A 72089-nucleotide genomic window follows, 5' to 3' on the forward strand; every position below is an offset into this window, starting at 1 on the left:
GTATACCGGTTTTGTGTCATACAAGACTTCCCAAAGTCAAAAAAAGCACCGATTGTAAGGATTCATGCCCATTCCTTAAGAAACTCACCCAATTAGGCCTAGTTGCTTGTAGCCCTATTTAGTGGGTAAAGAGACCTTAGGTTCAAAATTTCCCAAACACCTTGGAAAAAAATTATGGATTCAAACACCCTTTTTGAAGTTCCACAAATCTCCAAAAAGAAGGGTCAGGGTCTGGAAAATAAAGGTCTTTGCCGGTAGGATGTTGACTGTCCTAAAGGGCTAATTAGGCCTCTTTTGTAAAGCAACTATACTCAAATGAATGAACTAGTCACTTAAAATCCCATTGGAATGTAGGGAACCATAAACCATAAGGGATTCCAAGGTTACATGCCTGGAATCATCGCCAATTGCACACAAGGTAATTTTGTTGTTCAAGGTCTAGGTAGTCACATAGAGATGTCTACCTAGGGTCGCTCCAAACACTCATCTCCCTTGCTCCTCCTACAAAAAAGTCTTGGAATCCTAGAATAAACTGACCATACTTTCCTTTCACCAAATCCCATGGGTCTTAGATTGATAAAGTGCAAGACATGGCCATGGAGGAGGGAAAACCCAAGGTAAACCCTGGTTTTCTAGGCACCTATAGTAAGAGTTCAATATCAGGAGCAACACACAAATAGAACTTCAAATCAAAGCCTAAAAAAATTTAACTCTCCTCTCCAACGAATTCACATCATTGGGAATGGATCCCAATCTTTACAATACCGTACCACGGAACAAAACTCCAGAATTGCAGGAAAAACTCAGAATTCTATTAGTTTGATGGAATCAAAAATCTTCTTCGTACCATCACTCTTGGGAATTGGATCCACAAAGTGTATAAACTACTCCACAAATTATCTCAACCAAAAATCAAGAGGTTAGAGCCATTGGAGGAGTTTCAAATTAACAAAAAGCAAAAAGTGCATAAAAGTTGCTCATGACAACTTTTGACAACTTTTGCAAAAGTTGTCAAAATGTCATCTTTCACCTCCTAATGCCTCAGGTCAAGTTTAACCCCTTCTAAAACATCTTAAAACACTAAAACCAACACATTTGATCCCCTATTGTCCAAAAGTCCTAATTGGCTCATAGAAATGCAAAAATAGGAGTCTGGCTCACAAGATGAGGTTCATTATTACAAACACACAATGCATAATTGAAAACCTATACAAAACATTCTAAAGACATATTTAATGCCTTATCCTCCCTTCTTAGAGTCTGACTTATCATCTTGAAGGGTTTTATGGGGTGGTCCTGCACCATATTCCCTGGAAGAAGAAATCTCAAGTCCACTTGAGATGAGAGTTTGTAGGTCTGCACCATGATCTTTGATCTATTGCTCTATCATCCAGATTGCTTCAGACTCAAGTTGTCCTTTCCAAGCCACCAAATACTCCATGTAAACTTTTCTCTTGGTTCACTTTGCAACCTTAGTGTCTAGAACCTTATGCAACTTTGGTGGTTCATGTTTGGGAATGTCATCATCAACAATATCTTGAATTGTGTCTTCTCCTACACCAACACTATACTTATAAAGAGTTAAGTCACAAACATTAAAAATAGGTGACAAATGAAGATTAGATGGTAGTTGAAGTTCATAGGCATTTGGGCCACATTTCTTCAAGATTTGGCAGGGTCCAATCTTTCTTTGCATCAGCTTTGTGTATCTGCCTTTTGGAAGTCTTTCCTTCTTCAAGTGTACCCACACCAAGTCTCCCACATCAAACTAAACATCTCTCTTCTTTTTGTCAGCATGAGTTTTATATCTCTCTATAGATTGTTGAAGATGAGTCTTAACTTGGTCATGACTTTCTTTTATGGCAGTAGCAAAGGTTTCTCCATCTGCACTAATGACTTCTCCTTGAGGTATCTCTCTCAACTCCATCACACCCCTTGGGTGGATGCCATATACAATCTAGAAAGGTGACTTACCGGTACTCCTATTCATTGTATCATTGTAGGAGAATTCTGCATGAGACAATATACTATCCCACCTTTCTCCATGCTGTCTAGTCAAACACCTTAGCAGATTCCCTAGCGACCTGTTTACAACTTCAGTTTGACCATTTGTTTGGGGATGGTAGGCCGAGGAGAAGGATAAATTTGTATCAAGCTTCTTCCAAAGGGTCCTCTAGAAGTGACCAATAAATTTTACATCCCTATCAAATATTATAGTCAAAGGCAACCCATGTATCTGGACAATCTCCTTAAAGAACAAGTCTGCTATATAAGAAGCATCACAAGTAGTTTTGCATGACAAGAAATGTGCCATCTTACTAAACCTATCCACCACTACAAAAACACTATCATATCCTTTCCTTGTCCTAGGTAATCCTAAAACAAAATCCATACTTATGATTTCCCATGGTCTTGAAGGTATGGGTAAAGGCTGGTATAAGCCTGCATTGGTGGACTTTCCTTTTGCCTTTTGGAAGATCACACATGTATCTACAAATCTCCTGAAATCTGCCTGTAATTTGGGCCAAAAATAATGTTTTTTACCAAATCTAGTGTCTTGTCAAGACCAAAATGGCCTGCCATTGCTCCACAATGTTTCTCCTTAATTATATTCAATCTCATAGAGCATTTGGGTATGCATAGTTGTGCACCCTTAAACAACAATTCATTTTGAATAAAAAATTCAGAATACTCAACATGAAATCATTCATCAAATGAAGCACATACCTTATAAGATTCTCCAAAATCTTCATCACCCTCATACATGGCTTTCAGAGAGTCTATTCTAACACTCTCCAACTGAATTTGATTTGTAGTTAGGACTCTTCTGCTCAAAGCATCTGCCACCTTATTCTTGACTCCTTTCTTGTGCTTAAGAATGAAAGTGAAAGCTTGTAGGGTCTCTACCCACTTCATGTGCCAGTGATTCAACTTTTCTTGACTGTTTATAAAGCTAAGGGCCTGATTGTCTATGAAGACTATGAATTCTTTTGGTAGCAAGTAGTGTCTCCACTTTTTCAAGGATTGGACTAGAGCATACATCTCTAGGTCATAAGATGAATATCTCCTCTTTGCCTCATTCAATTTCTCACTGAAGAAAGCAATAGGTCTTCCCTCTTGACTAAGCACTACTCCAATAGCCATGTGACTAGCATCACACTCCACTTGGAAGATCTTGTTGAAATCAGGTAGGGCAAGGACTTTCCTCTTCAATATTTCAAAAGAGTTATCTACTTCTTCTGTCCAACTAAACCCACACTTTTGTCCTCCCTTTATTATACCAAGCATAGGCGCACAAATATGGCTAAAGCCTCTTATAAAATTCCTATAGAAGGTAGCTAAGCCATGGAAACTTCTAACATCATTCATTGTCCTAGGTGTAGGCCAAGACAATATGGAACTCACCTTTTCTTGATCCATTTTCAATTCACCATATGAGATTACAAATCCCAAGTAAATGATCTCTTCCTGCATAAAGAAACACTTTTCCAAGTTGATCATTAATTGTTTTTCATACAATCTTCTTAGGACCAGGTCTACATGTTTTAGATGCTCTCCTTTGGTTTGACTAAAAACTAGAATGCCATCTAGGTAGACTATAACAAATTTCCTTATGAAATCCCTCAAGACTTCATTCATTAACCTCATAAAGGTAGTAGGTGCATTGTATAGGCAAGACATGAATTTCCACTCATACAACCCCTCATTTGTTTTAAATGTAGTCTTCCATTCATCTCCTAACCTAATCCTAATATGATGATAGCCACTCTTTAAAATCAACTTTTGTAAAATATCTAGCACCCCCCAAACAATCTAACAAATCTTCAATCCTAGGCATGGGAAACCTATACCTGATAGTAATCTTGTTGATAGCTCTTGAATTGGTGCAAAGCCTCCAAGTGCCTTCCTTTTTGGGTGCCAAGACTTCAGGGACTGCACATGGGCTCAAACTTTTGCCAATCGTTCTAGATTCCAACAATTCTTCAACTTGTTTTGCCATCTCAACATTCTGATCTGGTGTGAGCTTGTATGCTGCTTTATTAGGCAAGGTGGATCTAGGTATAAGGTGTATACAATTATTTATGTCCCTCATGGGAGTTAGTGACCTTGGCATGCCATCAGAGATGACACCCTTGTATTTGTCTAGTAGCTGCTGCACTATAGGGTCAATCAACCTCAATTTGTCTTCTTTCTTATCCTCAGACTTCTCCACCTTTGTTACTGTTGGACTAGGGATAAGGGCATAACATACCATGTCTTCATTTTCCATGTTCCTCATGAACTGCTTCCCTCCTAATACCAGCAGCTTGGCCTCCTTTTGTTTGGTCTCCTTGTCATCCTCCATTAAAGGTAGCAACTCAATCACCTTACCATCTTTGGTGATGGAATATGTATTCCTAGCACCATCATGTTGTGCCTTCAAATCAAACTGCCATGGTCTCCCAAATAGGGAATGGCAAGCATCCATCTTTGCAATGTCAAACATAAACCTATCTCTATAGGTTCCAATCTGGATTTCCACCCAAGCCTGCTCTTCCACAATAGCTTGTTGTCCTTGTGTGAGCCATGAGACCTTGTAGGGGCAAGGGTGAGGTAGTCTCCTCAACTTTAATTTCTCCACCATCTCTAGAGACACAAAGTTCTCAATTGAACCGCAATCTATTAGGACTTTGTAGAGTTTTTCACCTGCTTTGCAAGTGGTCTTGAATAGAGACTTCCTCTGTGGGGGTTCTCTATTAGACATCTTCATAGTGGTTACTACTCTTCTAATCATCAAAGCTTCACCCCTTTCAGGGTTTCCAAAGCTATCAGGGGTATTGACACTTTGGTATGTGTTTGAACTTGCCACACTTTGGCAGTCAACCTCTAAAATTAAGTTACTTCTCCTTTCTCCCATGGAACTAGTAGGTTTATTCGGGCATCTATTGGCCATGTGTCCTTCTTGATTGTAGTTATAACATCTAATTGGACCTCTACCTTGAGATCTCCCTCTTAATGGTGGTCTTCTTCCTCTGAACTTACCTCTCTGATTGTATCTTCCATTGTTATTGGAACTACTATCTCCTTTAGTGCCTTCTTGTTTGGTTTCACTTTGATTTCCAAAACCATTTCCCTTACTTCTGAAAAAATTTCTTCCACCCCTCTGCTGTCTTCCTCTTCCTTTATTATTCTTCTCTTGTCTCCTTTTGATCTTCTCTTCCACCTTGATAGCAAGTTGATGGCATCTAGCAATGTTGTTTGGGCTAAGAAGGTTCAATTCTTCTTGAATGTTGTACCTTAATCCATTCAGGTAGTAGGCAACTTTCTCACTATCTTCCTATTTTGTTTTAGACTTCATGCATAGCCTTTGGAACTCCTCAGTGTATGAGTTCACATCCATCTCCCTCTGCTTGAGATTTAGTCTCCTTTTATGGAGTTGTATTTCATAGTCATTGTGTACATAAGCCTCTTTGATTAAGGCAACCATCCTCTTCCAAGAAACAATCTTGGGCTTGTTGTCCTTCTCTCTTTCCTCTTGGACAAAGTTCCACCAAGTTAGGGCTGCTCCCTTCAACTTGGACTTAGCAATCTTCACCTTCTGGTGTCCTAGAATGTCTTCACACTCAAAGAAACTAGACAGGGAGTCTATCCAATCCATCACAACATCTGGTTCCATTTTCCCAGTGAAAGTTGGCAAATCAATCTTCTGGTCCATAGTTCTCCTCTCCATGGATTTGAGGGCATTAAGGAAGTGCCTCTGGTCAAGAGGAATCACCTCTTCCTCCGGCATAGGGATCTCATCCTCATCCCCTTCATCACCACTACTAGTGCCTCCATCTTCCTTTCCATCTACTCTGCCTCTCAACCTCTCTAGCTCCCTCTACATTGCCTTGCAAGTAGTGGCTTGCTCTCCCACAATCTTTGCCAATTCCATGTTGGTGATTGGTCCTCTAGGGACCTCTTCTTCTTGTCCCTCTAACATCTCTCAATTCTCTATCTCCTTACCAAAGCCATTACTAGCTCCGATACCACTTGATGTAGAGCCCTCATTGCAACCTGCCAAACACCTCAAAATGTCTGACACTGACCCCCCAAACCAAGAATGGGATCCTATCATGTCAAGGCTCTACAACATTAGTTCAATATTCTCACCATTTTTAACATTCATGCCTACTCAATTAGGGGTATCTTTCTACAACACACTCCATGATATCTCCAAAGGTTACGGACCATTTGCATATCGGTTTTGGGTCATACAAGACTTCCCAAAGTCAGACAAAGTGCTGATTGTAAGGATTCATGCCCATTCCTTAAGAAACTCACCCAATTAGGCCTAGTTGCTCGTAGTCCTATTTAGTGGGTAAAAAGACCTTAGGTTCAAACTTTCCCAAATACCTTGGCAAAAAAAAATGGATTCAAACACCCTTTTTGAAGTTACACAAATCCCCAAAAGGAAGGGTTAGGGTCTGGAAAATAAAGTCTTTTCCGGTAGGTTGTTGACTGTCCTAAAGGGATAATTAGGCCTCTTTTGTGAAGCAACTATACTCAGATGAATGAATCAGTTAATTACAATCCCATGGACATTTAGGGAACCATAAACCATAAGGGATTCTAGGGTTACACGCTTGGAATCATCGCCAATTGCACACAAGGTAATTTTGTTGTTCAAGGTCTAGGTAGCCACAAAGAGATGTCTACCTAGGGTCGATCCAAACACTCCTCTCCCTTGCTCCTCCTGCAAAACACTCTTGGAATCCTAGAATATGCTGACCATAATTTCCTTTCACCAAATCCCATGGGTCTTAGATTGATAAATTGCAAGACATGGCCATGGAGGAGGAAAAACCCAAGGTAAACCCTGGTTTATCGGGCACCTATGGTAAGAGTTGAATATCAGGAGCAAAACACATAACTAGAACTTCAAATCAAAGCCAAAAAAAGGTTAACTCTCCTCTCCAACCAATTCACATAATTGGGAATGGATCCCAATCCGTACAGTATTGTACCACGGACCAAAACTCCAGAATTACAGAAAAAACTAAGATTTCTATTAGTTTGATGGAATCAAAACTCCTCCATACCATCACTCTTGGGAATTGGATCCAAAAAGTGTATAAACTACTCCATAAATTCTCTCAATCAAAAATCAAGAGGTTAGAGCCATTGGAAGAGTTTCAAATTAACAAAATGCAAAAAGTGCATAAAAGTTGCTCATGACAACTTTTTAAAACTTTTGCAAAAGTTGTCAAAATGTCATCTTTCACCTCCTAATGCCTTGGGTCAAGTTTAACCCCTTCTAAAACAACTTAAAACACTAAAACCAACACATTTTATCCCCTATTGTCCAAAATTCCTAATTGGCTCATAGAAATGCCAAAATAGGAGTCTGGCTCACAAGACGGGGTCCACTATTACAAACACACAATGCAGGATTTAAAACCTATACAAAAAATTCTAAAGACATATTTACTGCCTTATCCTCCCTTCTTAGAGTTTGACTTATCATCTTGAAGGGTTTGATGGGGTGCTCCTACACCATACTCCCTGGAAGAAGAAATCTCAAGTCCACTTGAGATGAGAGTCTACAGGTCTGCACCATGATCTTTGATATGTTGCTCTGTCATCCAGACTGCTTCAAACTCAAGCTGTCCTTTCCAAGCCACCAAATACTCCATGTAAAATTTTCTCCTGGTTTGCTTTGCAACCTTAGTGTCTAGAAGCTTATGCAACTTTGGTGGTTCATGTTTGGGAATGTCATCATCAAAAATATCCTGAATTGTGTCTTCTCCTGCACCAACACTACACATATAAAGAGATAAGTCACAAACATTAAAAATAGGTGACAAACCAACATCAGATGGTAGTTGAAGTTCATAGGCATTTGAACCACATATCTTCAAGATTTGGCAGGGTCCAATCTTTCTTTGCATCAGGTTTGTGTATCTACCTTTTGGAAGTCTTTCCTTCTTCAAGTGTACCCACACCAAGTCTCCCACATCAAACTAAACATCTCTCTTCTTTTTGTCAGCATGAGTTTTATATCTCTCTGTAGATTGTTGAAGATGAGTCTTAACTTGGTCATGAATTTCTTTTATGGAAGTAGCAAAGGTTTCTCCATCTGCACTAATGACTTCTCCTTGAGGTATCTCTCTCAACTCCATCACACCTCTTGGGTGGATGCCATATACAATCTGGAAAGGTGACTTACCGGTACTCCTATTCACTGTATCATTGTAGGAGAATTCTTCTTGAGACAATATACCATCCCACCTTTCTCCATGCTGTCTAGTCAAACACCTTAGCAGATTCCCTAGTGACCTGTTTACAACTTCAGTTTGACCATCTGTTTGGGGATGGTAGGCCAAGGAGAAGGATAAATTTGTATCAAGCTTCTTCGAAAGGGTCCTCTAGAAGTGACCAATAATTTTTACATCCCTATCAGAGATTATAGTCAAAGGAAACCCATGTATCCGGACAATCTCCTTAAAGAACAAGTCTGCTACATAAGAAGCATCACAAGTGGTTTTTCCTGGAAAGAAATGTGTCATCTTACTAAAACTATCCACCACTACAAAAACACTATCATATCCTTTCCTTGTCCTAGGTAATCCTAAAACAAAATCCATACTTATGCTTTCCCATGGTCTTGAAGGTATGGGTAAAGGCTGGTATAAGCCTGCATTGGTGGACTTTCCTTTTGTCTTTTTGCAGATCACACATGTTTCCACAAATCTCCTAACATCTGCTTGTAGTTTGGGCCAAAAATAATGTCTTTTTACCAAATCTAGTGTCTTGTCAAGACCAAAATGGCCTACCTTTGCTCCATAATGTTTCTCCTTAATCATATTCAATCTCATAGAGCATTTGGGTATGCATAGTTGTGCACCCTTAAACAACAATTCATTTTAAATAAAAAATTCAGAATACTCAAAATGAAACCGTTCATCAAATGAAGCACATACCTTATAGGCTTCTCCAAAATCTTCATCACCCTCATACATGGCTTTCGAAGAGTCTATTCCAACACTCTCCAACTGAATCTGATTTGTAGTTAGGACACTTCTGCTCAAAGCATCTACCACCTTATTCTTGACTCCTTTCTTGTGCTTAAGAATGAAACTGAAAGCTTGTATTTCTCTACCCACTTCATGTGCTGGTGATTCAACTTTTCTTGACTATTTATAAAGCTAAGGGCCTGATTTTCTATGAAGACTATGAATTCTTTTGGTAGCAAGTAGTGTCTCCACTTTTTCAAGGATTGGACTAGAGCATACATCTCTAGGTCATAAGATGAATATCTCCTCTTTGCCTCATTCAACTTCTCACTGAAGAAAGCAATAGGTCTTCCCTCTTGACTGAGCACTTCTCCAATAGACATGTGACTAGAATCACACTCCACTTCGAAGATCTTGTTGAAATTAGGTAGGGCAAGAACCGACTGCTCATAAACTTTCCTCTTCAATGTTTCAAAAGAGTTATCTGCTTCTTCTGTCCAACTAAACCTGCACTTTTTTCCTCGCTTTTTTGTATGAAGCATAGGGGCACAAATATGGCTAAAGCCTCTTATAAACTTCCTATAGAAGGTAGCTAAGCCATGGAAAATTCTAACATTATTCATTGTCCTAGGTGCAGGCCAAGACAATATGCCACTCACTTTTTCTTGATCCATTTTCAATTCACCATATGAGATTACAAATCCCAAGTAAATGATCTATTCCTGCATAAAGAAACACTTTTCCAAGTTGATCATTAGTTGTTCTTCATACAATATTCTTAGGACCAGGTCTACATGTTGTATATGCTCTCCTTTGGTTTGACTAAAAGCTAGAATGTCATCTAGGTAGACTATAACAAATTTCCCTATGAAATCCCTCAAGACTTCATTCATTAACCTCATAAAGGTACTAGGTGAATTGGATAGGCCAAAGGGCATGAATTTCCACTCATACAACCCCTCATTTGTTTTAAATGCAGTCTTCCATTCATTTCCTGACCTAATCCTAATCTGATGATAGCCACTCTTTAAATCAACTTTTGTAAAATATCTAGCACCCCCCAAACAATCTAATAAATCTTCAATCCTAGGCATGGGAAACCTATATGTGATAGTAATCTTGTTGATAGCTCTTGAATCGGTGAAAATCCTCCAAGTACCTTCCTTTTTGGGTGGTAAGACTGCAGAGACTGCACATGGGCTCAAACTTTTGCCAATCAATTCGGATTCCAACAATTCTTCAACCTGCTTTGCCATCTCAACATTCTGATCTGGTGTGAGATTGTATGCTACTTTATTAGGCAAGGTGGATCTAGGTATAAGGTGTATACAATTGTTTATGTCCCTCATGGGAGGTAGTGACCTTGGCATGCCATTAGAGATGACACCCTTGTATTTGTCTAGTAGCTGCTACACTGCAGGGTCAATGAACCTCAATTTGTCCTCTTTCTTATCCTCAGACTTCTCCACCTTTGTTACTATTGGACTAGGGATAAGGGAATAATAGACCATGTCTTTCTTTTCCATGTTCCTCATGAACTGCTTCCCTCCTAATACCAACACCTTGGCCTCCTTTTGTTTGGTCTCCTTGTCATCCTCCATTAAAGGTTCATAGCACCATTATGTTGTGCCTTCAAATCAAACTACCATGGTCTCCCAAATAGGAGATGGCAAGCATCCATCTTTGCAATGTCAAACATCAACCTATCTCTATAGGTTCCAATATGGAATTCCATCCAAGCCTGCTCTTCCACAACAACTTGTTGTTCTTGTGTTAGCCATGAGACCTTGTAGGGACAAGGGTGAGGTAGTCTCCTCAACTTTAATTTCTCCACCATCTCTAGAGACACAAAGGTCTCAATTGAACCAAAATGTATTAGGACCTTGCAGACTTTTCCACCCGCTTTGCAAGTGGTCTTGAATAGAGACTTCCTCTGTGGGGGTTCTCTATTAGACATTTTCATAGTGGGTACTACTCTTCTGATCATCAAAGCTTCACCCCATTCAGGGTTTCCATAGCTATCAGGGGTATTGGTACTTTGGTATGTGTTTGCACTTGCCACACTTTGGCAGTTAGCCTCTAAAATCAAGTTACTTCTCCTTTCTCCCATGGAACTAGTAGGTTTATCCAGTCATCTATTGGCCATGTGTCCTTCTTGATTGTAGTTATAACATCTGATTGAACCTCTACCTTGAGATCTCCCTCTAAATGGTGGTCTTCTTCCTCTGAACTTACCTCTCTGATTGTATCCTCCATTGTTATTGGAACTACTCTCTCCTTTAGTGCCTTCTTGACTGGTTTCACTTTGATTTCCAAAACCGTTTTCCTTACTTTTGAAAAAATTTCTTCCACCCCTTTGCTGTCTTCCTCTTCCTTTATTATTCTACTCTTGTCTCCTTTTGATCTTCTCTTCCACCTTGATAGCAAGTTGATGACATTTACCAATGGTGTTCGGGCTAAGAAGGTTCAATTCTTCTTGAATGTTGTACCTTAATCCATTCAGGTACTAGGCAACACCACAGGAGCCCAAATGATCTCTGCAAGCTGAAATAAATCTGTTACAAGGAGAAGCAAGGAAGCAACAAAGAAAAACCAAATACACAAAAGAATACTCAAAAAGATGAGAGCTCGATATTCACAAAAAAATGTAATGTGATAATGCATGATACAAAGAAAAGAATTAACCTCTGATACGTCAAGAAACCCTAAAAGGGAAAACCCTAGGCTTGCACATAATAATTAATAAAAGAATTAATTATTATGCACCTAATGTTAGCTTAAGTGTAAAAGAGATGAAGGGGAACTTAATTAATTAAACAAATATCATTTAATTAACCAAGTAAAGACCCGATTACTCTAACACCCCCCCTTAAGCTAGACTTAGGGAGAAGCTAAAACCTAGAATAACTACTAAAAGCAGGAAAGATGGGTCCCGACAACAATGCCTGATCAGGTACCCAAATACAACCAAATCTCTATGAACCGAAGAAATAGAGAAAACCACGTGGGAAAAAACTCTACTCCAAAAAGAGATGGAAAAGAACACCACTGAAGTAGGAAATAGCTGCAAACACTGTCGAAGAGTAAGTGCTTATCTGAAGAACCTCCACGGAAATAGAACATGAACAGGTAGAGAAGACTGTAATCTGCATGAGTTCCCTCAAATGACACTACTCGAATCAGATGGCAAACAAAGGCAAACAACTGAACTCAAAGATATAGATGGCATGAGAAACCAAAGCCTAAAGAGCTAATCAATCAAACCATGAAAGCATTAGAACTAACAAGACAAACCTCCCCATAATGCTAAAGAGGGAGAGGGATAGGTACACTAAAAAGAATGGCCAACAAGAAATGCACAATGAAGAACTAGGAACATAGAAGGTGTTGAGAAAGTACATAGTGTCGTGGAAGGAACACCCACTTGACACACATCATGAGGCGAGTGTTGTGGAAGGAACACTCACTGGACAAAGGTAAATGGAAAACAAAAGGCAAGCATCATCCCCCCCATGGCACTTTATAAGTAGTGCATGTATAATAAGGCACAAGATGTGCAAGATCTCAAGTAAACAATGCATGATGGCACTTTATCTTAGTGCATTTGCATAAATAAAAAGATACAATGATAAGAAGACTGGAAACAGAAAGAACAACCAAAACTGAGACATCCTAGATCCCAGGACCTGAAACAACCAAGATATTGTTGGCATATGGACACTCCAATGATACATTGTGTGTGATTGAAGGTTTTGTCATTGATGGCAACCTTGCAATCCTATGGCACCGGCAAGACATTATACCAGCAAAGCATTACACAGGCATCCTTGCAATCCTATGGCACCGGCAAGACATTATACCGACAAAGCATTACATAGGCAACCTTGCAATCCTATGGCACCGGCAAGACATTATACCGGCAAAGCACTACTCAAACAAGACAGTGCACCGACATCAGCAAGATCACTCTACACCGGCACCGGCACAGAAGATGTACACCGACACAGAAAAGAACATGTATACCGACATAGAGGCCGACATGATTTTTGATATGTAATATTTTGTTTATTATTGTAAGCCAACTTGGCAAATTGTAAAATGAATCTTGTATATAAAAGAGATCATTGTAGACATTTGTAGGATATGGATAGGAAGCAAAAAAAAATTATAAGGCAGACCTAATGTGCGAATTGTTAGGTCAAGGGTATATGTAAAGAACAGAGCAAGAACCGGTACTAAATCTGACATTGAAGATGCTATTGTAAAGCAGTACAAAATATTGGATTTGTGTAAATCCTCATTGTAAGTCAGTGTGACTTCTTATTGAGCAGTGTACTCTAGGCAGTTGGCCTTCTTGCATGTGCAGGCCCCCATTGTAAGTAATATTCTCTTATTGGCCAGTAAGTGAATATTGTGGGTCACAAATCCCACCGAGGTTTTTCCCACACCGGGTTTCCTCATTAAACATCTTGTGTTATGATGTTCTTTTCATGTGGATGTTTTTGATTTTGTTATTTACATTAATTCTTGCATACCGATATACTGTTACTTTATGTTCTGCACATTCAGTTTTAAGAAAATCACATTATCGGTCAAATACTGATTCATCCCCCCTCTCAGTATCTGTGGGAACCCTAACAATTGGTATCAAAGCCTCGTCCTCTATTTTTAGAAGCCTAACAGCTTGAGGAAGATCTTGACACCCGTAAAGATGGAAAATCTGATGAAGCAACTTGAAGGAGCTCTTACTGACTATGATGCAGAGAAGTTAAAAAATATCAAATTAGAAGATGATTTAAAAGCAGCTCTAGACATTATTCAGGCACTTCAAGAAAATCTTACTGTTACAAGAAATAAGAGAAGAGAACTTTGTGAAAAATTGCAAAATGAGAATGATGAAAAGGAATCACTAAATGACATAATAAGTAAATTGAAACAAGAGATCATGACAACAAAAAATGAAATGCAGGATATGACTATGAGATTTTGCAAAGAGATTGAGGACAGAAAGAAGAATGAAGAAGAATTGACCAGAAGACTAAGTGATGCAGCAAATGAGAACACAAGACTTAGCTATGAAAATGACATGTCGAAGACAGATCTGATGCATACTCAGAATGACTCGAATGAACTAATGAGACAAAAAGAAATCTTGGAAAGGGAATTGGAAACTGCAAATCAACACAAAGAAAAATTCAAGAAAAGCTCAGAAGAACTTGGTACCTTATTGAAGAATCAAAAACCCAAAGGTGATACTTCTGGAATTGGATTTGAAGTTGGAGAAAGCTCCGGTACTGCAAATACCCAGGATCACAGCAAACCGGTAAGACCATCTAATACTTACAAATTCAATGGAAAATGCTTTAACTGCAATAAATATGGTCATAAGGCAAATGAATGTAGATCTAGGAATGATCAAAATATCAATCCTCCCACCACTCAATGCTCCAAATGCAACAAAATTGGTCATAACTCTGAAAATTGCAGAATGAATGTAAGATGTTATGTTTGTGGAAGATTTGGTCATTTATCAAATAAATGTAGAACACAAACTGGCATAGGTTATGGGAAAGCTATTCAGAAAAATAATGTAACTTGTTATGCATGTAACAAGATTGGTCATATTGCTAAATTTTGTAGAAGTAAAGGTACACCGGTAGATAACAAAAGTACTAGTTTGAAAGGTAAAGAAAATGTTGAAGAGGTTAAGCAAGAATTCTCAAAACAATGGATTAGAAAAGGTGATCTAAATATTGGGGATACTCCTCCACCGGTAGAACCAACAAATGCTCCACCGGCAGGACAATATGATGCTCCACCGGCAGGACAGTACAATGCTCCACGGACATGATGTTCTTCATCAAATTGAAGAAAATTATCTTGAGGGTTTGGCAATCTAATGACACATGTGCTATTACTCCCTCGGTTAGAGAAAAGAAGTTGAAAATCATTCATTACCGGCAAATAAAGTTAAGCTAATACATTACCGGCAAGCAATTAATGTGGTAGGTAGCAGAAAAGACTTTATAAAATAAGGTTTTTGGCTCCATTTCATTTCACTGTGAATTCAAACTTTCAGAGAGCGCGAAGATTTCTGAGCTAAGGCATTCCGAGCAAAGAGGCAAAGCACTTCAGCAATCAATCCATCCAAAGGCAGAAAAAGGTATGTATCATCATGGCATCCTCCTCTACACCTAAATTCATAGCAAACCCTACAGTAGTCGAAGTCATAAAATGACCTAGGCCCATGTTTCAGCTAGTTCCCGAGGTAGCTAAGAAAGATGACAACACAAGTGCTTTTTCAAAAATTCCAAAAGGTGTTGTCTATGCAGAAGACCGTAGAATGTATATTCAATGCAACATAGAGGAATTAGGTGATGAAGAAATAAAAAACATGTATAAGTCTATTATATGTGACAACTCCGGGAATGTGAAACCTGAACATAAAATTGTTGAAACCCTAGGATTCACTGAAATCCTCTGCATTCCTAAATTTCCCAAGGAAGTGGTTAGGATAGTTCTGACCAGGGTACATGGTTCATTCTTTTGGCTTGACTCAGTGCATGAAATTACAAAGGAAGCCGTGAAAGCAATAACAGGGTTACCTTCCACCAGTAACAGACCTGACAAAACCAAGAAGGTCTCCAATGACTTAGTAACAAACTTAACTGGTGCAACATTCGACAAAAGATCATTGAGAGGTAATGATGTGACCGATACAAATGTTAGATTTGTTAGCATGATTCTAGGTTACAAAGCAACTCATGCTAATAGGCTTAACTAAATTTCCAGTTTATGCATAAAGAGTTCTTATGACATGGTTAAGGACAATGTAAAAATTGATATCTGTGAATGGCTAAAGGATGAGTTAATTGACAATTTAGCAAAAATCAAGAAGGATAAGAAAGGAACCTTTAGATTTGGAAAATTACTTGTATGCTTAATGCTACATATAACCAAACAGGCTCCCAGTATAGGCAACAAGGATTTCAGATTTGACATACCGGTAGGAAAACAATTATCTAACTTATTCAACAACATGGGTGAAAACAGAGAAAAGAATATCAATGAGTATTTTCAAGCACTAAAAGGTAGAATGAATACAAGAATCAGACTATCACAGGAAATTGTCAACAAATACAAGGATGATATATGTTTTGTAATAAAAAAGGAGGAGATCTGGATGGAAGTAGTCATCCCAAGGATAGTCTGGGTAACAGAGATGGGGTATGAAACAGATGACCACATAGTAGAAACTTACGCCAAAGCACTTCTGGAAGCCCCCAATGAACCAAAGGAAGAAGTATTTGGTAGTGCTGAGACCATCGAAAGTCAAATTCAATCTAAAAAGAGAGTGAAAAAGGTTGAGGCATTTGTGAGAAAAGGAACTAGACAAGCAAAAGCCATCAAGGAAGATGTATTAAAGAAAACCGGCATAACAGAAGATGAGTTAGCAGCCCAACAACCTGAAACTCATCTATCACCGGTAGATACTTCCTCAAAAGGAGATATGCCAACAACTTTCAAAAGAGTTGTTAGGAAAAGAGACCCCTCACTGGTAACCACTCCTTCACCTAGAAGGACAAGACAAAAGCAACAAGCCGTGAGATCTCTAGTCAAGAAGGTCACACCTAAGAAGAAGCTGACCCCCCAAAAGAAGAAGAAGACAAACACTGACTTGGCCCCTCTTGACATATTACTGAATGAGATCATAGAGGAAGGTAAATTGAAAAATATAGGGAAAATCTATGACACCCTATTGGATGATGAGAAAGGACAAGTTGAAGAGAGTGTCATATTACACATGGACATGTATAAAAAGTTTTTGTTGCAAGTCTTAAATGAAATTCCCAATGACCTATATAAAAGACTTGAGGCTAGAAGGCAAGGAATAATTGAGTTGGAAAAGAAAATAAAAATAGAAAAATTACTTGCAGTATACCTGGTCAACTCACCTAAGGAAATTGATGATCTGATAGCTCAGGCCAACCGGACAATTTTTTCCACTGCACACTGGCATATTTCACTAATGGCAGGTAGAGTTATTGATGTTTCAAAGGAAATAGAAAATGGTTGGGATACATTCTTGGTTGAAAAAGAAAAACAAGAAGAATATAGGAATCCCAAGCCTATTCTGGTATATCAGAAGGACAAAGGGAAAGGTAAAGTTGGTGGACCACCAAGTATCAAGATTAGAGACAACTTACCCCCACCTCCTTTAAATACTCTACCGGTAAAAACAACAACTGCAGAAGATCAACCGATAGCTAAGAGTATGGATACAAAGGATAATAATCCTAATCCTGAAGTCCTATATACTGTGAATGTTGATATTTAGAAAATCAACATAGTGGTAGATAAGGATACTACAGATAAATCAGGAAATAAAGAGCAACCGGCAATAGGAAACAAAGAGCAACCAGCAGTAGATACTGAGAAAAAGATGGAATCTGGAACACAAACAGAGAAACCAATAGAGCTAAAAGCTCCAGAATAGATGCCACTGGTAAGAAATGATGCAGGAAAACCAGTGCTTAAAGAGATGGAGACACAAACAGACCTACCAGAGGTCAATACTAGCATGGTCACTTCCACTGGCACTCAGTTTGTTGGGTCACCATCAAATGTAATAGAGGTATTGCTTGAATCTATCAAGAAAATAACTGATTATAGCTCACAAGCTTATAAAGCGATAGATGATTCAATTCCATTTTTGAAATCAATAGCTCCTAATTGTAATATAGACAATAAAGATTCTTTAGGCCAGTTGGATACACTTTGTAAATATATTTCTGGAAATTTTGAGCAAACAAAGGTAGAAACTGTAAAGGAAAGTGTAGAAAAAGAGAAACAAAAATTCTTTGAGGAAGGAATAAAGAAGTGTAATAGGGAATTTGACACACTTCTACCAGAACTGTGCAATTTATTGAAAGAATACAAAACTCTGTACAAAGACACCTATAAGATAAACTTTTTGACCATAGATGTAGACAAAAAGATGAGCAAGGTATAGGAAGAGATCAATAAACTTGTAGATAATTTTGTTAACTCACCTGGTACATTATCAACTTTTGAGGAAAAGATAACAAATTTTGAGGAAGAATTGCTCAAATTAGAAAGAGAGAAAGAGAAAATAATTAACAAGACAAAATTCTTGAGATCTAAACTAAGTCCAAGATTGGACTATTTAGCATCTTTGTGGAAGGAAATCTCAGAGGCACTAACACAGGGAAGCAAAACACTGACAAAGCACTTGCAGCATCTCACCGGTACAGTATACAAAACTGAGACAACAATAAAAGACATCAAGAAGTTTATGGATGGTATAAACTTAATTTTGGGAGATATTCTTCAGATAATAACCACCCAACTACAAGGTTGAGGTTATGGATTGGTACAACTACAAAATCTACTAACCTTTGTCATTGATGCCAAAGGGGGAGTAGTAGGATGAGAAAATTCAAAGCATAGGGATCACATGCTCAGGGGGAGCTCTCACATTTTTGGTAACATTTTTGGTCTACACATTTTTGAATATCTTTTTGAAATTTCTCATGAGTGTTGCCATCAATGCCAAAGGGGGAGATTGTTGGCATATGGACACTCCAATAAGACATTGTGTGTGATTGAAGGTTTTGTCATTGATGGCAACCTTGCAATCCTATGGCACCAACAAGACATTATACCGGCAAAGCATTACACAGGCAACCTTGCAATCCTATGGCACCAGCAAGACATTATATTGGCAAAGCATTACACAAGCAACCTTGCAATCCTATGGCACTGGCAAGACATTATACCGGCAAAGAATTACTCAAACAAGACAGTGCACCGACATTAGCAAGATCACTCTACACCGGCATTGGCACAGAAGATGTACACCGACACAGAAAAGAACATGTATATTGGCACAGAGGCCGACAGGATTTTTGATATGTAATATTTTGTTTATTATTGTAAGCCGACTTGGCAAATTGTAAAATAACTCTTGTATATAAAAGAGATCATTGTAGACATTTGTAGGATATGGATAGGAAGCAAAAAAAAAATTATAAGGTAGACCTAATGTGCGAATTGTTAGGTCAAGGGTATATGTAAAGAACAGAGCAAGAACCGGTATTGAATCTGGCATTGAAGATGCTATTGTAAAGCAGTATAGAATATTGGATTTGTGTAAATCCTCATTGTAAGTCAGTGTGACTTCTTATTGAGCAGTGTGCTCTAGGCAGTTGGCCTTCTTGCATGTGTAGGCCCCCATTGTAAGTAATATTCTCTTATTGGCCAGTAAGTGAATATTGTGGGTCACAAATCCCACCAAGGTTTTTCCCACACCGGGTTTCCTCGTTAAACATCTTGTGTTATGGTGTTCTTTTCATGTGGATGTTTTTGATTCTGTTATTTACATTAATTCTTGCATACCGGTATATTGTTACTTTATGTTCTGCACATTCAGTTTTAAGAAAATCACATTACTGGTCGATACTGATTCACCCCCCCCTCTTAGTATCTGTGGGAACCCTAATAGATATTTACCAGATTGTTGAAAAGCAAAAAAATAAATAAAATATTCCTGGTGCAGAATCTGGAAATAAAACCCATATGGCTAGAAAGTACATAGAACAAGCTTTCCAACAATATAATATTTTTGAAAAACAGAGTTCGGATGCTCATACTACGGCCCCAGAAGTGCAGAAAAGAGACCCCACTTTGACTGGAAAAAAGTACACTCAAATAGAAAAATTGAAAAAAATTCCAACACCACGAGGTTTGGCTCGGAACCAGTTTCCGACGCCTATTAGTTTTAAAAAAAATGACTTCGTTTGCCCAAGTTATAACAAAAAAAGTAACCCCCCCTTCAAAGGCAAGAGAGAAGGGCAACGATGGCTATCTAGTGGCAGGGCCGAGTGGAGATGGCCCGTGGGCAGCGCTCCGGTGGTGGAGCATCCACTAGGCAGTGCAGAGGCGATCAAGTGGTGGTTTTCGGTGGGCACAGGCGGCAGAATCCGGCAGGCGCGGGTGGGAAAGGCAGCTGCGGGCAGAGCGGAGGCAGCTAGGGTGGATAGAGGTGGTTGCAGGTGGTGGGTAGAGGTGGCCGTAGGCAAAGTAGTGGCAGCCAACAATGAGGGGTCAGGGACCGACAGGGGCCGACAGTCTGAGAGGGCCGATGGGAGGAACACGGGGCCCCATTGTATTTCAAACCTTCAACCCAATAAACATCATTACATTTAACATTGTCAAGAAGTGTTATGGATCCTTTACCTTTTACCGGACATGGTGCATCATTACCAAATCTTACATAGCCTCCATCATAATCTTCTAACATAACAAACTTGTGTTTATCACCTGTCATGTGATGTGAGCATCCACTATCTATGATCCAAGAATCATTAGTATTTATGTGAGATATTAGGGCTTTTTCTTCATACTTTTCTTCATCTGATCCATCTTTGATAGCCACATAAACTACTTCCTCTGTATCAGTTTCATCTGATTTATCAGCATTGATTTCCTCATCGGCTATTAAGCATGACTTTCTATCTCTTCTTCTGAAGTCTCGGTGTCCTCTGTAATGATTATCTTTCTGTCTATCATCTCGGTAATCTCTCTTTTCAGTAGAATCATTTTCAGGACAGTTAGAAGCCATATGTCCTATCTTATCACAATTGAAACATTTCAAAGGTAGTTTTCCTTTATACTCACCTTTGCCTCTCGATAACCTTCTGGCTAATAGTGCTTCAAACTCTTCTTGCTTTCTGATTTCCTCATATAGTTTGTGTACTTCCATGTTCTCGCAAAATCTTTCACTTGCTCCATTGTGATCCCCTTTAGTGTACTTACTCATTCTATCATTGTAATCATCAGATTCACCAATATGAAAAGAACAAAATGCAAACTCAACTTTATTTACCGATGATCCACTGTTATCAAAGTTACTTAACTCAAATGCATGTAGCTTACCAATAGTAGCATCTAAAGAAATTGACATATTGGGTACAGACCTTAATTCATTGATTGCAGAGACTTGGATTGCATAAGCTGGTAGAAGGGTTCTTAACAACTTACTTGTTATATCCTTTTCTTCAATAGTTCACCCGTTCCTTTGATTTAATTGACAATCTCCTTTAGTCTTGTAATGTACTGGGTTATGTTCTCACCTTCATTCATCCTCATAGATTCAAGTTGTCTTCTTAGACTATCCACTTTTGCTCTTTGAACATGTTCATCACTGCCATACATAGATATGAGCTCTTCCCACATTGCCTTGGCATCATTGCAACCTTCTAGATCATTAAACTCTGAGTCGGTCAATGGAGATATTATTTCAATCATTTCTTGGATATGTTCTTGCTTTGCTTTTATCTCTTCCATTGTCAATGGATAGGTACTCAGTGTAATGAAATCATTCTCCAAATAATATACAACATATTCTCCAACTCCTGATAGGTGCAACTTCATCCTTTTCTGCCATGTAGAGAAACTTGACTTGTTCAGCTTTAGTGCATCCCTCTTATACATCTTTGGATCTTTGCCTCAAGTGCCTTTAAACTTTTCTTCTAGAGTCCAAAGCTCTGATACCAATTGATAGTTCTAATACTTAATGTTAAGTACAAATGCCAAGCTAATAAGATGAGAGGGGGGGGGGGGGGGTGGGGGGGTGAATCATACAAACTTAATCTTCCATAAAAACAACCGATTCAACCTTGATAACATATACTTCAACAATATAACCAAAACTACTAAACATGCAAACTCATAAGTATATAAACATCATAACACTCATAACACCAGATTTAACATGGAAACCCAAATAGGGAAAAACAACTGTGGGATTTCGGACCCACTAAGAAATATACTCTTCTAGAGTATGCTCGGTTAAAAGAAAATCCTGTTAAAGATTACAAACACATTGCTAGATGTGACCCGGTTAAGGGATTTCCCTCAGATATGTTAAGATCTTCACCTTGTTAGAAGTGAGCTTGTTAAAGGTTTTCAAACACTCAATCAGAATGTCACCTTGCTAGAGGGTTTTACAAATAAGACTGTTAAGTCCACTCAGTTAAGAGATTTTCTGTCACTTTACAAAATATCAGTAATAAAAATCTATCTGCAACTTCACATCTAAAATGCTAAAGCAGATTCTTATTTGCTCAATACAATAGGACTTACCTTGTCCATCTGCTGGGCTCTATACTCTGTTATTCAAATAGGTCTTCAAGCTTCTATGCTCGGTAATCACTATGTAGCATCCCTGTGCATACACTTGCCCGCATACATTGTTTATCAACAGTTCCTTATTTATAAACAATTTGCCAACCGCTTAATCTCCTTGATCACATATCCCATGATCAATCATAGCCATCAGATCTTCAAACTTTGACCAGGTTCAATGTATCCTTTGATCTAAAAATTTTTTACCCCACCTCTTGGAACTTGTGCTAGGGTATTGCAGTTCAATCTGACCTGTAGATCTTCTTGACGATTTTCTTTTGCCATAGATTCTTTAACAAACTTCATGCACAACATACCCATCATTTAATCATAACTAGCTCATCAGCTTCCTTCATTAAATAATGTTTTTATTTATTCAATGCATTCTGTAACTACTCGGTTGCAACTCGGTAAATACTAAACTTCACTCGGTAGACATTCTGCCTTCATTAACCGATAGTGATAACCTTAGGGTTTACCGACTAGGTTCCTTAGGGTTAACCGACTAGGTTCTTTGCTCAGTAACATAGTATAGTATTAACCTTACAATCAATAACATATGTAGGATATCAAAACAATCTAAACATCATGATCTCATCATTGCCTAACTTGGTAATAGTTGCCCATTGAATAACTTATTCCTCCCCTTATTCATCACATTCTTTCTGTGTCTTTTACCAACATCTTTATACTCATCAAATCATACTTCTTAAGATATGGCAACATCATATTGAATTAGAAAATCAATTTCTTGACATCAATGACAAAATAATAATATTAAGACAGTAAACATCCTTAATCAATTATATCCATAATCATCAACAACCTTCTCAATATCCTTATTGAAATGCCAATAATCTCTCCTTGTCTATTATAATGCCAACAACATTTGCTTCTTCCATTTCAATTTGAAGTTTCTCTTGTTTGTTTTTCCATGATAGTGAATATTCTCCATTCCCTCGATCTCTTAGCTACATTTGTTTCTCCATGCTTGATAGAATTGATGCAAATGATTTTTCCTTGGATTGTGTGCTTGAAGATGTTGCCTCTTTGTTATGTAAAACAATGACTTCTTGAGGTGGTTTTAGATTACTACAACATTGAAATGGATTTGAGTCTGCTAAGATTATGATTTCCTGCCCATTGTAGGGAAATTTCAAGCACCGATGACATATTGATGAAATAGCCTGGATGTCATGTAACCATGGTCTTCTGAAGAGTATGTTGTATGGTAGGTCCAAGTCTAGAACTTGGCATGTTGTCTCTTTCTACAAAGGTCCCACTCTGATGGGTAATATCACAATTCCTTTAGAGGAATACTCTTCTTCATCATATGCTTTGTTTTTTATCTTTTTCCGGGAATCAAATGCATCTTCTGAATAACCTAGAGCACGGACAAGACTCAAAGAGAAAATGTTTAAGCCAACTCCTCCATCTATTAGGACACGTTTAACGGGTGTTTTATTAATGTGGACTTCAATTTTCAAGGAATCAATGCTTGGATATGAAGGAGATGGGCTTTGAATATGATCCTCTGAAATAGGTTTGATGGCAACCATGGATATCCCTTGGGGGACTTCATCTTTTGGTGTATTGTTTTGTGATGATGCTATGGAAGGTTCTTGCAAGTTTTCAAGAGGTGTAGGAATGGATGCCTTTGGAGAGTCAATTTTCTTATGGGGGGATGAGCCATTGTTAGACATAGGTGCACGATTGTGATCTTTCTTAGCCAAATACTTTAGGGATCTCTCTAAGAGTTGCATAAAAGAGCCACCTTTCTTTGGAGATGTATTTGAATCCTTGTGAGGTTTTTACATAGTTGGATTTTGATTTTGGACTTGTTTGATTTCTCTGATATATTGTCTTGTTACTTGTATTTTTCTTTGGTATTCCATGTTTCTATTTCTATTTCTGCAATCTTTCATCTCTGAGCCCTAGTTAAAATGGGCATACACATGTGTTAGATATTGTGCTAGGATTCGATTGTCCAAAAGTTGTTTTTATAAGTGATCAATTGTCAATATAAATGTGATAGAGTGATATGACACGAAAAGATGATTCGTGTTTAAAAAAAAGCTTGCAAGTTTTTCAATCTTCAGTTTTGGAGTGCAATGATGATGATTTTGATAAAAACCAAGTCTAATAGGAATGATATATTCTACGATGTGGGACAAGGTTATTCAGACCAAGCGTTGTATTTTCATGATAGAGGATGATAGATCTTGATGAGAAACTATGTTTTGAGTGATCATTTTATCAAAGAGGGTGATAATGCACTTTGAAATATTTAGATCTTGAACTTATTGAAGGTGAATACTTGAAAATCTCGAGGTGTCTATTTATAGAGTCCGATTTGACAGATGATAACTTGACCAAGCGAACCAAGGAGACAATCTAACCACAAAAATGACAAATAACAGGTGTTTATGCTCACTGTAAATTGACCAAGCAAATATGACAGATTTGAAAAAGACATGCAAGAAGATAGTTTCAGACAGACAAAGACATAAATTCGTACGACAAAACATACAACCCCGAACGACAATTCAGCCAGGCTCATACTAAAAACCATAAATTCTGCACGACAAAAGACATAAAATCATATGAGGTTTTCCACAAAACTAGATGACAAATGATGACACAAAATCCTCTACTAATATGACTTGTACGATAATTCTCACTGGGCCGGACGATGAAATATGACATAAAATTTTCTGCTAAACAGGCTCGTACGACAATTCTCACTAGACCATACGACAAAGTAGATGCCTCGTACGACAAAATAACAAACTCGTACGATAAAGGACAAAAAAGAGACAAAAATGTTTGTTTGGAAGAATTTTGATTAATGAAGTTTGATGTTTTGCTTATGTTTTCCAGTTTTAAATGTCTGATTTTTTGTTTTAGGGATGACGACACAGAAAACACGCGATATGATAAGTGACCTCAAGCACATTACGCTACCTAAGAAAGTTGGCTGAGAGAGAAAACCTTTGCTTGCAAACTTAGGTACACACCCAATACCTAATCAAAATACGGCCGTTGAGTCTCACGCACTGGATTCTCAATGTTGTATTATTCGACTCCAAATGCTAATTGGGGCATAATATGGCAAGTGTCTTGGCAGAGTTACTATCTCTCTTGCAAAAAGATTATCACCCTTTTGGAGGTGAATCAGGTAGCTTCTATTCTTAATTGGAATCAGTAAGGGATCCATTCGGCGTGTCGAGGTATAAACTCAATGAAGAGGTCTCCCAACCTTGAAAACCAAGGTTTGATATACCCAAAGGTATGGAGGAGAGCTATTCTTGAGCACTGCCGTTGACTTTATTTTCATCAAATCACATTTATTTTATAGTGGGTTGGAGTACTTGGCGTTAGCCGTTCCCACTTGGGTCGTTCCCCTCTCACCGACCTTAATGGCTTAGAGTTATTAGCTCCTTGGGAAGGCAGGCCCGCTAAAGATATGCACTATTGAAAGAAAAAGATGAGTCTATCTTTCTGATCATCAAAGAAAGGTGAGAGCATACTCTCTTATCATCAAAACACATAATACATGTTTGTTCATTCCCTTTAGCAAAACCAAGTGTGCCTAGAAAATTTAAAGAAGACACACAGTTTGGTTGAATCCTCCTAGGCAATCTGCAAAATAGATATGCTAGTAGTCATGATGTGTTTTGTTGAAATGAAGCTTTGACAAGCGTAATCTTCAACAATCATCCTGCAAAAACCAGGTAGGTTGCCGAAAAACTCACAAACAGACTAGGGTTAGCATTAGTAATAATCAAATTGAAGTATGAAAACCTTAAAATGCAATTTGTTTTGAAAACACAAAAACAGTATTTCGTACGACAATTCTCACCAGAACGTACGAGGACACAAAGGAACTCTTAGGAGGTTGCAAGGTAACTCGTAAAAAATTCTGAATCAGACCCAGCCAGAAACTTGCTAGATTGGAAATTTGATGATGCTAAGAGGCCAAAAATGAGATTTCTGGCCCCACAGTGGGTGCCAAAATGTCGTGCCTGTGAAGTGTGATACTTGTAGCTACAACACAAACACTCAATAGATCATTACAAGCATGGTTAGAAAATTAAAAGCAAAAGAAAGATAAACCATGACAAAGTGACCTATCGCCTCTTAAGAGATGCGAGTATAGATTTTCTCTCAGATCTAGATAAACAATCCCAGTGACTTTACTACACCTATATGGAGGATTTGAAATGATAATGATATGCAAAGATGAGATTGATGAAGCTAGATTGATCCAAGAGACTAATTAAGCTAATGATGTGCATGATTAAGCTATGATGATGATGCAATTAAGCTAGAAAAGAGATTGATTAATCTACATGATTCAACAATTATGCTAGAAAATGATCAAATTAAGCTAAATCTAAGATGCAATTGCCTATAACAACAACACTCCAATGATATGCCTATATTAACAATGCCTAAATTGATAATGAGATGGGACCTTTTGTGCTCCAAAATGGGGGATATTTATAGGATTGCCAAGGCCAGGGGTGAGGTGGTAGGAATCAATGGTCAAGATTGTGTTTGAAGATATCAAGGGTGAAATTGGAGGAGGTTGGAAAAAGGGACACTTGTCATCTATGTGGTGACAAGTGTCAAGGAGCCTTGGTCATAAAAGGGCAAGTGTCCAAGAGAGGAGACATGTGGCCAAAGTGCCATGTGTTAGGTTGGAGGGATGGTTAGGTTAGGTGGTTAGAAGTTAGGAGGCATGTGGGTAATTTGAATTTAAAAATTCACATAATAGGAAAAGACTAATTAATTTTCAACAACTCATAAATTGATTTGTTTTAATTAATTAGAGGATTAGAAGGAATGAATTTAATGAGGGATGTTTAATTAATTTGAATTAATTAATCAAAAGAAATCATTGAAATGAACCTATTAAACAAATTCTTAGATTTATTAATAAGTAGATGAAAGGGAGAAATTAATCAAATTGCTAATGAATTCAATTAAATTGGGGAGGGAGATTAATTAAATAATTGCTTATTTAATTAATTATCTTCAGACCATTTTTAGGTGTATACAAAACCCACAATCCAATGATCAACCAAGTCGGCCTAAGACCGAAACAACATAATCCAATCAATAGATCCAACTGGAAACGCATTGGGATCATCCACCAACATGTTACATAAACTGGTCCATAACCTAGCCAAATAAGATAGCATTAGATCCGAACCCAAATACAACACCATTGATCAACTGAAACATGAACAAGATAACCTCCAACATCCCGAAAGCCATGTAGAAGCCGCGCCAACACCACTTATCACATGCATCAAAAAATCTTTAACAAAGATCTGCCAGTAGAACCCTTACCGGTGACGAAAAGGCTTACTAGAATAAATGATAGCTCCCAAGTAATCAAATCCTAAACCAACTGATCATGATACACATCTGAATAGCATGAATGATAGATCCAAGCCAATTCCACAAACAGAAGCATACCGGATCAATATCATAATCCAATCGCTCTATCAGAACCTACAGGAAACCGATAAACAACCAAAACAGTCGGTGTTGCCATCAATGACAAAATATCAATGCCCCCTTTGGCATTGATGGCAACACTAGATGTGAAAAATATTCAAGTGCCAAGGAATGCCAAACAAGTCTCCCCCAAAGGAATACAACCAACAATCTCCCATAAGATGATATTACAATGAAGTTAAAAAACTCCCCCTGTGAATGATATCCCTGTTAAGCTCTGTTTTTCACATATATCTCTCCCCTTTGACATCAATGCCAAAAAGATGACATGAATATCAAATAAAAATAATAAATCCACTGAACCACACAGCTGACTACCCCCCCTGAGTAGTAGCACCAACACATCAATCTAGAATGAATAGTAGCTCTATAAATGCATATTGGATTGATGCCAATTAGCATCACTCAGGTCTCTACTAGAGGGGAAAAAACCGCCAATCTATCTCTAAAGTACTCAAATAATTCCTTAGGAAATGGTTTAGTGAAGATATCTGCAATCTGCTCTTTAGCGTTCACATAAACCAGTTTGACTTCATTTGCTTCCACCTTCTCCTTCAAAAAGTTGTACTTGATAGATATGTGCTTTGTCTTAGAATGAAATACCAAATTTTTTGATATGTCAATAGCAACAAAGTTATCACAATGAATAACTACCAGTTCATTATAGTCCACCCTTATATCCTTCAACATTTGATTCATCCATATAAATTATGTATAGTTAGTAGCAGCAAAAACATACTCATCTTCAATAGTAGATAAAGAGGTACATGACTACTTCTTGCTAATCCATGAAACAAGTTTCTTTCCAAGAAAGAAAAATCCATCAGACGTGCTCTTCCAGTCATCAACATCTCTAGCCCAATCTACATCTGTATATGCACATAGTGTAAAATCATCATTTTTAGGATACCACAAACCATATTCAGTTGTTCCTTGCAAAATACCTAGAAATCCTTTTGACAACACTCTCATGATTCTTTCTAGGATCACTCTGATATCTTGATACAATACAAACTGAATTTATTATATCCGGTCTAGTCTGAGTCAGATATAACAAACCTCCAATCATAGTCTTGTACCTTGTAGGATTTACCGTTGTTGATGCATCTATCTTAGTCAATTTCTCACTTGTAACCATAGGAGTACCAACCGGTTTAGAATTTTCCATACCAAATTTCTTCAACAACTCCCTAGCATACTTAGTTTGACAGATGAAAATACCTTTATCAGTCAGAGTAATCTACAAACCTAAGAAAAATTTCATCTCCCCAATCATAGACATCTCAAATTCATTCTTCATATTATCAGATAATTCCATACATAACTTATCCTCACCTCCAAAAATGATATCATCAACAAAGACTTCAACAATCAATATGCCATCATCAATGATCTTATAATATAAATTACTATCAACATTACCTTTAGTGAAACTAAGATTCAAAATATATTTATCCAATCTTGCATACCAAGCTCTAGGGGCTTGTTTCAATCCATATAAAGCTTTCCTTAACCTGCAAACCATGGTTTTGTCATCTGAAAGTGAAAATCCATCAGGCTTCTCAATGTAAACTTCCTCTTCAAGATCTCCATTTAGAAATGCACACTTAACATCCATTTGATAAACCTTGTAGTTCTTATGGGTAGCATAAGCAAGAAATAATCTCACAGCTTCAATCCTAGCTACCAAAGCAAAAGTCTCATCATAATAAATTCCTTCCTTATGAGAATATCCTTTACAAACCAATCTATCCTTATTCCTCACAACTTGTCCATCTTTATTCAATTTATTCCTAAAAACCCATTTAGTCCCAATAACATTCTTATTTTTAGGCTGGGGAACTAAAGTCCATGTATTTATCTTTTCTATCTGATCTAATTCCTCTTTCATAGATTTTATCCAACATTCATCTTTACATGCTTCAATTAATGATGTCGGTTCAATTTGAGAAATTAAACATACCTCATCAGCTACCAACCTTCTTCTTGTCATCACTCCTTTATTCTTGTCTCCAATGATCTGATCTTCTAAATGATTTAACCTAACATACTTAGGAGTCTTCTGACTTTCCATTCCTCTGCTCTGATCTTCAGTTACTATTTAATTTTATGATACTGTCGGAGTAACTGGTTCAACATTCTATTCCGGTGTAGGTGCTACTGGTTCAGTTATGATCATTTCCACTGTCGGTTCTCTCTAATAAGTTCTAATTTGACTTATGTTCATCTCATCCACGTTGACATTGGTACTCTCCATAATTCTCTACAATCTTTTTTTATAACATCTATATGCTTTTTTTTTCATTAGAATAACCAAGAATTATCCCTTCACCACATCCAGGATCAAACTTTCTAATGGAGTCATCTCTTTTGATATAACATTTACTACCAAAGATTCTGAAATACTTAACTGTAGGTGTATGACCAAACCATAACTTATAAGGTGTCTTACCAATGTCTCCTTTGATATGAACTTTGTTGTGTGTGTATATCATTGTGTTCATAGCTTCTCTCTAGTAGATATGAGGTAAATTAGCTTCCTTCATCATATTTCTAGCTACATCCAAGATAGTTATGTTCTTCCTTTCCACAACTATATTTTGCTAAGGTGTCCGGGGTGCAGATAACTATCTCCTCATCCCATTCTTTTCACAATAACTATTAAATTCACTGGATATGAATTCTCCACCCTGATCTGACCTTAAGCATTTAATCTTCAATCCTGTCTCTGTCTCAACTTTAGCTTTAAAAATTTTAAACTTTTCGAATGCTTGAGATTTCTCCCTTAGAAAAGCAACCCACATCATATTCTAGAATAGTCATCAATGTTTAGCATAAAATATCTATCACACTGAAAACTCTTGATTCTAGCAAGACCACACAAATCAGTATGAATAAGATCAAGAACATCATTAGATTTTTCTTGTATACTCTTAAAATAATTTATGACTTGCTTTCCCATTTGACATTCTTTACATACCAGATTATAGGGTTTCACAATCTTAGGTATATCTCTAACTACCTTAGTATAAGTGATCTTAACAAAGCAATCAAAATTCACATGACACAACCTCTTATGCCATAGCCAAATCTCATCAATTTGTGCAATCAAACATGTCTTCTCACTGTAGTTCAAATGAAAGATGTTACGTTTAGTTTGAGTACCAGTTGCAATCTCCAATCCAGATCTGTTGATAATCTTTCATTTTCCATCCTTGAACTGTAACTGAAATCCCCTATCCACCAACTTTCCTACACTCAAAAGGTTATGCCTTGAACCTTCAACATAATAAACATTATCAGTATCATGATTACCATCCAATGATATAGTTCCTCTTCCCTTGATCATGCATGCTTTGTCATCTCCAAATCTAACCAGACCGCCATCAAATTCTTCCAAAGATAGAAACTTCCTTTTATCTCCAGTCATATGATGTGAACATCCATTGTCTATCACCCATTCATCCTTGTCTTCAAATTTAGCAGCAAGGGCCTTTTCTTCAAGTATTGGATCATCTTCCTTGATTGCTAAGAATACCCATTTATTTCCATTGCTGGATCCACTAGCTAAATCTTGCATTGGTTCATCATCAGAATCAGTCACACCTTCCTCATCCACATAGTGGCATGATTTGTCTTTGTTCCTCTTTTACTTATTCTTGTTATGATAATCATGGTTAGGCCTAAAATATCTTCTAGCTCTTTCCTCAAATCTTGTATTGCTTTCAGGACACCTCGATGCAAAATTGACCTATCTTATTACATGTGAAACATTTAAAAGGTGATTTTCCTTCATACTTACTTCCTTTGGGACCTTTAGGTACTCTTCTAGAAAATAGGGCTTCAAGTTGCTCAAACTCTTCATCTTCTTTCTTCATTTCTTCCAGTTCCTTAGCATATAAGGATTTCCAATCACTCTTGCCAGTAGATGATGTAGATGCATGAAAAGAAAGTTCAAATTTTGCAACTCCAGAAGGACCAAATTCCTCAAGCTCAAAAGAAGATAACTTTCCAACCAAGGTATTCCTATTAATAGAAGTGTTGTCCATTGTTCTTAACTCATTAATTGAAATAGTCTTCATCTTATAAGACAGTGGAAAGCTCTCAATACTTTAGAAACTTTTTCATCTTCGCTCAGAGATCCACCACAATACTGAATTCCCAGAATAATTTTATTAACTCTCTCCATAAAAGCAGTAATCCTTTCATCTTCTTCCATCTTTAGGTTCTCATATCTCACCTAGTAACCATCAATTTTAGCAAGTTTAATAGTAGGGTCACCTTCATTCAAAGTCTCCAATTTATCTTATATAGCCTTTGTAGTTGATTTGTCAGTTAGTCCCATAATTTGCTAATAAGAAAGTACACACAAAAGGTCTTCTCTATCTCTACAGTCATTATCAATGTCCTTATCCAAGCCTGTCAAAGGAGGATTGCCAGATGTCAGATTATGAGGTATATATCCTTTCTCAGTGATCTCCCAAATCTCCTTACCAAGAAATATCGGATGAGTCTCCATTCAAATCTTCCATACTCTGTAATTTGTTCCATCAAGACTAGGAATTTTTCACTGGAAAACAACTGCAGATGAACTTGATGAACTTGAACTATTAGATGTCATAGGATCTTCCTCAAGCAGTTAAGCTTTTGCCGATAGGACTAGGCTCTGATACCAATTGTTAGACAACTCAGATAACTGGTGAATGGCTGAGAGGGGGGGGGTGATCAGTTGGTAATAGATTATAGAACTTTAAGGATTAAAACCTTATTAGCAAAATACATAAACCAAATACCAGAATAGCATATATAACAATTAAGCACAAATATAAACCACAAAACATTTACCAACCATCCACAAAATATAACACCAATATTTGTATGTGGAAAACTCGGTAAAGGGAAAAACCATGGTGGGAAGCCTACCCACAGTCAGATAATACTTCTGCAGTAAGTATGTGATTACATAAAGAGGGTCCTACACATGAAAGTAGGCCAACATCCTAGAGTGCACTGCTCATCACAAAAGGAGCCTCACTAACTACAAAATAAATCCAGACTAGAATCCAGAAAGAAGAGTGAACTACAAGAATATCATCTCCTATGCCTGAATACAGTTCTGGTTAAGCTCAGCACCAGAGGTCTTAAACCTCTTTCACAAACCCAATTCGATCACCTATGATCGACCAAAACCTTTGCATATTATTACAACCTTATTCGCACATAGATAATTCCATAACCTTAATCCCATGAATATGCCCATGATCTACAAAGAGATCTTACATCATATTTATGCCCGAGACCTAATCAATTAGGTCGTCCACCTAAAAGATAATACAATAAATTCATAACATAAACCCACAATCCAATGGTCAACCAAGTCGGCATAAGACTGAAACAATATAATCCAATCAATAGATCCAACCAGAAACGCATCAAGATCATCCACCAACACGTTACATAAACCAGTCCATAACCTAGCCAAATAAGATAGCATTAGGTCCGGATCCAAATCCAACACCATCAATCAATAGGAACATAAACAAGATAACCACCAGCATCCCAAAATCCATCTAGAAGCCGCACCAACACCACTTATCACGTGCATCAAAAGATCTTCAACAAAGCTCTACTAGTAGAACCCTTACTGGTGACCAAAAGGTTTACTAGAACAAATGATAACTCTTGAGTCATCAAATCCTGAAACAACTAATCGTGATACACATCTGAATAGCATGAATGATAGATCCAAACCAATTCTACACACTGAAGCATACCGGATCATACCAGATTAATATCATAATCCAATCGCTCTACTGGAACCTACCAGAAACCAGTAAACAACCAAAACAACTGGTGTTGCCATCACTGACAAAACATCAATGCAACACATAATCAATTCCTCCAATTTTCCAACAACATCAAGAATTGACAATATAGATCATCTTAGATCATATCAGATCATCATACAAATCATTACAATATTTTACAAGAGAATATCAACTGTTGAGTGATCGTAACTCATCACAGTAACTCGATCTGATACAAAGTCAAACCCTTAGAACACTCTTCTAAGTGCTTCACTGTTTCCCAAAAAATTCCATCTTTAGATGCACCAAAACAACAATTCATTCATCTACGTGGGTTGTGCCACATCACTTCCAACATTTGAACTTGATGTAGATCACCGCCAAACCAAAAATCATTACCGGTTAAGAGAATTCTTTACCGGTCGTTAAACCCTAGCAAAAATAAAATAGAAATCATAAACATGACTTCCGATAACCAAAACATGATGCCGTTCCAATCATATTATAATGATACAAACTCACATTCCAAACCACAACACTTCAATCATCACCAATCACCAGATCTAATCAAACCATTTCCTCATTTACCGATTAAGGTCCTAATTCCCAGTTCCTGTTTCTTTACTGGTAAGCTCTTTCCGGTAGAACAAAAAGAATAAGATGAAAAAATACAATATAGTAAACATTAGTTGCCATCAATGACAACACAAATAACTAATAAAAGTCATCCAATCATGCAATCTCAATCTCTTCATCACAATGTCATAAAAAATAGTCCTTTACTAGTTCAACCATCATTCTTCATCTGCATCAGTTATGCCAAGCATGCCAACATTCTCCCCCTTGGCATTCATGGAAACACCAACATACTCAACTAAAATCATGCTGCTCAGTTTTGGAACTCTCAATGATCCTTTTTGTTCTCTTGTTATAACATTTGAAAGCCTCTCTTTGTAGAGTAACCAAGAAAAATACCTTCATCACACTTTGCAGTGAAATCATCACATTTAATGAAACATTTACTCCCAAAATTTTTAAAGTAACTTACATTAGGAGTCTTGCCATGCCATAATTCATAAGGTGTTTTGTTGTTACCTTTCTTGACAAGTACCCGATTCAAAGTGTAAACAACAGTGCTAACTGCTTCTCTCCAAAACATTTTTGGTACTTCACCTTGAATAAACATGGTTCTAGCAGCTTGAAAAATTGTTCTATTCATTCTATCTGATATCCCATTCTATTGTGGAGTTCTAGGAGCTGACATCTGCCTCTTGATTCCCTATTCATCACAAAACTTCACAAACTCATCATAAGTAAATTCTCCTCCCCGGTCAGATATCAAGCATTTCAAATTCTTCCCATTTTCTTTCTCAACTCAAGCTTTGAATGCTTTGAATTTACTGAATGCCTCAGACTTTTGTCTTAGAAAAGTTACCCACATCATTTTTGAAAAATCATTAGTGAAAATCATGAAATATCTATCACCATAATAGATATTAGTCCTCGTAGGACCACAAAGATCAGTATGAACCAAATCTAGAACATTTTCCAAAGAGAAAGACTTACTCTTAAAAGATACATAAGTCATCTTACCCATCTGATAGTCCTTACATAACACATTATCTAGTTTAACAAGCTGGAGCAAACCTCTCACAATACTTGATTTACTAACCTTCATCAAATTGTCAAAATTCACATGATAAAACCTCTTGCGCCATAACCAGCTGCCTTCAATATTTGACACCAAACAACTATTCATATTAGTATTCAATTGAAAAAGATTACCTCTTGTCTTCTTTCCAGTAGAAATAAATTCTCCATTACTTCCAAGAATCTTGCACACTCCACTTTTAAATTTTAGAAGATATCCCTTATCATTTAATTGACCAACACTCAAAAGGTTATGTTTTAATCCATCAACCCAAAAGACATCATCTGCATTACTTTTTCCATTCAATGAAATAGTTCCTTTACCTTTAACCATGCAGGGTGAGTTGTTACCAAACCTTACCACATTGCCATCAAATTCTTCAAGAGATAAGAACTTATTTCTATCACCGGTCATATGGTGTGAGAAACCACCATCTATTATCCATTCATCTCTTCTATCCATGTGAGACACCAATGCCTTTTCATCAGTTAGATCTTCCTTCACAATAACAAACACTATCTCCTCATTGTCACATTCTTCTGATTCTTCATCAGTTACTCCTTCATCAACTTCAACATAGCAATGTTTCTGCCCTTTTCCTTTAAATTTCTTGAACTTTTCCTTTTTATCACCATTAGGACAATTTGCAGCAATGTGTCCAATCTTATTGCAGGAAAAACAATTCAGAGGAAGTTTACCTTTGTACTTACCGGTGCCTCTAGGAAATCTTTTAGCCAATAGTGCCTCAAGTTCCATCAGATGATCTTCATCATCACCATCACCTCTGCTACCACCATGACTAGACCTGCAGTCATGATTATGACAAATATCCTTTCCTTTCTTCATAGATGTACCCGTTACAGAAGCTTTAAAAGCATATTTAGACGATTTTGAAATACTATTATCTAAGTTGTTTAACTCAAATGCAGTCAACTTTCCAATAAGAGAATCAATAGTGACTTTATCTTTAGAAAAAGATCTCAATTATTGAATTGCAAAAACTCTAATAGCATATTGTGGTAGGAGAGTTCTAAGCATTTTACTAACAACAACATCATCATCAATATTACCTCCAACACTCTTAATACCACCTACAACTTTTTTAATCCTTTGACCATATTGTGCAATGTTCTCACCATCAACCATTTTCATGTCATCAAATTTGCCTCATAAACTTTTTTCTTTTGCTCTTTGTACATGTTCATCTCCTCCATAAATCAAGTCTAATTTCTCCCATACCTCAAATGCAGTTTCTAATCCATGAACATCTATATACTTAGAATGAGATAAAGTACTTACAATTGCTTGCAAGGATTGAATGTTTTCTTTTTGTTCTTTAAGTTCATCTGGTGTTAAGGGGCTGGTAGTAGGAGCAACATAGTTGTTTACCACATGATTCCAATACTGAGCACCCAATCCTTTGATGTATATCTTCATTCGGTCTTTCCATATCCGGTAGTTGTCCTTGGTAAACTCGGGACCCTCCTTCTTCATCATCTTTCTTCAGGATCTTTCCCTCAAGCTATTAAGCTTTCTACACACATAGGACCAAGGCTCTGATACCAATTGTTAATCTTAGAGGATCCAGTTAATACTGAGAGGGGGGGGGGGGGGTGAATCAGTATTAACAATAAATTCAAATCTAAAACTCAACCTTATAAAATTTTCGCCAAATCAAACAATAACCAACAACAAAACTATTTACCAGTATCGGTATCTATTGATAATCATATGCTAATTTGATTTATCAAGTCTGCACATTAAGTGTTCATTAACCATGCATTAACTGAAAAAATAAAATATAACAACACATAAAAACATTCACCATATGAGAACCATGTTTTTCACATGGAAACCCAAATAGGGAAAAACAACGGTGGGAATTGGTACCCACAAAATTGGTGCACTCTTTCAAAATGTACCTTGTTAGGAGCCTAGCCTGGTTAGGAGCTTACAGAGATGCCTTGTTAGGAGAAGACCCTATTAGGAGTCACCTGGTTAAGGGATTTAGATGATGAACCCTCTTAGGAGCTTTGGCCTGTTAGGATCAACCTCACAAGAGGATTTAGAACTTAGATGTTGAGCCACCTTGTTAGGGGATTTACAATGTAAGGCATGTTAGGACCTACCCGGTTAAGAAATTTTGACTACTGAAACTATTATGGAACAACATTGAATGGTCTGGGTATAGCACTTAATTGCTTGCTTGATCAGATCTAATTTTGCTCCAAATCTGCTACACTCTGGCAGATCTCTCACACTTTGGTTCAACTTCACACTCTTCTGAAAACCACTTACACAACAAACATCAACTAAATCAACATAAATAACCTTTACAACTAGGTCAATTACTAAACCCTAGATACATCAAGAATTTATAATACAAATAATCTTAGATCATATCAAATCATCATACAAATCATTACTGTGTGTGTGAAAAGTGGTAATCTGCAAGCTGTAAGGCACAAACACTTCAATAAATCATTACATGCATGGTTAGACAGATATAATCAATGAATGTAAAAACCATAACAAATCAATCTATTGCCTCCAAAAAGATGCGAGTATATACTTGCTCTCAGATTTATCTAAGCAATACTAATGACTAGACTACACCAATATGAAGGATTTAATCTATATGAGCACAAAAAATGAGGTAAATGGATGCAATATTAGGCTAGTTGGATGCAAGATTAAAATAGATAGATACAAGAAATCATTATTAAACTATGTGATTAAAATAAATATGCCAAAAGTTAAGATGCAATAATCTCAAAGCACAATATTGTCAATGACTCTAGAGCAAAAACAACATAATAACAATAAATCTCTAGGGTTTTTTTTTTGGGAGATGAGAGCTTGAATTTATAGAAAATCTAGATAGAGATCAATAGTCAAGATCGATTAATGAAAAGCGATCGAGATTCTCCAAGAGGAAGCACAATCTAGGTGAATTGATGTGATTGGCTGCTTTTCTCAGTTTTAAAGGAAATTGAGCTAAAATTAAGATAAAATAAAAAAAAGTGATTTATTCCATATTTTTATTCAATTTTGAGATTTAATTAATTTAATTGCTTTTCTAAGATTTTTCAATTTATTAGATTCTTAAGATATCTCAATTTGATTCCTTTTTCCAAATTTAATTCCTTTTTTCAAATTGTTGGTATTATGGATGTGTTGCATTAGTTTTGTCATTGATGTCAACACTTATCCTTCTAGAGATCTATGGTTATGTTGAAGTCGCACATTGTTGTTCACCAACAAGATCAGTGACTTATGAACAATCACTGGTATATGCTCACCGACAGGTTATATTGTTCACCGACACAAAGGATGACTTGTTATCATCTGGAGATCATTTGGTTATGTCGAAGACATGGTTTGGATATTTGGTTTTGGTATTTTGATTATTGGTCTAATCTGGTTGACATATTTGTTGTTACTAACAAATTGGTCTAGGTTATGTACTGACACACGTTATCTATTCTAGATCAGCACAACACGTTATGTAGTGATTTATTGATTGGATATTGTTGTAAATATATTCAGCCGACATGATACATCGCATCTTGTCTTTTATGTAATTGATTGTAATATTCTTAGTGAGCCCACCTACACATTTGTTCTTAGGTTTTGGTATATATGCAAGATCTCATTTGTGAGATAAATGAGAAACATGTAATAGGTATATGGTATATGGTTTTGTGACATGGTATGTGCGAATATTGAAGATCATATGAGCAGACCATAAAGAAGGTTCAAGGAAGGTTTGAAGGTGATTATCAGAGCTTAACCGGTACTGAATCCAACATTGAAGATGCTACTTTGAGTAGTACATTATCATTGGATTTAATCATCCAATTGTAGTTAGTGTGACTCCTATTTTGTGATTGAGTAGTGAGCTCTAGGCAGCCAACCTTTCTGAATGTGCAGACCCCATTTATGTACACATACTATCTACAGTAGTATCATCTGATTGTGGGTAAGGTTTCCCACCATGGTTTTTCCCCTTATAGGGTTTCCACGTACAAATATTTGTGTTATGAGTTGTGGATGTTGTTTCTCTTTCTATTTTATGCATTAAGTTTCACCGTTATTAATATTAACTGCTAATCTGTCAATCGACATTAAGTTTGGTTTACCGGTAATATGCATCAAGTTTGATTAAGCTATATTTGGGTTGAAATTAATAGACAACTGATTCACCCCCCCCTCTCAGTTGCCTCTTGGGTCCTAACAATTGGTATCAAAGCTAAGTCCTCTTTCTACAGAAGTCTAACAACTTGAGGGGATTCTATGGCAACTAACTTTTTTAGGAAGGACAGTCCAAAACTTGATGAAACCAACTATGGTATATGGAAGATCAGAATGAAGATACATCTGAATTGCATTAGAAAAGACATATGGGATGTTACAAAGAATGGCTATGTTGGTCCTACATAGAATCAACCTAATCCACCAACATTGGGTAATGATGAAGAGAATGATTGCAAAGTAAGAGAAGCACTTTTGAGCGCATTATCAGATCAACAAATCATTGGATTATTAGACCAATCTACTACTAAAGATATTTGGGATAAATTGGAGACATTGAATGAAGGAGATACCACTGTTAAAATTTCAAAATTGGAATGCTTCCGGGTTAGGTATGAAAATTGGAAAATGGAATAACATGAAAGAATTTTTGCTTTTATGGAAAGGGTTAATGAAATTGTTTTGGGAATACAATGTTGTTGAGGATCCTTAAGTGAAGATGAAATTGTTTCTAAAGTTTTAAGAGCATTGCCACCGGCATACAAAATGAAAGTAATTGCTATTAATGAGTTGAGAACAATGCCTAATACATCAGTATCTAGAGATACCTTGGTTGGAAAACTTTAGCATTTGAACTTGAGGAATTTGGTCTTGTTGCTACTATTAAGACAAATTTAGCCTTCAAAGCATCATCATTTGCAACATCATCATCATCATCTAGAAAATCGGATTGGAAAGCACTTTATGCAAAATAACTTGAAGATATCAAAAAGGAAAATGAAGAACTGGATGAACTTGAAGCACTATTTGCAAGGAAAATGCCTAAAGGTCATATTGGAAGTAAGTATGAAGGTAAAGCACCATTTAAATGTTTTAACTGCAATAAAGTTGGTCATATGGCATCTAGATGTCCTGATAGACATGCAAGATAGAGAGAAGAAGCTAAAAGGACATATAAGCCTAACCCTGAATATCAGAGATACAAATTTAAGAAGAACAAAGATATATCATGTTACTATGATGATGAAGGAGTTACTGATGATTCTGATGAAGAACCGACAGATAATGGATGGGCTTTTGTTGTAATAATAGAAGATCAACTGAAACCTACTGGTCCACCAGTAGAACAGGTCCTGATAGCTAAAATTGAAGAAAAGGATGAATGGATTATAGATTCTAGCTGTTCACATCATGACTAGTGATAAAAGTAAATTCTTATCTTTTCAAGAATTCAATGGAGGTCTAGTAAGATTTGGGGATGATAAAGCTTGTTTAATCAAAGGAAAAGGCACTATATCTTTCGATGGTAAGCACAATACTGACAATGTTTATTATGTTGAAGGTTTGAAGCATAATCTTTTGAGTGTTGGTCAATTAGTTGAAAAGGGATTTTGGTTACAATTTAAGAATGGTAAATGCAAAATCATGAATAGAACTAGTTTAGAGATTGCAATCGGTAATCAAACTAGAGGTAATATCTTTCATTTGAATAATAGTGAAAAGACATGCTTGATTGCACATATTGATGAAAGTTGGTTATGGCATAAGAGACTTTGTCATGTGAATTTTGATTGCATTGTGAAGATTGGTACTACTAAAGCAATAAGGGATTTACCTAAGATTGTAAAACCTCATAATCTGGTATGTAAGGAATGTCAAATGGGAAAGCAAGTTAGAACAACTTTTAAGAGTATTTTTGAGAAATCCAATAATGTTCTTGATTTAATTCATACTGAATTGTGTGGTCCAGCAAGAACTAGAAGTCTATAGGGAGATAGATACTTTATGCTAATTATTGATGATTATTCTAGGATGTGTTGGGTTACTTTTCTCAGGGAGAAATTAGAAGCTTTTGGGAAATTCAAGTTATTCAAGGCAATGGTAGATAATGAAACCGGTAAGAAAATCAAATGTTTAAGATCAAATCAAGGAGGAGAATTTACATATAAGGATTTTAATACATTATGTGAAGTAAATGGAATCAAAAGACAACTATCAGCACCTCAGACACCTCAGCAGAATGGAATTTTGGAAAGGAAAAACATAACTATTCTAGATGCAGCTAGAAGGATGATATTGGAAGCAAACCTACCTCATGTATACTGGAGAGAAGTAGTGAATACAACCGTTTACACTTTCAATAGAGTTCACATCAAAGGTGAAACCGGTAAGACCCCTTATGAACTATGGTTTGGTAATACTCATACTCTTAAATACTTCAGAATATTTGGAAGCAAATGTTATATTAGGAGAGGTGAGTATGTTGGTAAATTTGATCCTAGAAGTGATGAAGGAATATTTATTGGTTATTCATCTAAGAGCAAGGCATATAGATGTTTTAATAAAATATTGTAAAAGATTATTGAGAGTGCAAATGTGAAGATAGATGAACACTTTAGAGGAAATTCAAGGTCTATAGATTCTGAACCAATAATTGAGATTATCATAAATGAACCTATACATAATGCACCGGTATAGAGTGTTGATCCAGTCACACCGACATCATCAGAGAATTCCATAGTGACTGAAGAACAACAAGTGAACAAACCCAGGTATGTAAGATTGAATCACTCTGAAAGTTAGATAATTGGGAATAAGTATCAAGGGGTTATGACAAGAGGAAGACTGGCAAATGAAGAGGTATGCTTAATTTTTCAAATTGAACCAACATCTTCTATTGAGGCATGTGAAGATAAACATTGGATTAAGGCAATGGAAGATGAATTAGAACAAATTGAAAACAATAATACATGGACATTGGTTCCTCGACCTAAAGATAAAAATGTAATTGGAACTAAATGGGTATTTAGAAATAAACTTAATGAAGATGGTAAGGTAATAAAAAAAAGCAAGATTAGTGTGTAAAGGATTTTCACAGAAAGAAGGAATTGATTACAATGAAACCTTTGCACCGATAGCTAGAATCAAGGCAGTCAGATTATTTCTTGCATTTGCAGCATACAAGAACTATAAAGTATATCATATGGATGTAAAATGTGCATTTCCGAATAGTGATCTTGAAGAAGAAGTTTACATTGAACAACCTGATGGATTTTCATTAACAAATGATGGAGATATGTTATGCAAGTTAAGGAAAGCTTTGTATGGATTGAAGCAAGCTCCTAGAGCTTGGTATGCTAGATTGGATAAATATCATTAGAAGCTTGGTTACACTAAAGGTAATGTTGATAGAAACTTGTATTTCAAAGTGACTAATGATGACATATTGGTTATTGAAGTTTTTGTTGATGATATCATTTTTGGAGGAGAAGATGGATTGTGTAAAGACTTTTCTAATAAGATGCAGGAAGAATTTGAAATGTCTATGATTGGAGAGATACAAATTTTTTAGGATTGCAGATTTCACAGACTAATAAAGGTATATTCATATGTCAAACAAAATACTTGAAGGAACTATTTAAGAAATTTGGTATGGAAAATTCCAAACCGGTAGGTACTCCTATGACTACAACTGATAAATTGACATTGAAAGATGATTTAGCTCTTGTTAATCTAACAAGATATAAGTCTATGATTGGAGGTTTACTATATTTGACACAAACAAGACCTGATATAATGAATGTAGTATGTGTTGTTTCAAGATTTCTGAGTAATCTTAAAGAAAATCATGAATCAATAGTGAAAAGGATTTTTTCGGTATCTACAAGGCACAACAAATCTTGGTTTATGGTATCCTAAAGATGAAGATTTTGATTTATGTGCATACACTGATGAAAATTGGGTAGGAGATGTAGATGATAGAAAGACTACCACTGGTGGGGCATTCTTTCTTGGTAGTAGATTGATTTCATGGTTGAGCAAGAAACAGAGTTGTGCATCATTATCAACAACAAAATCAGAATATGTTGCAGCAGCAACTAATTGTACTCAGGGATTTTTTTTTCTTCAGCGAATGGAGGGAACAACATAGCCAGAGGGAAATTTGAATTTTGCGAATGGAGGGAACAATGCAGTTGGTTCCTTTGGTTCTGCTGCCTCTGTAGCTCAAGGAAAAGCGGTGGATGATGAGGATGGGAGACTAGATGGGGACCCACATCATCGGGACCCTCCTTCTGACCATGAAAATATCCTTCAAAATCGGGTCCCAAGAGTGTGAAAGCTGACTTGGAAAAGATGACAAAGGTGAAGGCTCTCAAACCCTGGAACCACCTTTTTGCAAACAAACCCATTGGTAAATCATCCTTCCCCTCTATGGAAGACATTTCTGATAAAAAATAGGCAAATTTTCTATTGCAATTCCATATATGGTTATCGATCATAGTATATCTCTAATGACCTTTTCTCTAGTGGGAAAGTTTGTTGGACCACAACCCAGTATTGAGGATGTTAGATCCTTTGTTAAGAGAAAATAGAGGTTGAAAGGTCAGGTTGATGTTTTCGCCTTGTCAAGGGGCTTTTTTTTTTTTCTTTCTCTTGTGGGGAAGATCTGGAAATGACCTTGAGTAGTGGACCATGGATGTTTGGTAAATCTTCATTATCCCTAAGGAAATGGTCTCCAAATATGGAACTCAATGACTCCTTTGAATCTGCCCCGGTCTAGGTAAGGCTGCCTGACTTGCCGCTTGAATTATAGGTGGAGGATGTTTTTTTAGGTATTGCTAACTCCTTTGGGGAGCTTGTTGCGATAAATCCTATGACAACAACTCGAAAGAGACTGGTATATGCAAGAATCTGTGTCAATATCTCTCAGAATATGAATCTTCCCAACTCTATTGATATAAGCTCCAAACTTGGGTTATGGGAACAGACTATAGATTTTGAGTCCCTCCCCTTTGTGTGCTTCTCCTATAAGAAAGCTGGACACTGGGCTAAGGCTTGCCCTAGTAACCCCAAAAAACCTCTGAAGACTAATAATCTTCACAAATAGGTATGGAGAGAGAAGATTAACATTAAGGAGGATAGTAGAGTGGAAGGAGGAATTGGAATTCCTAGTGACCTAAAAGACTTAACAAAAGATGATATGAAAGCTAGTCCTCTTAAGGTTACCCTTCTGAAGGTAGATAAAAAGGTTGAAAATAGTAGATCTAAGATCAAAACAGTTAATGTTTTTGAAGTTTTATAGACTCAGGAGGAAGAGAATGTAACCATAGAAGAGGTTCTTGAAGAAGGTGAGATTGACGATATGAATGAATCCCAACATGAGGCCCTTCAAGTTTCAGTAATGAAAAGTAATAAAGCTTGTCCAAATGACTTTGAAGGAATTGAAGATACTTTTGGAAGGAAGAATAAGTTCAGATCACTTCAGGTTAACCTAAATTTTTTATTTCAGAATGCTGGAGTTGAAATGCCCACTTTATCCCAAAAAGGAGGAGAACCGTGGAATAACATGCAATATGATCACAAAGATGAACATGAGGAAGAGATAATAGGGATTGGAAAAAAGAAAAATAAGAAGATAGGGTGCTCTAATGGGGTTAAAACTAGGACCAGATCTAAGGCAGATATTGGTCTTTCTAAATCTTTGCAAGGTCATAAACCCATGAAATGGCATAGGGACTAGGAGAGTAAATAAAACATAGCTGATGGAAGGCAACGAACTATACATGAATCCTGTTCTTAGGTTTTCAAATGAAGGTAATCTCTTGAAACATTTGAGGCCTAAATGGTCTCAACAAACAGGATATATTATAGAATCTTATTAGAGATCATAAGCCAGATATCATCCCGGTTCAGGAAACCAAAATGAGTAAGGAAAAAGTTGAGAATTTAAATTTCTTTAAACATGGAGGAGTCTATGGTAGTAGCTCGAATGGGGCATAAGGTGGGGTGGCTATATTCTGGAACAAGAAAACTATTTTAGGAGATATTATTGATGAAGATGGTAATATTATATCAATGAAAGTTAAAAGTATCACTGAAGGAAAGGAATGGGTGGTTACTAACATTTACACCCCTAATTCCAAAGTAGCTAGGTATAAATTTTGGGATAAAATTGAGCAAAAAAGAAGGTTTTTTTCTCAGGATATCTGGCTATTGATGGGAGATTTCAATACTCCATTGCAAGGAACTGACAAATTTGGAGGAACTCAAGCCCAATTGGATAGCAGAACTGACTTGATGGATTTCATCAATGCTAATGCCTTGATTGATTCTGATCTTACTAGAGCTTCTTACACTTGGTCTAATTGAAGGGATGGAGAAGACCTCATTCAGGTAAGGCTTGATAGATCCCTTATCACTCATGACTGGATCCTTTCTCATAGATGTTCTTTGTCAGTTATCAATAGAATTGGTTCGGATCACTATCCCATTTCTTTTGTTGCTGAGTCTGTTAAGAGTAAAAGGTGTTTTCCTTTCCGTTTTGAGAAAATGTGGATATCTCACCCATATTTGGAAAAATCCATTGCCAATTGGTGGAATATTGATGTGAATGGATCAGCTATGTACAAAGTTGCTAAAAAACTTAGAAACATCAAAGATAACATTAAGATCTGGAATAAGAAGGTTTTTGGTGGTATTTTTGAATAAAAAAAATGCTAAAGAAGGAATTAGAACAGATCCAAAACTCAATATAGAAAGATGGCTATAATAAGTATCCTAAGGCTAAGGAAGATGAAATTTTAGTCAAACTTCACAACATTATATCTAGGGAGGAAATTTACTGGAGACAGAGATCCAGGGCTATCTGGTTGGAAGCCAGGGATAAAAACACTAAATTTTTTCACATGACCTCCATGAAACATAAAGCTTCTAACAAAATATCAAGATTAATTATTGAGGACAAAATTCTTCTTAAAGATGATGACAATGGGGATGAAGCTGTTAGGTTCTTCTCTCAGCTCCTCACTGGTAGTAGGGAGATTTACATTGCTAAGGAGCAGGACCTGGTTGATAATGTTAGGATTTCCAAAGATACTAAGAGGTGGGGGGTGTGAATCAGTATCTAACTGGTTATTGAATTTACTTGATTTAAAACATGTAAAGCATATCAATACTGTATACTGATAAACCAATAATAATGCAGTAAACAAGAATAACAATAACCACATAAAAAGCACACCATAACATAGTAGTTTAACGAGGAAACCCGGTGTGGGAAAAAACTTGATGGGATTTGTGACCCACAATATTCACTTACTGGCCAATAAGTGAATATTACTCTTACAATAGGGGTCTGCACATGCAGGAAGGCCAAGTGCCTAGAGCTCACTGCTCAATTACAAAATAAGAAGTCACACTGACTTACAAAATGGATTATACAAATCCAATGTCTTGTGCTGTTTCAAATTAGCATCTGCTATGCCAGATCCAGTACTAGTTTTAACTCTTCTTCATACATAAACCCTTAACCTATAATTCGCATATTAGGCCTGCCTTATTTCGCCTATCACATTATTTTTTTAAAAATGTTCTACAATGATCTCCTACATATATGAGTCATATTACAACTCGCCATGTCGGCTTACAATGATTTTACAAGTAATTACAAAATACATTATAAACAAAATTCCTGTCGGCTAGGGTGCCAGTATCCTTCCTTTGCCAGTGTTCTATGTGCCGGTATAGAGTTTGTCATTGCCGGTGCTAGTATATTGTCTTGCTGGTATCATATGATTGCAAGGTTGCCATCAATGACAAAACCTTCAATCACCTACAATTTCTCATTGGAGTGTGCATTTGCCAACAGATAACATTCCCAAGATTATTGAACCTCACCAGAATAAGGCCCTTTTTGCTATCCCTTCTGCTGAGGAAATTAAAAAGATTTTTTTTTCTTTTCAAGGGGATAAGGCTCCAGGACTGGACGGTTTTCCCATGTTCTTATTTCAGGAATATTGGCATTTGCGGGGAAAGATATGGTCAATTCTGTTAAAGAATTTTTTGGATCCAGAAGAATCCTTAAGGAAATCAATTCTACTTTTATTTCCCCAATCCCTAAGGTGGCTGGGGCAGACTCCATGGGAAAATTCAGGCCAGTAAGTCTTTGTAACTCCTTTTATAAGATTATCTCTAAAGTTATGACTTCCATACTTTTGGCTGTTCTCCCCTTTATCATCTCAGAGGAGCAAAAAGGATTTGTCCCTGGTAGGCAAATTTTGGATTCTATTATTCTTGTGCATGAGAATATTCATTCTCTTAATGTTGCTAACAAAGAAGGTTTTCTGATAAAATTAGATTTGGCAAAAGCTTATGATAGAGTGGAATGGCAGGTTCTTTTCAGAATTATGGAGGCCTTTGGATTTGATGATAAGATAATTAAAGTTATCAAAGAACTGATCTCCACCCCAATTTTTTCTATACTTATCAATGGATCTCCGTCTAGATTTTTTAAATCTTCTAGGGGGCTCAGGCAAGGAGATCCTATCTCTCCTATTCTTTTTACCATCTTGGCGGAGAGTATGAGCAGACTGATTCAAAAAATGAAAGTGAATAAAACCATCAAAGGTCTTCAACCTTCCCCTGCTAATGTGTCTTGTACTCATCAACAGTTTGTTGATGACACTATTTTAATGGGATACTCCTCTGTTGGGGAGGTTGCTTCCTTCAAAGGCACTCTTAGCTCATATTCTTTGGTGATAGGTCAACAAGTTAATTGGGAGAAGTCCGCTATCTATTTCATGAATACCCCTATTTTAAGGGAGTAGAGAATTGCTAACATCATTGGGTGCAAGGTGGAAATGCTTCCCTCCACTTATATGGGTCTCCCTCTGGGTTTGGTCCCCCCAAACTCCTTCTGGAACTTGTTAATTGATAAAATCAACAAGAAATTGGCTAGCTGGAAAGGATCTATGTTATCTCAAGAATGAAAGCTGCAACTTCTTCAAGCTACCCTTCAGAATCTTCTAGTCTATGCTCTTAGTCTATTTGGTATTCTGACTAAATTTGCTAAAGCTTTAGAAAGGATTCAGAAAAGATTTCTTTGGTCAGGGGTTGAAGGAAAAAAAAGGATTGCCTTGGTCGCCTAGGAAAAAGTGTGTAAGCCTAAGTGCAAGGGGGGTTTAGGTATTAAAGCTCTTAAAACATTTAATAAAGCTCTGCTTGCTAAATAGATATGGAGGGCTTATGGAATTAAGAAAGATTGGAATCAGGTGTGGTTTGATAAATATATTCATGACCAACCCCTTCATTCTCTTCTCTACTCTGAAGACATCCTTGTTGGGTCTTTCATATGGAATAGTATAACCAAATCCATAAAAGTTGCCAAAGCTGGAGCTGGAGGGGTCCTTGGAAAAGGTGACAAATTCAGGTTCTGGGAGGATGCTTGGATTAAAGATGAACCTCTCTTTAACCAAGACTGTAGTCAATTCATTGATGAATGCAAAAGAAGGTATGGGCCTATGGTTTGTAATTACTGGAAGGAGAATAAATGGGTGAGGCTTGATGCTATTTATGCTGGGTTTTCGGTGCTTCAGTAGGATCTGCTATCATTTCTGTTAATAAAGATTTTGATGATGTTTTTCTTCGGAAGAGTAATCCCAGGGGTAACTTCACTATTGATTTTGCCTATAAAAATACTTTTACTTAGATCAGAAAGCCAATATGGACTAAAATCTGGAATAGAGTTCTTTTTCCTAAAGTTAACATGTTGTTTTGGCTTGCAGTTCATAACATGATTCTTACTATTGACAACTTGACCCATAGAGACTTCATGCTTCCTAACAGATGTGAGCTATGTCAGAAATAGGAAGAATCAGTAGATCATTTGTTTATCCATTACTCCTTTACTTGGGAAATCTGGAGTAAATTTTGGGTGAAATGGAAAGTTGAATGGGTTATGCATAATAGTCTCAAGGAAGTTGTTTGGCAATGGATCTTTCCCACCAAATATCCTCTCATCAAGACTCTCTGGTCCTTGATCCTTCCCATGACCTGTTGCTATATCTAGAAGGAGAGAAATAAAAAAATCTTTAGGGAGGCTAAGTGCACATCTCAGGTGGTTTTTGAAATTTTTTGCAGGTCTATAAAATAAAACATTAATATTCCTCACAGAAATAACAAGCAATGGATTTCTTCTAACATGAATGACATTGAGAAGGGCATCCTTACTGAATGGAATTTGATTAACAAGGTTTGCAAATCTGACAATAAGATTAGGAGAGAAAATGTTGTTTGGAGATTTCCCTGTTATGATTGAGTCAAGGTGAATTTTGATGGGGCTGCCAAAGGCAATCCTGGGAAGTCAGGAGGGGGAGGAGTTATCAGAAATTCTCATGGTGTTTGTATTTCTACTATTGCTTCTCCCTTTGGAGCTCAAAACAATCATGTTGTTGAAGCTCAAGCTATGTTGAAATGTCTCCAGCTTGCTCAGGGTTTTAAATTTGAAAAATATGGCTGGAAGGGGATTCCCTCAATATTATTCAGGATATTAAAGGTTCTAGCTCCCCCTCTTGGAATATATTCAACATTATTGAAAATGCTAAAAAATTATTAAAAGACTATGATAGTGTTTTCATCTCCCATATTCTAAGGGAAGGTAATAAGGTTGCTGACCTTTTAGCTAATGAGGGGGTTTATTTAGAGGAGGACGCTAAATATATCAGAGAAGCCTATTGTAAAAAGGATGTCTGGGCACAATTATTATTTGATCGTGTCAATGGTTCAACTTAATTTTATCATTACCCCTTTGGGTCTGGATATCAAAGGCAGAGATTGGGGTTATGTGAAGTGTCAGTTGATGAATTTTTTAAGGCATAATTATTATTATCAATGGTGTGATGGGGATAATCATAATAAGTGCTGGATCATCGTGACCATCATTAAATACTCTTTCAAAATAAAGGAAAGCACCCTAATTTTTGAACCTAGCATTTTGTTCAAGAGCTTGTGTTTAAGTTTTGGTCTTTAGTTTGTGAGCATTTTGTGCACTATTGAAAACCTTGACCTATATTTCAACATGGGAGGTAACAGTAACAGGAATGATCCCTTTGGTTGTGATAATTGGAAAAGTGAGTGGAAAGTTTGGAGGAGGCTCCATAGATATGGTTTCATAGACTACATGGAAAAATTGCATGGCAGCAAAAAGTCAGTGTCTCGCGGCTTTTCTAAGGGATGGAACAACAACAAAGTCACTCTATTTGGGGAGACTAGGAAGCTTGATGAGAATTTGGTGGTGGAAGTAACAAGATTACAGAAGGAAGGCACCAAGTTCTACAGAGACCGAAAGTTTGCAGCCGAAGCTATAAAAAATTTCCCTAAACTTGATGATGAGAAGGTTAGGCTCGTCAAGAAAGATAATGTTTCATACTACCTCCCTCATCAGGTAAAGTCCTTCTGGTAGAAGATGCTAAGGGTTTTGATGGAATTCCTAATTGTTGATGGTAGATTCACGAAGGTTTATAACTATCATTTTGCTATTCTTAACCATTTCCTCCATGGGGTTAAGATATGTTTGCCTTTCTATTTAGCTTCTTCCTTGAATGAAAGTTTGGTTGACCATGCCAAAAAACCAAATTCCTATCCCATACCTCATCAAGGGCTCATTCTTCTCATTTATGATCACTTGAAGAAAAAATCTAGGGTTAGTAAGGATGATCATTTGGTGGCAAATGCACATATTTCAGATAGTCGCGTTGATTCTGAGTCTGATGATGATTTGTTAAATGTTTTTCTCCATAAAAAGGAAGGGTTGATGATGTTGATAAAGAGGACATGGATGTTGAAGCTAGTATGGAGGAGGAACATGGGAAGGAGGCTGATTATGAAGTGGAGAGTGATAAAGAAAGAGGATGTTGGAGAAGAGAAGGAGGTGAAGAGAAAAGTTTTTGTTGAAAAGCCTGACTCAAACCCTATTGCATCAGATAGCAAGAATGTTGCCCAGAATACCATGGAGGAAGCTAACCCTAATTCTATAAGCTCTGAGTAGAGAAGGGAAATGACAGACTCCATTTTGAACGTAGCTAGAAATAGCACGCTGGAATTTTTCAATTTCCATAAATGGGTAATTGAAAATATTACCAGTATTTAGAATAAATAGAGAGATTTGGAGTATAAGATTCAGGATTTGATTAAGGATTCCAATACTGGGAAAAAGGATGCAGAGGTGGAAACCAGTGAGCCAAAGGATGAAATTGAAATGTAGAATTGGTCAGAAAAAGATTTGATAAAGGGAGACTTGAAGCATCTGGAAGATGTGATTAGAATTGTCAAAGATAAGGCCGAGGTTGAAAATGAAGCCATCATCAACTGGGTTACTAAAAATGAGAAGGCTTTGAAGAATTTCATGAATCATAGTCTTGAGGTCTTGAGGGTTTCGTCTCAAAATATGAATGCCCTGGTGGATTTTCTGGAGTGGAACCAACAGAACAAAGATATGGTGATCATTGATGATATGCTGACCTCCAACTCTACTCCCCAAACTTCCAGGCATAGAACTAGGCATATGACCTGTGATTTGGAGATAAAGACTAAAGACATTCATCCGAAGTAGGAGAACAAAGACTTGAGATAAGCCGCTAAGGCTATGATGATGCTGGTTAAGGATGTAGAAGAGTCCATAAAAGTTTTTATTTGAAATGTAATTCTGCTCTTTGTCTGCCAGTCTCTCGCTGGCTCCGTGCTATCCCTTTTCCTAGCTGCTGTGTTTTCTACTGGTCTTTTGCAGCTTTTCTGTCTTTGTTCTATTTTCTCTTGCTTCTTTCATTCTTATGTTTTCATAATGTAAGCGGGTTTTGGGTCCCTTAAAACCTGATTTTCCTTAATCAAAAACTAATTGTACTCAGTTATTATGGATTAAGCAAATGTTAAAGGACATAAAGGTAAAATGCAAAGAACCTATAATCATCTATTGTGATAATTTAGCAGCAATTGATATATCAAAGAATTCGGTATTTTACTCTAAGACTAAACATGTTTCTATTAAGTATAATTTTTTGAAAGAGAATGTTGAAGCAAATGAAGTAAGATTGGTTTATGTGAATACTAAAGAGCAGATTGTAGATATCTTTACTAAGCCTTTACCTAAGGAAACCTTTGAATATCTCAGGGAGCAGCTTGGGGTAATACCCTCACCAGTAGAGACTTAGATAGTTGAAGATTGGCATCAAACCGACAGAAATTAATAGAGAAATCTTTTTTCAACTTTTGATGGAGGAGAGATACTTCTCAGGGGGGATTAATTGGTTATGACAATTGGTTATTGTAATTGATTAAATGAGTTGAGTTGTATATTATTGCTTTGGCATTTGATGTCAAAGGGGGAGTGATATCTATGGAAAAATAGTATCCTTTGGGGAGATATTTTTACTCTCTACATTTTTTATTTCTGGTATTGATCTATTCTAGAGATTGTTGGTTTTTGGTTTTTGGCATTTCTGCTTTGGCACTTAGATGTTTTTCCATCTAGTGTTGCCATCAATGCCAAAGGGGGAGATTGTTGGTATTATGGATGTGTTGTATTAGTTTTGTAATTGATGTCAACACTTATCCTTCTAGAGATCTATGGTTATGTTGAACCGGCACATTGTTGTTCACCAACAAGATCAGTGACTTATGCATAGTCACCGATATATGCTCACCGATAGGTTATATTGTTCACCAGCATGAAGGATGACTTGTTATCATCGGGAGATCATGTGGTTATGTTGAAGACATGGTTTGGATATTTGGTTTTGTTATTTTGATTATTGGTCTAATTAGGTTGACATATTTGCTATTATCGACAAATTGGTCTAGGTTATGTACTGGCACACGTTATCTATTCTAGATCAACATGACACATTATGGAGATGATTTATTGATTGGATATTGTAAATTTATTGAGCCAACATGATACATGGAATATTGTCTTTTATGTAATTGATTGCAATATTCTTAGTGAGCTGACCTACACATTTGGTCTTAGGTTTTGGGATATATGCAAGATCTCATTTGTGAGATAAATGAGCAACATGTAATATGTATATGGTATATGGTTTTGTGACATGGTATGTGCGAATATTGAAGATCATATGAGCAAACCGTAAAGAAGGTTCAAGGAAGGTTTGAAGGTGATTATCAGAGCTTAACTGGTACTGAATCCAACATTGAAGATGCTACTTTGAGCAGTACATTATCATTGGATTTAATCATCCAATTGTAGTTAGTGTGACTCCTATTTTGTGATTGAGCAGTGAGCTCTAGGTGGTTGGCCTTTCTACATGTGCAGACCCCATTTATGTACACATACTATCTACACTAGTATCATCTGATTGTGGGTAAGGTTTGCCACCGTGGTTTTTCCCCTTACAGGGTTTCCATATACAAATCTCTGTGTTATGAGTTGTAGATGTTGTTTCTCTTTCTGTTTTATGCATTAAGTTTCACCAAATTTAATATTAACTGCTAATCTGTCAACTGACATTAAGTTTGGTTTACTGGTAATATGCATCAAGTTTGATTAAGTTATATTTGGGTTGAAATTAATAGACAACTAATTCACACCCCCTCTCAGTTGCCTCTTGAGTCCTAACATAAATTAATTTCTTTTTCATGATTTAATGGTAAATTAATTTATTAATTAAATATGCTAGGATATTTAATTAAATAAATAGGATAATCGATTAAAATGATTTACTTGGAATGATTAATTAATTAAATAAATATTTAATTAATATAGAATGATTTATTTGCCTTGTGACATTGATGATTGAAGAATTAATTAATTAGGTGCCCAAGATTGATTTAATTGCCTTTGGTTAAGACCTTGGTGATGTAGCCGAGATTAGGGCCCCATGGTTTAGATGACCATTTTTAGGGTATTACATTTTCCCCTCTTTGAATTGATGTGCGAGCATCACATTGATTCAAGAATAGTTGATGTCGAAGGGATATAAGTTCTGAACATGATGGATCACAAACCGATGAAGAGCGAGATGTTCAACTTGATTTGAAGTGATGAAACTGAACATGTTGATTAAAGTGTTACCGTTCCTGAACATGATTGAGCTAGGACCAATGAAGAGTGAGATACCATTCTTGAACTTCATGGATCAAGAAACGAGTACTGATCTAGAACTTAATTGAACTAGAATTGATTGAGCGAAGAGATAAAACTGATTCCAAACTTGATTGAACAAGAACCGATTAGCGAAACAAAATGTCCAACTTGATTTGATGTGATGAAATTGAATACCTATTTGAGCATGTGATCACTATCAAAAAGAATCTTTAAACCCTTGATTAGGTTTAAATGAACAACCAGCTTGATGAGATGCGATGAAATCGATTACCGTTAAGAGACCGATTCAGATGAACATAATATCAACTTGATTTGGTGCGATGAAACTGATATGCCCCTAGAGATTGATTGAAGTTCGATTAAGCTTTGCTTTGAAAAGATTTGCTACTTGGCTTTTGATGAAGATTTTTAAAAAAATCCTTGACTTTTTGATGATGTAATCACTAATAATGATGATGTAATAAGTATGCCCCCTCGGTAGCAAAATCGAAAGATAGCGAGATCACAGTGATTTTAGGCAATTTTGATAAAATGATTTAGTGATGATAATCTGAGCACAAAGATTGATGTAAGAATTAATTTGAGATCAGAGTTGATTCATAAAAGATTTGAACACAAAATGATGTAAATATTGACACAAAGATGAAAGTGTCAAGTGGTCAATGTTGTAAGAATTTGACTAGAAAATTGATGTTAAATTTTGATTTTGATCCTGAAATTAGCGAAGAAATGATGATTGTTTCAAATTCAGGATCTTATTCAAAGGATGAAGAGAATAATGTTATCATGCAAAAATCACTTGAAATGCACAAAGCTTAGTATGAATGCAACCTAAAACTTAGTCACTGGATCTGGTATACTTATTTATCATCACTGAGTGTTTAACAATATCGGAGATAGACATAAGCACCAAGGCATGAAGAGCCAGGATGACTTGAATGTCACGTGCTTTTGATCTAGCAAGTGAACATAAGCACCAAGGCATAAAGAGCTAGGATGAGCTGAATGTTACTTGTGTGCAAACACAGCAGATAGAGAAGAGTTCCTTCCTTTTCATATACAATACTGATTATCTTGTCTGCAATGACCCTTTTATCGTTCATATCCTAGGACAAATTAAGCATGCATCTAGATTGCATAATAAAGAAATTTACTCAAAAAGACAAGGAAATGATTCCAGCCTCCCTATAGCATACAAATAAATAGAGTCAAGGTATGTATGGTGATTTCACCTTGATATGAAGGCACTAATCATAGACACCCAACTTATTGGATGTTTTCAGATCATCGGAATCACTCCTACAAACTGAAAACAAAGAAAAGTATTATGCCCCCAATCCTTGCTCCTCTTAGTCAAGATAGACTTCCTTGAGTTACTCAGAGGGAATAATAAATGAAAATCAATTTAAAAGATAGCACACAAAGAAAATTTCAATCAAATCTCAAACAATTTTAGTGATTGTGTTTCATTGTTCTTGTTTTGCTTGTTTACTTAGTGGTGAAACCCTGCAATAATTTGGAGATAGTTGATTGACTTGGATTGGATGACTTGGTACTACCGACATAAAGATAACTTGGTTAAACTACTCAAGACATTTAGATTGATCAGTTGATTACCCTAAGACTAGGATGTTGATCGGTTTCAAGCCATGAGGGTTCTAAAAAGAACCAGGGTGTCACAAAAGTGACTGATATATACAAGCTAAAGAAAAGATGCAGGAAAGAGGGAAATAATAAAAGAAATGCCAAATTTTCATTGATAGATGGAGCACTTCAGTACAAGAGATAAGACTAACCTGGACAAAATCCAACAATCGTACTATCTATGTCATTGTTTTGATTTGTGAGATCATTGATAGGAATGTTTGGTTTCAAAGAGTCAGTACCCTGTATAAGACCGATATGTCTGGTTTTGAGTGTACCCTTCCTTGTATAAGACATGCTGATGTTTGATAGATTGATTAACAAGACATGTGATAAGTTTGATTGTAGACTTTGATAGTTTGTCTATTATTGATTTGGTTTGATGGATGGTCTATGCTTTCTTGCTTTGATTTTTCAATTTTTGATTTTGTGAGTTTTTTATTTTTAGGGCTTTTTTTAGGACATTTTATGATTTTTATGATTTTTTAAGGACATTTTATGATTTTAAAGATTTTTTTAGCTATGCCCCTAGTATGCAGACCTATATGACATGATGATCTGCAAAATGCATGTGGAGACAATGAATTTTTGATATTACCTATGTTAATGCAATATGCATGATGAAGATGCATTTCCTATTCGAACAAGGATGATTGTGTTTGTTTAACATTTCTTAATACACTAATTGAATTGGAGGTACAAAAAATTTCATAGGTAAGCGGTCAATCGATCCTTAAGGTCCCTTGGAACATCCAATTTAACACACTTAGTGACTAGGATTTACAAATGGAGACGTGGAAAACTTCCCCATTTATTCTTGCAACTTTGATCTTGTTTTACCCATGTGCATGCAAATGAGTTAATTCCCACTCTTGTATTCACTAAAGATCCTTAACATCCTATATGACTAGCTACGTGGATTATTCTAACTACAAAAGCATCCCAAATAGAGCCTCGCTGCCAGTAAGCTTTTAGAGCTCTGACGAGGTTATAGACTGTAAGCTCTCAAATATTGCTCTATTGCCAGCAGACGTTCATAGCCCTGATGGAGTTACTCGTATGTTCCCATAGTCAAGCTTTTTGTCACACTTGTATGCATAATATTTGAGTTATATATCATTGCTCTTTTGCCTTGAGATGAATATTTGGCATAGCATTTTTTATTTTCTTGCCTTGACTTGTAATTAATGAAAGCTATTTGGGTGTGACAATTACAATGACGCTGAAGTAGAATTTTAGATTTTTCACTAGTCATATGATCAACTAGGTGTCTAGAATGAATTAGAGATTTTGTTAATGTGTTTGAGATATAGAAATTGATAGATTTTGGGTTAACAAGTCTCAAACAATGAAATCACTACCCACCCATAAGTAAAGCATCGTCACAGGGTGATGTTGAAAATGAATGACCTTAGGATCTCAAAGACTTCATGTTCAAATATCTAAGAAAGGAGACAACCCTTGTTTGTCTTGAATGCGAAGAAATGATAAACTTGGACAATTGCCTTGTTTTATTAATGCTGCTATATGTAAATGTGAAAATTTTGTGAATGCGATGCATTAAAAAAAGAAACTATATGCGATGCAGTGCTTTGAATAAAATGATATTCAATGCAAAAAGAAAAACTTAAACTAACCCATCCCTTAGATATAGTATCATTTAAGGTGCATGTTGTTCATAGGGTTAGGGAGTTTTTTGTAGATAGTTCATTGGTCTTTGTTTGAAGAGTTAGATAAAGATGTCTTTTCCAATAGGATATAAGGACTTAGCTAAGTGTACATGTTTAACATCTCCAATGTTGGTTTCCTTCGTTTTTGGATTTTGATATGAAACTAGGGTAAATTCTTATGCAAAGGATTGGATAATGGGGATGGATGAGTGCAAAAGAGGTGCTGGATAATGGATGAGATATTGAAAGGTTGGTGCATGAGTGAATGGAAATGTTGGCAGGATCAACATTGACACACATCTTGAGGGGTGATGGAGTGATGGAGGAAAAGTGGATCTTAGATTTTGAGATTTGGATGAAGGAACAACCAGGGATTTGAGGACATAAGGTTCCAAAATGGATGAAGGAGGTGATGGAGAAATAGATTTGGAAAGTTTGGATGGAGGAATAGCAATTTTGGATGCGAATTTGGATTTTTCTTTAGACTGTTGTGCTTCAAGGAGCTTCTTAGGGATCCACATAGTTTTTGATTTTTCATGCTTTTGTAGTTCCTTGGAACACAATGCTTCTAAAAGTGCCTTAGGAACCAATATAAATTTTGATTTTTTTTTCTTTTTCTCAGTGGACCTTTGTGTCCTTTTATATTTTTCTTCTTCTTTTTGGATCATATTTTTCTTTGTTTTGACATGTAGATTAGATGGGACATATTGATCCTTGAATACATGTGGATTACTTGACTTATGACTTTTATGCTTGGCATCCAAATTGTATGGAGAAGGAAAAGAATGAGCGAATGCATAGGAATGATATGGAGGTATTTTGGATGGATGGAAGGTGTGCAAAGGTTTATGCCTTTGTTGATCTTGCATAAGGGATGGAGGGATATAGGGGCCTAAAATGGATGGAAGGAATGAAGGGGAAGGCATGTATTTGGATTTTGGTTTAGTATGGATACCAACATCTTGAGGAATGTTACTGAGGCCATGACCCTTAATGTTTTATTTAATATGGAGGGGTTCTTTCTTGTGAAGGTCTACCCCTTTGCCTTTATAAATATTTTGACTTGTAGGATACACTTTGCTTTGGGAAGAAGACACGAGTCCATTACGAGGTGGAGGTGTAATGTATAGAATGATAGGATCATGAGATGGAATTGTAGGCATGATGGATCCTTGAGGTGAACATGAAGGATTATGACAAGGAGATGAAGAGATACTTTGATCTTGACATGGAAGAGGACCATTGGATAGAGTAGGAAGGGTGTTTGACTCTTCATTTTGAATAGGATCATTTGAAAAGGTGGAAGAGGCATCATGATCTTGCTTAGGAAGTGGATTAGGAATGAGATTTGGAAGGATTATAGTCTCTTGAGATGGAAGGGGATAATCTTAGAAGAAATGGAAAGGTATAAGGGGATCATCATGGGATTCTAGGGAGATAGGATCTTGGTCAGCCATTGGATGGGATGGCCCTTGAGATAGCCCTTGAGAGTCAACATGAGAAGTTTCATCGTTAGGTTCATTATTTGAGGGATATGGTATGAATTGTTGTTGAAAAGCTTTAGGAGATGGAGACATCATGGAAGAGATGGAGGCTACATGTGGGCCATTGCTAGACATAGGTTCATAAGTTTGATCATGATTGGTAATGACATTTGGTTTATCCTTAGGTGAATAATTAGGATCTTCAATTTCAATAATTCCATCATCAAGGAGGTCTTGAATTTTATGTTTTAATTTCATGCATATTGAAGTCTTATGTTTTTTTATGCCTATGATATGCACAGTAATTACTCAAAAATTCACATCCCCATATGGTCTTGTTAGGCAATATGATAATATTGTGCTTAAGAAGCTTTTCCAAAGTTGACTCAATAGATTGCCCCAAAGGTGTAAACTGTCTATCTAGGGGATACTTGGAGGAAATGTCTTTTTGTCTTGGTGAAGATGTCTTGTGATCTTGTATGAGATTTGACTTTTAAGTTTTAATTACTTTATGTTCCACCTTATATAATTATTTTAGCATTTCTTGAAGTCTGGTGTTCTTGATATCATGAAATTTAATCTCAAGAGGAGTCATTGAATCTTTTTGTTGGGCTTGAATGTCATATATTTCTCTCTTGAGATTGAATTTGTTGGGCCATGGTAGCCATGGATATTTATGGCAGTTTTGATTTGCAAGAATTGATTAGTTTGGAATGAGTAAGACTATCCTTTACTTTTGTCATCTTTCTTATGAGAACTTCTTGTTTGATTAGGCATTTACAATTGACGTGATCGAGAGCTAGAAGTGATACAGATGTCAAGATCAAATCGAAGCTAGTTATTCATTTGAGGTAATGATTGAGTAAAGTGATTGAGACCAAGTCTGGTTTCAAGAATGATCTATCTTGTATAAGACCTTATCTAAGAAGATGAGGTTGATTAGATTGATATAGGATTGATTGAACTAATAGAGATATAATCCACAAAATCATGTAACACAACAATAGGGGTACACTACCAAGATTGTTTATGCGCAAGATAAAAAAGACCAGATATATGCTCACTGTAGACTGATTAGGCAAATATGATAGATTTGAAAAAGCATGCAAAAAGATAGGCTTTTGGACTGATAGAATCAGAGGCTTGTACGACAAAATATAATAACCCAGATGACAATTTAAGGACTTCTAGATGACACATTGGGATCCTTACATGAGTTGTTTCTTATGCTTGTACAATAGTTTATTGCTTATCAAACAACAAACCGACAATGATGAACTTCACAAATGATAACTTGTACGATAGTATAACACTTACCAGACGACAATTATTATTAACTAGTATGACAAACTAGAAAAGATGAACCCTAGATGTTAAGACTCATACGACAATTTACTGTTAACCAGACAACAATTATCAGAGGTGAGGATGACATACTAGAAGACTCGTACGACTTTGGGTTGAATAGGGATGAGTTTCTGACAAGGACAGAGTTTTGACCACTGAGTTGTTTTGATGTTTTGATTGTTTTCCAGTTTCGGGGTTTCAGTTTCAGTTTCCAGGACAAAGACACAGAAAACACACAAGATGTAAATTGACTTCAAGCACATCATGCTAATTCTAAGGAAGTTGGTTGAGAGAGAAAAAATTTGCTTGTAGACTCAGGTACACACCCAATAGCTAATCAGAATATGGCCATTGAGTCTCACACAATAGATTCTCAACACCATATTAGCTGACTCCAAATGCTAATGGGGGTATGATATGACAAGTATCTTGGGATAGTTACTATCTCTCCTGCAAAAAGATTATCCCCCTTTCAGAGGTGAACCGGGTAGCTTCTATCTTAAAGTTATTAGTAAGGGATTTCATTCAAAATTACCCCTTGAAGTCACGCAAGCGCGATTGAGGTCTATAGCCTGACAAGGTATCGAAACAAGATGTAGTCACACAAGCGTGATTAAGGCCGCGGGGCCCTACAAAATGCTCGATATGAGAGATCTCAAAGAGAAAACTCAAATAATATCATCCTCTGAGACTTTAATCCCAAAAGGCCTATTTATTATAGTGAGTCAGAATGCTTGGGTCTAGCTATACTCACTTGGGTTGTCCTCACAAGGTGATTACTTTTCCCCACTATGACAGGCCCTCTAAAAGGTACACAAATCTCAAACTAGAAAAGATTCAAGGGTCTAGATTTTTTATTGTCTGTGCAGACAAGAGAATAATCTCCTATCTTTTAGGCTCTTCTCAAACATGAAAAATAGATTTGTTCATTAACCATATCATAATTTAAGTGCCTAGAAATGAATTAAAGAATACACAATGTTTAGTTGATTCTCCTTAGGCAACCTACAAAAACAATGAATCAGTACTCATTTTCTTTTTGAGCAATGGATTCTTTGATAGGCATAAGTTTGATTGATAGATTCTTTGACAAGCATTCTGCAAAAAACTAGTTAGGCTATGAAATATCTCTCAGGTAGATAGAAGATAGATCAGGGTTAGGATTAGTATCAGTAAAATTCAATCAGAAAATCCTAAAATTAACCTCTCTATTTTTAATACGACAGAATAGTAACTCGTATGAATAACTTTACAGAGACATATGATAATTATTAATAGACAATATGACAAACGATGACAGCTTACATAAATTCGTACGAGTTTTCTTAGCTTACCTCACGATAAAATAGTGATTCGTATGAGTTTTCTCACATAGCCGTACAATTATTCTCAGTTGACAAGATGAGTAATCACATAATAAAATGACAGAAATAGGATATCGTATGAGGATTCCCAACGAACCAGATGACAAAACTCAGAACTCATACTGTATGCTACATAAACTTGTACGATAGCTTGTAGAGACTATACAGATGAAATTTGGAAAATAAAAAGAAATGATTGCAAGGCCAAAAAATTGAATTCTTGAGCCCCATGGTGGGTGCCAAAAAATGTGTGTGTGAAAAGTGGTAATCTGCAAGCTGTAAGGCACAAACACTTCAATAAATCATTGCGTGCATGGTTAGACAGATATAATCAATGAATGTAAAAACCATAACAAATTGATTTATTGTCTCCTAAAAGATGCAAGTATATACTTGCTCTTAGAATTTATCTAAGCAATACCAGTGACTAGTCTACACCAAGATGAAGGATTTAATCTATATGAGCACAACAATTGAACTAAATGGATGCAAGATTAAGCTAGATGGATGCAAGATTAAGATAGATATGCAAGATTAAGCTAGATAGATACAAGCAATCATGATTAAACTATTAATGATTAAACTAAATATGCAAAAATCTAAGATGCAATAATCTCAAAGCATAATATTCTCAATGACTCTAGAGCAAAAACAACATAATAACAATAAATCTCCAGGGGTTTTTTTTGGGAGATGAGAGCCTGAATTTATAGAAAATACAGAGAGAGACCAATGGTCAAGATCAATTAATGATGAGCGATTGAGATTCTCCAAGAGGAAGCACAATTCAGGTGAATTGATTTGATTGGTTGCTTTTCTCAGTTTTAAAGGAAATTGAGCTAAAATTAAGATAAAACAAGAAAAATTGATTTATACCATATTTTTATTCAATTTTGAGATTTAATTGCTTTTCTGAGATTTTTCAATTTATTAGATTTTTAAGATATCTCAATTTGATTCCTTTTTCCAAATTTAATTCTTTTTTTCAAATTAATTTATTTTTCATGATTTAATGGCAAATTGATTTATTAATTAAATATGCTAGGATATTTAATTAAATAAATAGGATAATTTATTAAAATGATTTACTTGGAATGATTAATTAATTAAATAAATATTTAATTAATATAGAATGGTTTATTTGCCATGTGACATTGATGATTGAGGAATTAATTTTAGGTGCCCAAGATTGATTTAATTGCCTTTGGTTAGGACCTTGGTGATGTAGTTGAGATTAGGGGCCCATGATTTAGATGACCATTTTTATGGTATTATAATTATAATATTTTACAAGACAATATCAACTGTTGAGTGATCGTAACTCATCACAGTAACTCGATATGATACAAAGTCAAACCCTTAGAACACTCTTCTAAGTGCTTCGTTGTTTCCCAAGAAATTCCATCTTCAAACGTGCCAAAACAAAAATTCATCCATCTACGCGGGTTGTGCCACGTCACCTCCAACATTTGAACTTAATGTAGATCACCATCAAACCTAAAATCATTACCAATTAAGAGAATTCTTTACCGGTCCTTAAACCCTTCTTAAACCCTAGCAAAAATACAGCAAAAATCATAAACATGACTTACGGTAACCAAAACATGATGCGGTTCTAGTCAGATGCATATTACAATGATACAAACTTGGATTCCAAACCACAACACTTCAATAATCACCAATCTCCAGATCTAATCAAAACATTTTCTCGTTTACCGGTTAAGGTCCTAATTCCCAGTTTCCCATTTCTTTACCGGTAAGCTCTTTTCGATAGACCAAAAAAGACTAAGATGACAAAATACAACATCAATAACAATACAGATAAATGATTAAAGTCATCCAATCTTGCAATGTCAATCTCTTCATCACAATGTCATCACAAACAGTCCTTTACCGGTTTAGTCATCATTCTTCATCTGCATCAGTTATGCCTATCATGCCAACATTCTCTACTTTTGGTTCCTACTAAAATAAAAATAAAATTGAAAATGATTTGATTGATCTTGAATTGAATTTTATATGCAACTAGACTAGTGCCTTATCTCTTTTGGACAATAGAGTCATTCACTTGCAAATCCTACACATAACTTTGAAAGATAATTTTTAAATCCTCCCTTGGATGGATCTGTCAATTACCTAACCCTCAATGTTACAATTAGATATCTTCAATTATAGTTAGTCTGATTGAATTTAACTCTCACAAAAAGACCAATCAAAATTAAATGCAAATAGCCACCTTTTGTCTTAGATGAACTCTATATTCTTCTAACTTGCATTTTTAACATAAAATCTTCACACAAGGATTTAAGATAACAACCACTTGCTTTATTTGGTTATGACATAGAACTAATCAGAAGAGAAATTTACTACAACACAATAGAGAAGAAGGAACATTGATTGTATTTTACTTATTCACATTTGATGATATATTACATCCCTTTTTTTATATATATTACCATTGATAATTCCTCCCCTCCTTTTCCTTTTATTGTTTTACATATAAATATCATATATTTAGGGTTGCATCCCTTCAACTTTCATCTATCATGTCTTCTAGTTTGGCGCCTTTCTACTTTGTCGCTACTGGAAACTGTCTTTCTATTTTGGGATAAGTAATTACCAGCTTAGTTTTTCTCTATAGGTTACCTATGTTGAATGCATCTTGGATGGTGCCTATCGAGATTGTTTTAACTATCGGCATACCAAAAAATTGTATGCCCAACTTCACAAGTTATCTCGATGAAGATTTTCACCTTTGATTTCGCTGCGAGTTATACCGATAAGGATTCCTTCTCCATTTTTCTTTTATTTCTATAGGTTTCACTGATATTGATTTCTTAGTCATAAGTTCATAATCAGGATAGTTCTCCTGACATTTTTCTATCTATTAATCAGCAGGATAGTTTTAATGATCGAAATGCTTTTGATGTGCTATTCTGACTTCATAAGTTATTCTGATGAGCCTGCATAATATATTTTATATTTTCTTTCGTCGGGATAACTTACACCATTTGGATAGCCTTTTGAACTTACCCTGATCTTATATAATTCAGACAACACTTGTATCAACATGATGTATTCCAAAATGTGTGTGTCAGTATAGCTTACTCTATCGTCATTACAAAATACTGCTTCTCCACCTTTGGTGGTTATTCCGATAGGCATCTCAAATATTGTATTTGGTATAACTCTACCGATGTAATGCTTATCGAAATAGTTTATTCTATCAGAATAATAAAGAATTGTTGTTTCGCCTTTATTAGTTATTCCAATGGGCAATCAAGACTTCATGTTTGACATTTCTATCTCGATGTCCATGTTCAACATTGGATCGGGTTAGCTTTCTTGGGTCTACCAAGGATTATTCACATAGGATTTAGTGCATAATGGAGATAGTATGTGGGATTTTATACTAGGTAAAATAAAATGTTTGTAGCTTCAACCTTTCACCATTTTAAATACAAAAGCTTGGTGATCATGTCAGGGGTATTGTTATAAAATTTAGGGTTCCAATAGTGGCTCTGTCTAGGGATGTATGCCCCCTATAGGCATAGAAAGAATATATCTATCTCTAGTGTAAGCAGACCATATGCCAATCACATCTCTTTTGCAAATTACATTAAGACTACATCTAGTGATCCTAGGCCCCCAAAAAATGAACATTGATTTTTTCCTGGGTCATCATGTACTATCATGCCAGCCTTGTACATACTATTATGCAATCTGATTCCATCCTAAAGCCTATCAATTGTCATCTTTCCATGTTTGCCATTTATGTTATAATGTCTTTTGTTTTCATCTCCATATTCCATCATAGAATCATGGTAAGGATCCTTTGAACTATTTTCTTTTCCTTTCTTCATCACAAGAGACCTCAAACTTTGATAAACTATCATACGCTCATGTTTATGAAAATTTACCTTTTGCAATTGTCCCTGATTTACTTATTTTTCACTACTGGTTCCTATCTTTTGGGAATGCTGCACATTATTTGTTTGACCATGGTTTTCACCTTTTATTCTATCTTTAGGTGAAATTATTTTAGGAGTATCATCATTAGGATTTGAATAATAATTATTTTCCTCCTCTAGTACTGCTTCGCAATACACCTTATTATTTCCATAAAAATTCTGGAAGTCATTTTTGGATGGAGTTACCTCTATGTGATGATCATATTGCATACCCTTGTCTGATGTACCTTCTTCCTGAAACTCCTTTTCGTCTGGTTTATTATCACATTATTTCATCATAATATCACCCATGTTATTTCTACATATATCTATATTGTCCATACTGTCTGGAATTTTTTCCTTTCCATGCAACGGATTTGGGAACACATAGAGGTATTTATTAGGTACACTATGGCAGTATATCATTTCATCATCACTATCTATATCATTATAAAGAGGATCTGTAAAAATTTGAAAATGATCTATATACTTATATGACTTCAATTTGTCAGTCATCATATGTGCTCTCACTGTCATTAATGTATTTATCAAAGAAATAGGAGGACATCACATGATTTTTTTCCAAATTACAACCATCCTCTATCATGTCATCATCCAATTGATTTGAAAAAAAAATGAAGCTATTTCCAGGTGTATGTGCACATTCTATCCACTATCCATGATATACCTCATTTGCCTTTCTTGCATTTCTCTAATTCTCTCTATCCAGAAGATCTGAAATTTGTTCACTATTGAGTGAATATTCTTCTTCTTCTTTGTTACTGATACATGCCTCTATTTCTAGAAAAGTGTGCTCGTGGATTTCAGGTATGGATGCTTCCTTACTTTCCTCATAACTGGGGTATTCCTCTTCATCAGTTAAATCATTGTAGGTCTTAGATTTGGATGAATCAATCATTTGTTCATTGTTAGATAAGTATGCTTCTTCACATGGAGACCATTCCTCATCATCAATGTTAGCAACAATTTCTTCAAGTTCTGACTCCCAATTGTGAATATCATCGATTGTTTCCTTATCGAATGGGCCTTCCAAAGGGATAGTTGACTCTCCTATATATTCATCTTCATTTGCATCTCTTATGTTGATGTTACTTCTCGCGCATATCATGTAGTGCCTTGTTCATCTCCACAATAATTGAACACGCTAATTACAAACTATTAGGTCTGCGCCTATGATTAGGTATTTGCAAATAAGTTGTCATCATTCTACCAATTAATATTTTTATAGATTCACCTTCCTTTCTCCTTATGTTGAATAATGCATTAATATGTACTGAAGGATCAATATAATGATTTGTTTGAATCTGATTATGGAATGTAGAACATTGTAGAGAATGGATTGAGGGATTGATGACATATACATTTTCTTCAATGTCGCCATAGAACTTCTCTACGAACCACCATTCAAGTTCCTCCCATGATGAGATGCTTTGCGGGGACAACAATCTAAAAATCTGCTCTGCAACATCTTCTAGTGTCATCACGAATAGTTTCATGATCAATTCTTCTAAGTAAATCTCAAAAGTTTCAATAAACCAGTAAAATTGTTTCAAATGCCTAATCACTGATTCACTTTCCTCTCCATGGAACCTCAAGATATATTTTTTAAGCTCATAGAGAAGCTTTTTTGAACATTCAAAAATATCATTAAAACCTGATGGCTCATATAGTTCATGAATATATCTTCCTTTTTGTGGTTGTAGCAGCTATTGTTGTTGTGTGCATTGCATTCCTGGACATAGGGATTCATAACAATATGGGTATCGGTACATTTTGGATGACATATTGTTGCGGTAACTAATTTATTCATTAATAATTTTTTACAGAGTTGCCAACTCCTTCATGGAGGACAAAATTATTTTCTCTCCTAATTTCTTCTCCACAACAGAGTTCATTTTACCAACTACTACAAATCCTCTGAAACAAAATTTAGATTTATAATATTTTATACTCTCTCCCAATGATGACCAAAGTTTTTGTAATCGTCCCCAGTAGAGTCACCAATCTATTGGTTGTGGGACTCAGATGGGGAACTCTCAACTAGTTACTAATTCAATTATCTATTACCAAAGATTCTGGATTATATTTTAATAATATTTTTTATTCAACTCCTTAGAAGAATCTTAATAATTCTTCCCCAGTAGAGTTGCTAGTCTGTTGGTTCTCAAATCAACAGATTAGAAAAGTTCTAAGGTTATGCCTGATCCTATCTTTGAACTTTCCAATTGATTTGGCCAACTAATAGAGTGAACCTTTCAAGGTTGCTAACTCCCCCACTTTAGGCTTTGTAGAACCTAGGTGGGTGTACCTACTCACCAATTGATCTTCTTACTTGGTTCCTTTTATAGTAGATATGTATATTGTACTTTATACCTCTATTGTTTATCTTAAAGTGGCATATATCTTTGGGATAAATTATCTTACAGTTCTGATTAACTCTTGCTTCAATATGATTTTGTTATCTTTATTTATTACTCCTGTTCTCTACTTCTGCTTCCTACTGACATAAAAATAAAACTAAAAAATGATTTGATTGATCTTCAATTAAATTTTATATGCAACTAGACCAGTGCCTTATCTCTTTTGGGCAATAGAGTCATTCACTTGCAAACTCTATGTATAACTCTGAAAGATAATTTTGAAATCCTCCCTTGGATGGATCTGTCAATTGCCCAACCCTCAATGTTACAATTAGATATATTTAATTATAGTTAGCCTAATTGAATTTAACTCTCACAGGAAGACCAATTAGAATAAAATGAAATAGAGGAGAAGGAACACTGATTGTATTTTATTTATTCATATCTAATGGTATATTACATCCCTTTTTATATATATATTATCATTGATAATTCCTCCCCTCCTTTTTCTTTTAATGTTTTACATATAGCTATCATATATTTAGGGTTACATCCCTTCACTTCATCTGTCATGTCTTCTAGTTTGACGCCTTTCTGTCTTTGTTTTTTGGAAGAGGTTATATTGATAAGTAATTACTAGCTTAATCTTGCTCTTTAGGTTACCTATACCGAATGCATCTTGGATGGTGCTTATTGGGATTGTTTTAAATATCGGCATACCAAAAACTTGTATGCCCGAATTCACAAGTATCCCGATGAATATTTTCACCTTTGATTTCACTATGAGTTATCCCAATCTCATTAGTTTTACTGATAAGGATTCCTTCTCTATTTTCCTTTTATCGCCATAGGTTTCCCCGATATTGATTTCTTAGTCATAAGTTTATAATTGGGATAGTTCTCCTGATATTATTCTATCTATTAATCATCAAGATAGTTTTAATGATCAAAACCCTATTGATGTGCTATTCTGACTTCATAAGTTATTCTGATGAGCTTGCATAATACATTTTATATTTTCTTTCATCGGGATAACTTACACCATCTAGATAGCCTTTTGAACTTATCCTGATCTTATATATAATTTCAATAGGACTTGTATCGATATGATGTATTCCGAAATGTGTGTATCAGGATAGCTTACTCTATCGACATTAGAAAATACTGCTTCTCTACTTTTGGTGGTTATTCTAATAGGTGTCTCAAATATCGCGTTTGGTATAACTATACCAATGTAATTCTTATTAGAATAGTTTGTTCTATCGAAATCATAAAGAATTGTTGTTCCACCTTTATTAGTTATTCTGACGGGAAATCAAGAATTCATGTTCAACATTGCTATCCTGATGTCCATGTTCAACACTGATTTATTGGATTGGGTTAGCTATCCCGATATCTATATCTAACATTGATTTATCGGATTAGAATAATTCTGATATATACATGAAGTGTTGATTGGTGAAGGTTATTTTACTAATCTTTCTTGGGTCTGCCAGAGATTATTCACATAGGATTTACTACATAATGGAGATAGTATGTGGGATTTTATAGTAGGTACAAGAAAACTTTTGTAGCTTTAACCTTTCACCATTTTAAATACAAAATCTTGGTGATCATGTCAGGGGTAGTGTTATGAAATTTAGGATTCCAACACATTGCTCAAAATATCAAGGTCTACAACCATAGGAAGACTCATTGTCTTACAATATCTTGTACAAAAGATAATTGGAATATATGAACTAAAAAAAGCATCTACAAATGCCAAGGTATATTTCTGGTTAAGCACAAAACTTTTAATCTCTCGCTGCTCTGCTATATTGCTATGTTCCACTATTTTGCTTTATTCCATAGCACAAATCCTTCATGCGCATGAAACTACACACAATCGATCACAAACACTTTCCACACACTTAATAATATAAAAAATAATCATATCCATCAGTCTTATATATCCGCAACATGGAATTAGGTCTTCTACATGTTGGCTTCAAGAACACTATCCAAATAATAAAATGTGTATACATAGTCAGCTCAATCCGAACTCCAATGCATATATGGACCAAAAATAATTATCCACATGCTTCCTTGATGTTGGTTAAACATCCTCAATCACAAAAATAATCACCAAAATTACTCCACTAATTCTACACAATGATCAGCTATCCAAGATGGCCATACCACACTATTCAACCCAAAAACTCGTACACCGGATCCTCTATCTGACATGACAATCAACACCAAAGGCTAGGATTTTGGAACAAAGTACTATATAAATAGATAACTATCTTCCTCTAGCTCTACAACACAAAATATTCAACTAAAATGAAACGCCAACCAAAATATTATATATTGTCGGATGTCCTATTCTATCTCACTGAACCTATCCAAAACTCAATCAGATTTCCAGTAGAAGCAAATCATGAACTGTGGATAGAATTACTAACATGAGTTGCCATCAATGACAATATTTGACTACCTATGCAGTGTCTCTTGTGAACAATGTCTCCCTTTGGCATTGATGGCAACACTTAGTGAAAAATGACTAAGTGACAAACCAAATATGAACATAACACTGCAAAACTCAAAATCTTAAAATTCCAAAATTTTGGAGCTCCCCCTAAAATGAATATAACATTTTTCACTACTCCACACTCTCCCTTTGATATCAATGGAAAAGGTAGGGATCCAGATGCCAAAATTCAAGCCAAAATTCTATATATACACCGGATATATACACATACCTTACTGCCTTACAAAAAATTGAAGATGTCTACAAAAGTGTTTTTCAATGAGCCGAAATGACTATCCCATGCCTTCTTGAGGAACACTAAAATAGATATAAGACCACTAAAAAGGTAGGCTTTCATCTCTACTGATTTAAGATCTGAAGGTTCATTGGTTTCCTGAGCATCTTTTAGGCCACTGAGCAACATGTCTAACTTGGGAGTGATATGACTCTGAAGTTCATCAACTCTGCCAATAATCCTTTCCCTGTTATAGCTCAAAATCTCTATTTTGTCAAGTAACAATATTACTTGATCTTCATGACTGCTCATAGAAACTGACAAAGGATCAAATGTCTGAGATATGTTGGCTAATTGCGTTTCATGCTCCTTGGACTTCTGAATATCCTCAGTGAACTTTGACAGTAATAGACAAGACTTGTGAATATTGCCACGTTTGAATAATGCATCTTAAATGCCCTTAATACAAGTATCTTATGTAACTATATCATCAATAATCATTCTTTTCAATGTCTGAATCCTTTTAGCATTAAAATCACTACAAACCTTCACCTCAATAGAATTCTCCAATGAATCAAAATGTGTGCTCACCGAATTGATAAAACTTTTCAGTTGGCCAGAAGGGGAATCAGATGTATCCTTTTGAAATGTAGGCATTATTTTCTCTAGGATATCGGATGTAAGATTTACAAGCTCACTGTCCTCTATGTGAAACTTTAAGATCTATTGCCTTATCCTATGCAAGTGATGCTAGCTTTAGTTTATGGATCGGAGAGAGAGAATCTAGATTGATTCGAACTTGTGACAATGTCCAATCATCAAATATTTGCTTCTTTTTCAAGAAAATCTTTTACATCATCTGTAGTTTCTCTTGTTGCATCCTTTTTATCATCTACATCTAATTTTGTCTTGACCTCTTTAAGGCCTTCATGATCAACCACCAGAGCTTGATTCTCAATTGAGGGTGTTGCATCCATGGGCTAATTCAGAGGATTCTGTGAATCCTCATCCTCATTATCATTACTTGTCTCATCTCCACCTTTATTCAACTCTTCTTCCTTTTTAGCCTCTTCCAAAATAGGCGTAGCATCTACCACAACTTGTTCACCCACTTCTTGCACTTCCAAAATAGGAGTATCAAACTTAACCTGTTCACCTTGGGATTGCATGCTATAAGTTTCTGG

This window comes from Cryptomeria japonica, chromosome 4, assembly GCF_030272615.1.
Source record: "Cryptomeria japonica chromosome 4, Sugi_1.0, whole genome shotgun sequence".
NCBI lineage: Eukaryota > Viridiplantae > Streptophyta > Pinopsida > Cupressales > Cupressaceae > Cryptomeria > Cryptomeria japonica.